Source organism: Carcharodon carcharias, chromosome 6 (assembly GCF_017639515.1).
Source record: "Carcharodon carcharias isolate sCarCar2 chromosome 6, sCarCar2.pri, whole genome shotgun sequence".
NCBI lineage: Eukaryota > Metazoa > Chordata > Chondrichthyes > Lamniformes > Lamnidae > Carcharodon > Carcharodon carcharias.
In genome coordinates, this window is record NC_054472.1 from 37,842,065 (window position 1) to 37,914,153 (window position 72,089).

The window sequence follows — 72,089 nt, forward strand, 5'->3', positions numbered from 1 at the left end:
ATACTTCCTCTTTGCTTCTTCTATTTGCTTTTTCACTTCCCCTTTAAACCTTCTATATTTAACTGTATTATCCAGTGGCAACTGTCATAAGCATATTTTTTCTTCTTCATATTAATCCCTATCTCTTTTGTCATCCAGGGAGCTCCGGATTTGTTTGCCCTACCTTTCTCCCTTCAAGGGACTATACCTTGACTGTGCCCCCATACTCTCCCTTCTTTGAAGGTAGCCCTTGTTCAGCTAACATTTTTCCTGCTAACCTTTGATTCCAATTTATTCAGCTCAAATTCATTCTCACCCCATTGAGATTGGCTTTCCACCAGTTAATTATTCTTACTCTAGATTGTTCTTTGTCCTTTTCCATAGCCAACCTAAGCTTTATGATACATAAATCACAGTCCCCTAAATGTTCTCCTGCTGATATTTGATCCACATGGCCCAACTCATTCCCAAGAATCAGCTCTAGCACTACCTCCCCTCTTGTTGGACTGGAAATATACTGCAGAAAATTCTCCTGATCACTGTCAGTCTAGGAACACTTGGCCCTCTCTGCCCTTGACACTCCTACTATCCCAGTCTATATTCGGATAATTGAAGTCCCCCATTATAACTAGTCTATAATTTTTGCACCTCTTTAGATTTTTCAGTCAAATGGAACTGTTTAGAATATTGTGGAGGCTCAACCAAGGCTGAGTAAATGCTCATTCTGGTAAAGATTTGCAAACCAATTAGTTGTGGCATTGTAAAGTATGATTTTATGACCAACAAATACATTTAACATTACAATATTTGTTGAGTTCTGTAGGTATGATATAGTATATATTGTACTTCATTGTATAGTACTACATTGAGACAAGTTGGCACTGACAATACTCAACATTTTGAAATGGAATTGATTCAGTTTTGTAAAATCCCACACACAAAGATTAGGACCGAGTTCCTGCTTTTTTCACAAGTTTGCCAATTAAGCAGAACAGAAAGTTCTTTGTTCCTGCAATATTTATGTTCAAGTGTCGAGTATAGCATATGATTATACATAATTCAGGATACTCAGTATATTGCAACAATTGCTACAAATGCACTGCTACTGTACTGGGCAGTTGGGTGTGCAGTCAAATCAGGATCAGTGGCTCACTCGCTGCATCATTCTCCAGAGTTGCTGCTGCTCCAACTATAACATCACCTGTCATCATGTAAATTAAGACAGCCATGAACATCTTCCATAACAGGAGGAAGATGCTGAAAACTAGGGGCAATCTTCTAAATAGGGTCTTGAGACCATGTGGCCTGCAAACACACTGGCACAAGAACTTGTATCTGATATAGTAGGTATTTTCTTACCTTGCTCTTCAGGAAAAAGAAAGAGTTCAGGGAAAATTCCAGAGTCTCAGAATTTCTAATCTTTCCCTCAGCACCCACACAAATGGGGTTGATAGGATGCAGCAGCTCCATGCCATCCCATCCCACAATGGAAGTGACATTTTTGAGATCAGAAAGCTGTATATGTGACTTGCTAATTATTGCTGAAGCAAGCAGAAACTAGTTCCACCCAAGTCAGAACAATAAGGCACATGTTTGTGGGGAGTCCGTTTTTTTTTGCCCACGTGGAATTTCCCAGCTAGCAATCTTAGGAAAACAAAACTAAACTGCGAGATGAGGTTTGAACAGTCCACAACTGAGCATCTCTGCATTAGAGGTTCCAGCAGAACAAAACCACTTGGGTGAGACTTTTTTGGGGGCACCCTCACCTCCCTAAAAATAAGTCTCCCTGTCAGTGAGACTTTTTATGCTACTTCCAGCCCAGCTGCTTAGGTATTGGAATAACTATAAAGGAGGAGCTTGGTTATGTGACTTTTTTTATTCCTTTCTGGGATTGGGGTGTCACTGGCAAGGCCAGCATTTGTTGTACTATGTTCAGAGTCAGCTACATTGCTGTGGCTCTGCAGTCTCATGTAGACCAGAGCAGGTAAGGATGGCAGTTTCTTTCCTTAAAGCACATTGGTGAACCAGATGGATTTTTACAACAACTGATGATAGTTGTCATGGTCATTATTACTGAGATTAGCTTTCAATTCAAGATTTATTAATATATTATAAAATTTAAATTTCACCAGCTGCTATGGTGGGATTTGAACCCATACCTGGGTTCTTTGGATTACTAGTACAGTGATAGTACCACTACATCACCATTGCCCCCTGCTTAGATTAAGAATGTTAATGCCCATGGTTACAATATAGTCTTATATTCTGACATGAGATCTGCATTTGTGGATGAAAGGCATCAAATTACCTGAGTAAAAATTCAATAAAAAGAATACATCTGTATATTTCAATCATTTTTTTTTGCCCTTCAAGGGAGTAGTTTTATCAGTGAGCTCTGTCAGCCTTTCCACAGTCTAGTCATTGCCTTTTATTTCATTATTTTCTCCTCTCTGCCGTCTGCTTCCTTCTCAATCGTTTAAGGACAAGCATTATCTCAACTCAGGCTTTTTTAGTGTCTAAATGAACTGTATCATATGGTTTTGCTCTATCAATTTAACCAGTAGATGCAATATATTTGGATTTCCAAAAGGCATTCGATAAGGTACCACACATAAGTCTACTTAATAAGATAAGAGCCCATGGTGTTGGGGGTAGTATCTTAGCATGGACAGAGGATTGGCTAAACAAGTAGAGACAGAGAGTTGCGATAAGGGTGGCATTTTCAGGATGGCAACCTGTAACTAAAGGAGTGCCACAGGGATCAGTACTGGGGTCACAATTATTTACAATATATATTAATAACTTGGATGAGGGAAATGAACGTACTATCACCAAGTTTGCGAATGACACAAAAATAGGTGGGAAGGTAAGTGGTCTGGATGACACGAAGAGTCTACAGACAGGTTAAGTGAGTGGGCAAAAACTTGGCGGTTGGAATATAATGTGGAAAAGTGTGAGGTTATGTGCTTTGGCTGGAAGAATAGAGGAGCTGAATATTATTTAAATGGAGAAAGATTGCAGAAAGCTCAGCACAGAGGAATTTGGGGGTCTTTGTGCATGAATCACAAAAAGCTAGCATATAGGTTCAACAGGTAATAGGGAAAGCAAATGGAATGTTGGCCTTTATTTCAAAGGGAATGGAGTATAAAAATAGGGAGGTCTTGCTAAAACTATACAAGGCACTAGTTAGGCCTAGAATACTGTAAACAGTTTTGGTCCCCATATTTAAGGAAAGACATACTGGCATTGGAGGCAGTCCAGAGAAGGTTCACTAGGTTGATCCTGGGTATGGAGGGATTTTCTCATGAGGAGAGGTTGAGTAGGTTGAGCCTGTACCCATTGGATTTTAGAAGAATGAGAGGTGACCTTATTGAAACACATAAGATTCTTAGGGGGCGTGACAGGGTAGATGTTGAGAGGTTGTTTTCCCTTGTGGGAGAGTCTAAGGCCAGAAAGCATAATCTCAGAGTAAGGGGTCGCCCATCTATGACATAGATGAGGAGGAACTTCTTCTCTCAGAGGATAATGAATCTGTGGAATTCTTTACCACAGAGGGCTATAGAGGCTGGGTAGTTAAGTATTTTCAAGGCTGAGATAGACAGGTTTTTAATCAGTAAGAGAATCAAGGGTTATGGAAAAAAAAGAGGAAAGTGGGATTGAGGATTATCAGATCAGCCATGATCTCTTTGAATGGTGGAGCAGACTCAATGGGCCGAATGGCCTACTTCTGCACCTGCATCTTATGGTCTTTTGGTAAGTTGGAATGTCACCTCTCCAAAAAACTAAATGAGATTGATTAGGCAAGATCATTCACTTCTAAATCTGGATTAGTTGTCATTTATTAGATTATTTTGATAAATAAACTCTTCCATTTGTTTTTGGTTAATAATTTCACCGGTTATTCAATTATTAATGTGAGACTAATGAATCTGAAGTGCTCAGATATTGCTGTTTATGGAAGGTATGTTTTTGAATGTGGAAATGACATTTGTCTATTGGAACATTCCCAGTATTCAAAGATTCCCCTAAAATTACAGCCAGAACCTCACTCTGGAGTATAGCTTGGCCATTCGGGAAGTGTATTATCTTTAAGAGTTTCAGTTTATCTGGAACTGCTGCTTGATTAATATCAAAATCCTGATGCATGTGTGATGTGTGTTTGATGTTAGACGACACATATATTTGTTTTGGCCCTAATGACAACCTCCAAGAAGCAATCATTGACCATATTAAACATTTCCTGTGAATTCTCATGTATTAGTCCTGATATGCCCAATTGGGTTTTAACATTCTTCATGCCTATCTCTTACTATGATAATATTGAAGCTCTTTTTGACAATATCTTTGTGCTGTTACATTCCTTTGATTTTCTTTTGACACTTCTGACCCATTTTTGGATAACCAGCCCAGTGGCCGCTTTTCTATTTCAGAGCTTTTACTTGCTTGTAGGTATTTGTCCTCAGTGCCCACCAACTGCAAGGCAAGTATGTTGTCTAAATTTGACACAATGAAAGTACACAATGGTTGTGTGAAGTGTTTCAAAGGGTACATCCAAGAGGATGAGGGAAGTCACACCTTGGACATATGCAATGCTAAACATCCCTTCAAAGGAAAGGTGTCAAATGTGAGGAGTACAGCCCCTTTAACACCTTCTTAATACCAGGAAACCAATTTTATATTTACAACCATGTCTGAAAAAGTAGAATAATTGCATTTACATGGCTGGTGGCTGGTCTCCATTTGCTATGTCCGCCCATTGCGTGAATCAGTACTCGTTGAACTTATGAACTCGGCAACTGGCGCAGTTGAGTTCAGTTTTAACGACACCATGTAGGCCCAAATAGATGGTGTTGCCATGGGATCCCCTCTGGGCTCAGCTCTCACAAACATCTTTGTTGGGTTCCATGAGAAATGTGTCTTTGAGAGAATGATGCCTAACCTCCTACCCCTCACATATTTCCAATAGGTTTGCTATATTTAAATCCACAGCTGCATGTAATAATTTCCATAGAACACTACAGCACAGAAAACAGGCCATTCGGCCCTTCTAGTCTGTGCCAAAATATTATTCCGCTAGTCCCATTGACCTGCACCTAGTCCATAACCCTCCAGACCTATCCCATCCATGTATCTATCTAATTTATTCTTAAAACTTAAGAGTGAGCCCGCATTTACCATGTCAAATGGCAGCTCATTCCACACTCTCACCACTCTCTGAGTGAAGAAGTTCCCCCTAATGTTCCCCCTAAACCTTTCCCCTTTCACCCTAAAGCCATGTTCTCTCGTGTTTATTTCTCCTAATCTAAGTGGAAAGAGCCTACTCGCATTTACTCTGTCTATACCCCTCATAATTTTGTAAACTTCTATCATATCTCCCCTCATTTTTCTATGCTCCAAGGAATAAAGTCCTAACCTGTTTAATCTTTCCCTGTAACGCAACTCCCTAAGACCCGGCAACATCCTAGTAAATCTTCTCTGCACTCTCTCAATCTTACCGATATCCTTCCTGTAGTTAGGCGACCAGAACTGCACACAATACTCCAAAGTTGGCCTTACCAATGTCTTATACAACCTCACCATAACATCCCAACTCCTATACTCAATTCTTTGATTTATGAAGGCCAGTATGCCAAAAGCTTTCTTTACAACCTTGTCTACCTGTGACACCACTTTCAGGGAACTATGTATCTGAACTCCCTTACAGTATTAACAGGTTCCATCCTGTGCTCAAATTCGCCTTTGAAATGGAGCAGTCAAATGAACTCCCTTTCCTTGACCTACTAGTTGAGAAATCTGCCAGGGGGTTCTATATCATGGTCTACCGCAAGCTGACCCTCACTGGTCAATACACATGTTGGGAATCTTACAGTTCCACATACTATAAAATTGGTCTTATAGGCAACCTTGTAAATAGGGCCCGAGCCATTTGCTCACCATGCAAGCTTGCTGCTGAAATAGGGTGCATCAAAGACATCCTGCAGGATAATGGCTACCCTGATCAGATCATTTTGTAAATCACACAAACTCATAAACAGGCCTAAAGCCATTACTTTCAGCCCTGAAAAGTGCCCAGTCTACCTCAGATTACTCTGAAAGGCAAGGTATCTCAAAGAACTGAGCAACAGGTGAAGCTAGCTGTTTCACACTGCTGCTATGCAGTAGCAACACTAGTGGTACTCGCCACTAACAGGATGCTGCCGTCAAGCTAAAAAGACGTTCTGCTTATCATACAAATTAGTAATGTGTTATATGAACTTCAGTGCCAGTGTAATGCTAGGTATGTAGGCCATACATCCCAAAGACTGGCAAATTGTATCAAACTGCATGTCCTAGCCATTGTTCACAGTGGGCAGGGTACAGTCGGTACCCAACCAGCCTGTGTTTGCAAAACTCAAAACACTGTGTCCAACATTAGATGCGATTGGACAACATTTGCTAAATAATCCTCAATTTGCTAAGAATTGCACTGACAACCAATTTACGGTTGTCAGTCGGGATCGCAGTGTGGCACATTTACATATACTGGAAGCTACATATATTAATACACAGAGTCCTGTTAAACAAAATAAGTGACAGCCATTTGCTAACTCATTCCTCAGGGAAATGTCTTGACCAATCAGGGTCCAGCTGCCTGGTTTAAATTTCAAATAATGTTTGGCAGTTAACGGTCAGTCACCATCAGTGGTGAATTCTCTATGACAATGTCAGCTGCCGACCAATCAGCACTCTCTTCACATATAGTATAAGTTGTTTTTTTCCACCTTATATTGGTATGTTTGCGAGTGTCCTGATGAGTGCAAGACAAAAAGCTTTAGACGTCACTTTTTTTAGCAATACTTAATGTTCTTTTCTTTGAAAGCTGTTTAAGACAGGAGGAACAGAACACCTCCTCTCACTGACAGTCAGGGTTTGTTTCGATGGGTCTTCAGCTACAGTCTCCAGCAGCCCGCCATGTAGTGAATCTGATCAGGTGGAATTCTGGCAAGTTTTATTTAAATCAGGCCCCACCCACAAGAAAAAAACACTTCAACTTGGAAATGACTGGTACTGCTCTGAACTGGATTTGTAGCAAACCGTGAGGACGAACATTGTCATATATATCACACAGTAGCTCATCGCTCTTGCACAAGTTCAGCAAGCATTGTCTTAGCTTACTTTCGAGCAAGGCAGGTTCAATGGATACAAATTTGGACCTGTCATTAAGAATGGCATGCATTTTGTTGATATAGTCACACTTGTTAAGGATGACTATTCTCGTCCCTTTGTCAGGTTTACTGATGTGTTCGTCCGGGTTGGTCTTAAGGCCTCACAACACTATAAGACATTCGCGTTTTGTGTGAGAGTCGGACGGGTTGTTCGGAATCTTGGAATCCTGCGATATGCGTATGCTAGATCAGCTAGGCGTGCTTTCAAGGAATCAATGTCTTCAGTGGATGCTGGTTTTTGGTGGGATAGTTGGGAGTAGAGGAGTTCAAACTCAGCTAATACCTTTTCCCTTCTGATTTGGGATGAAGGCATACCAATATTGAATCCATGCGCAAGAACAAACTCCTCGCTTTCTGAGAATACAAGATCAGAGAGATTTGTTACGTGTTTAATGGCATCATTAATTGTATTGCCAAACTGTTTCCATTTAAGTGAGTTTAAGGTGCAGATGTGCTTTAAACAAGTATTTTTTATGGTGCAGTCATCTATTGAAGCAATACAGCGGCATAAATTATATTGGTATTCTCGCGAGTGTCCTGATGTCTCTTTTCCAACAATACTCAAGTTCTGTACTACCACATGAAAGGAACATTGTTGAAATTTACCTTGGCCTCTTCTGGCCAACCAGCTCCTGCTGCTGTGTTCCTACTGACAGTGGTTTAATGTTAATATTACATCTTGCTGGCAATGGCAACATCAGACCTTGATGTTTGCATCATAAGTAGGCCGTCACCTGCCCTTGGGAGTTTTGTCAATGATCAGAATCATCACCATTAATAGTGGCAAGGGAGGGAGGTGGTTGGAGGCTAGATTTCGATTTTCCAAGATTTTAATCCCTTATCCAATTATTTGCAGCCCATTGGGGGTTATAATTGAGGCCATACTGAACTAGTCAATTGCTAACTTCCCAGTTTCTTATCAATGTCACACCTCTTATCTACTACTGAAGTATGCCAGAGAACACCATCTTACTTTCTGCGATAATATATTTGAGTTCTATGTGACTATATTTTGAGACAAAGGAATGTAAATGATAAATATCATGGTTACAAATGTAACAGAAGATAGATCCATTATTTAAATACATAAGTTATTAATGCCTCTTCAAACATGGTTTATTTACAGAACATAGACATAACTGTCAGTCAGAGGCACTGATTATATCAATCACACCACATTCCCTCTCTGTGTCATCTGAAAAATCTGCTACCTACAAATCACGACAAAACTTTCAAATGTTTATTTTTGGTTTCAATGAACAAATGTGGATGTATTCACAACGTGCAAATCAAAACAGACAGCAATATACGAAAACAGCATTTATGATGCTTCATCATGAAATATCAATTTAAAAATAAAATGGTATTGCTTTTGCATTTGTTGATCGGTGCATATTTCAGAAAAGGCTGATGGAACATCTTTTGTGCATGATTAATTCAAATTGAAATGGTTTGCTTATTGATTTGCTTCTCTGATTTCCACAGAAACTGTTGAGATGTACCTGCTGATGTATAGAAGAATGGAATAAGTAACAAGCAACAGACCTGATTGAGGGGTTCAGGTGATCTCTGAAACGTTATGCGTGCAGCTGGAGGGGTTTATTTTCCTTCTACACTGCACCAATGGCTACACTTTAGAAAAATGCTTCATTGGCTGTATGGTGTGGTTCCCAAATTGTGTATGTTTGTCTAACCCTTAACAAGAATTTAAAGATCAGCATTACAACCAAATACGATCCATAACCAAAATTTACACATAGGCCCAAGTTTTCCGTTCCCATTGGCATTGGGCATCATGATAGGGAGCGGGACAATTTGGCATGAGGGGCAGAAATCAGTTTCAAGCTGGCATGAAAGCACAGTGGGGTCATCTGATGGTGTCTGCCATGGCAGAACGCAAATCCCCTTGGAGGCCGGCATGAACCTGATTTGCATCCGCGTAATGGGATGCAAAGTAAGGCCCTTTCAGAATCGTCCCCCCCACGCCCAATTTTCCATTATGCCGGCGAGCACACCTGGACAAGTGTGATGTGCAGTGGTCAGGACTTACCGTTAGGGTCTTGCTCAGATCGCAGACCTCTGAGGAGAAGAAGATGCTGGAGCTTTACAGCTACGGGACCCTGGAGGAACAGGTGTAAGGCATGCTGGGTGGATCCTCATGGACATGGCTCCGCTGCGGAGCAGCACACGGAAGGTGGGAGGTCTCTGTTGATGTTTCGGGTCTGCTTTGGAGTATCACAGTCTTGGCTAGGGGCTGCTCCAGGTGATCAGCTGAGGGGTCGGGGGGAAGAGGAAGGTCTAGGTTTGACTGGGAGAGGAAGATGTACAGGGGTTGGAGAGGTTGGGGAAGGTTGGGGGAACAAAGGTGTCGTTGGGAGGGGGGGTGCGAGGGTGAGGTTGGGAGCTGGGGTGACAAAGGTATCATGGGGTGTGAGATTGGGAGGGGGATGAAGGAGTACGGGGGGGGTGTAATGCAGGACAATGTGGCAAGGGTGGAGATAGGTATGGGGGGATGAAGATGTAAGAGAGGGAGTTTGAGGGGGGAAGGAGTTCGGAAGGGGGAAGGAGTTGAAAATGCTCAGGACAGTGAGATGAGTATGATGGATGAAGGCTCCGCCCATGTGGGACAGTGCTTGTATGAGGCTCTGAAAGGCCCTGCCATACACACACTTCTCCCTCCAGCATCACTCATGGTCCGGCTGTGTGCAACTGATCTGCTAGTGGGTGATGCAGGGGGATGATTCGCGATGCCTATAAGTGAAACTGAAAGACACCATTACACATTATTGAAAGTGAATATAGTTTCAGATTATAAAGTGACAAAATGTGTTCACCCGTGCAATACTTGTGATCAGGATTTCTTAACTTTTCTAGGCCTCCCACTTCTTCTAGGTGCTGCCTTGACATCTGCAGCAGGAGACAACCTGGCAATGATTGGCTCTGTTGCCTCTGATGACTTCAATGTGCGTCCTCTGGACAGCCAAGGCCTTGAGGGCCCCAGCTTTCTTTGGTTGTTCTCCTGTGGGCCAGCTGCTCCCTCTGTGATGACAGATGACAACATTGAGGTAGTCACAGGCAATGGGACTCAGAGGGAAGGAGCAGCATCTGAGATTCCTGAGTGGATGGCCTAGGGGTGTCCAGCTACCGCTCCTTCTCCCTTTGGGTGCCCGAGAGCCCCGGCCTGACACATTGAGGGGAAAGAGCACCTGGAGGGATGTCAAGGTGCCCTGTTTGCCTTCTGCATTGCCACTGCAGGAAGTTACCCATGACTAACACGATGGAATGCAGGTCTGCGCACATCTCCGTGTTCTGTTGGACCAGAGTCACCATTGCATCCACTATCCTTCCCCTGGAGACCTCCATACATGCATATGTGGGCACCACTTCATCAGAGATCAGATGGATGCAACCCTCCTACTCAGCTGCCACTCTGTTGAGGGCTCCCAACAGTTCTGCGAGATGTTCCCTGCCTTCTGCTGCCTCTCCACAATGAGTTGGAAGGCTGAATCCAGAGGCTTGTCATCTGACTTGGACCTCACAGATAACTCTTCCCTAGCAGTCCTCCGAGTGCCGGGGAGCTTGGCTGAACCTGCCTCCTGCTAATGCGGACATCTGTATCCATGCAGTCACCACCAGACTGTGAACCTGAGCCTGCTCTAGATCTAGGTGTGTGTCTCTGCACTGGTGCAGGGTGTAGGTAAGCACTGTGATGGGTCTTCCTGGCTTCTTATTTCCAGCTCTTCAATGGAGGGGGTGTCCTCTTGGCTGGAGGTGAGGACCTGGATGGAGCTAAGGGACTGGCTGGCTGAGGGTGTTGGTCGCTTGGCAGAGCTCCCTGTGAACCAAAATAGAGATAACTAGTGCATGTCAGCAGAGTGAAAAGCAGGAGAGAGAGCATTCGCATTTGCATTAAGAGAAGGATGATGTGGTGCAGGATCCACATGTGGGTGTTCACCACTGACCTCATGGTTGCAGTAGGCACAGTCCACATCCTCAATTGTCAGCACGATGGCACACAGCTGAAAGTGAGTGATGGGCCTAATTTGGGACACTCCACCCCTGGTCTGGGTCCTTTCCCTGCTGTTGTGAACCAGTTTCTCCTGCATGAAAACAGCTGGAGAGAGTGTGAGCAGGACACATGGCACTGCGGGGAGTGTTTGTGTCGTGAGCGGAGCCATGGACAGGATGAGGACGTGAGCTGCAAGGATATGAGCCTGATGGAGATGTGAGAGTGTGTGTAAGAGTTAGTGGTGATGTCCCTTGAGGTGTGAGATCCCTGTGGATGTGTGATGGGTTTGGGAGTGCGTGAATTGAGAGTGATGAGGTGGTTGAACTACTCTGTCCAAATGAACGAGAGCATTCATCCTTTTCCTGCACTGGATGGCTGACCTCCTCTATGCTCCAGGGGCATAGATTGCCACTGCCACCACCTTGCAGACCAGATTGGTGACTCTGGTGGACTTTTTGTGGCCAGAGCAGGGTTAGAGGACATCATGGCAGCCTTCCACTGTGTCCAGCAGGTGCCCCAGAGTGGTGTCACTAAATTTGGGGGCTGCTGTCTTCTTTGCTTTCAGGACCGTCTGTCACCTGGGGCAGTCCTGGTCTGTAGACATGAAGTATGCTGTGCTCTGGTGCTTCCAATATGGCTGTTAGAGCAAGGAAGTGCTGAGGTCACGGTGTGGTGGGCAAATCTGTGCCCAGCTGCCAGCGATCTGGAGTGTTTCCCGTAAAGGCATTATTAATGAGCACTGGGAATGGGATGATACAGTGCGAAAACCCACCATTGCGGCAGCGGGTAAAATGACTTTTTCATACCCGCTACCAAACTTAGTACAAATCTGGGATGATTCCGTCCTTAGTCATATTAAACAGATATGACTGGATAATCATCAGGAGCGAGAATCTGGGATTAATTTTTTTCTCTCCAAATCAAAAAACACTAAGACATAGTGCTCCTAGCACCAGATTAGCTGAAATGAATTAATACAGCACAAACTAGAGATCAAACCATCACATTTTTAACTTATCAAAGTTCCATGGAAAGGTCACAGACCTGAAATATTGGATGAAATTGGATATCTTCCCTGAAGGCAATTTCAGAGGTGGGGATGGGACTATGTGTGATTGTGTGGTAGAATGCAGTATTCTGATCACACCGCCCTCCCACCTTACCGAACAAATCTGGGGAAGGAAGCCTTACGGCATGTGGCCTGCCCACCTGGAGGCCAATAGAGACCCTTAAGGGCCTCATCCCACTGCAGCTGGTATTTAACCATCCAAAGAGACCAGCCAAAAAGCCCTGTCAGGTTTGCCAGCAGTCTACTGGGGGAGTCCCTTGTTCACTCTCTGCCTGACTGAGGGACTTGGCATCGGCAAGGGATGACCTGCCAAGAAGCTACCCCACATCCTTGTTTCTGACGCACCCCCCCCAGCCTTTTTCTTCCCTCGCTGGCAACCCCCTCTCTATAACCCTAATCTTACCCATACTCACCTCCATCCTGGAATCCATTGATGATCCTCAAGGTAGACCCCACTATAGAACCGGTAGGGCCACTGCAACTGAAGGCACTGCCGGTACTGGACAGCTGCCGGTCTCCAGTTGGCAGGAGGCCCAATGCTGCTCAGATAAGTGCCTGATTACCTTGGAGGAGCATTTGGCCTCCTGGAGAAAAGCGCCATCGAGCTTCCACCAGTTTTTAGTTGCCCATGTTAAATTCTGGCCATTAAATCAGTTAGTCTTTCCACAGGGGCTGCCAGCTACCTGCTGAGCATTTCTAGCATTTTCTGTTTCTACTTGACACACTACCACCCACTTTGGCTTGCACCATTATCCCTTCCATCATTTAACCTTTTCTTCCTTCCACCCTGTCACTGACATTGTTTTTAATCTATCACCACTTTCACCCTTTCCCTGCCTCTGTTGCTTAAAGCCTGTTTTATTTTTAAATTCTTCCAGTTCTGACTCATGGTCACAGACGTGAAACACTAACTCTGGTCGGGATTCTCCAGCCTTGCCCGCAGCAGGACCCGCCATGGGCAAAATGGAAATTTGGCAAACCAGTAAAACGTCCATTGACTTTCGGCAGGAATTTCCGGTCCCGCCCGACAAATCCTGGCCTCTGTTCTCTCCCCACAAATGCTGCCAGTCTTGCTGAGCATTTCCCGCATTTTCTGTTTTTATTACTGAACTTTATTACCTCACAGAATATTGGGTTTATGTCACAAACTGACACAGGACTTTGCAGAGGATAGGTAGATGTTGTTGTAGTGCTAATGTCACAGGACTAGTAATCCAGAGGCTCTGGCAAATGCTCTGGGGACATGGGTTCAAATCTCACTATGGCAGCTGCAGGAGTTTAAATTCAATTCAAAAATCAGGAATATAAAACTAGTCTCAGTAATGGTGACCTTGAACTATCATTCAAAAACCCATCTGGTTCACTAATGCCCTTCAGGGAAGGAAATCTGCCATCCTTACCTGGTCTGGCCTACATGTGACTCCAGACCCACAGCAATGTGGTTGACTGTTAACTGCTCTCTTCAATGGCCTAGCAATCCACTCAGCCCGAGCGCAATTAGGGATGTGTGATGAATACAGGCCTGACTGCAAGGCCCACATCCCATGAAAGAAACTGAAAGATAAAAAGAATCTTAACCTAGAAATGATATTTGGCTATAACAGTGCCTTGCAATTAATAAGAAATCATGATTTAGAAAGTCTGATGCTGATGGGAAAGATCGATGGTAAAAGAGATCATGCTAGATAGAGAAATATCTTTCTAAACTGGATGAATGTACCACAGCAAAGATGATCCACGCCTCCAGTGCAAGAGTAACATGAAGGTCCGTGGTCACCAACACCCTCTCATGGCATGGTACCTGAAGAGGGAGAGAGAGCTTTGCAATGGTATTTGTGTAACATTTATTTTAATGGAGGTGGTAACCTGTTTATTTTGTCCACCAAATCACCAACTGTCATTTCTGGCATACTTTAACACTGTAATCACAAATAAAGTGTATGGCAAATAAAAACAACTCACTCCATTGTCTTTTTTTAAAATTGTGTGCTGCATGTAGGCACTATTTACAAGACCACATTTATTGCCCCTCCCTAGCTTCCGAGGAAATCAATGGGAGTGGTGCACATTCTTTTTGAGTAATTTCTCTAAGAACTGAGAGACTTTCTACACCATGTCAGCGAGCACTAAGAGTCAATCACATAGTCACATGCAAGACAGACTAAATAGCGGTGGTAGGTTTATTTCCCTGAAGGCTATTAGTTAACCTGTTTTACCTGCAATATGGAAATGTTTATGGCAAGTTCCTGATTTGACTGTGGGATTTGAAATCATGGCTTTTAAGTTGTCAGCCTTTTTTTAATTCTTTTAAGTGATGTGGTGCGCCACCTTCCTGAATTATTGCAGTCCATCTGCTTCAGGTACACCCACAGTACTGCTGAGAAGGGGGTGCCAGGATTTTGGCCCAGTGACAGTGAAGGAACGGCAATATATTTCCAAGTCAGGATGGTGTGTGGCTTGGAGGGAAACGTGGAGGTGGTAGTGTTCCCATGCACCTGCTGCCCTTGTCCTTCTAAGCAGTAGAAGTCATGAGTTTGGAAGATGCTGGTGAAGGAGTCTTGGTGAGTTACCGCAGTGCATCTTGTATATAGTGCACACTCTGCAACTGTGCATCAGTGATGGAAGGAGTGAATATTTAAGCTGGTGGATGGGATGCTGATCCAGCAAACTGCTTTGTCCTGGTTGGTGTTGAGCTTCTTGAATGTTGTTGGAGCTACACTCATCCAGGTAAGTGGAGAGTCTTCCATCACACTCCTGACTTGTACCTTTTAGATGGTGGACAGACTTTGGGGAGTCAAGAAGTGAGTTACTCACCTCAGAATTCCCAGTTTCTGACCTGCTCGTGTAGCCACCGTATTTATATGGCTGGTCCAGTTCAGTTTCTGGTCAATGGTAACCCCCAAGACGTTGTTAGTGGGGGATTCAGCAAAAGTAATGCCATCGAATATCAAGGGGAGATGGTTAGATTCTCTCTGGTTGGGAGTCCAGTACCATAAATGATAACGTAACCAATCATATCTGGTTAATCATTTTCATGTCATCATGATGTGAAAGTCTTTTCTGCACCTTTCTCTCTTCAGGTACCTTGCCCTAAGAGGGCATTAGTAACCATGGACTATGGTCCATGATTATGTTGCAGTGGTCTGCATATCATTGTGTTGCAGTATGAGTGCTTTTGCTGGGAATGCTCGGATACATTACTTTGCATTTAATCTGATTATTTTAACCTAGGAGTGCATGATCCTGCATTGATTATTGTTAAATAAGAGTGCTTCATTGGCATTTACCGTTCATCACTCTGATTCACAAACATCCACAAAAAAGAAAACCCAGCAGAATAAGCCTTGCTTATATGACAGAATTTACTCCAAAGGGGGATCCTTACACATTTCACTCAAACATAAAAAGAAACTTCAATAAACTTCACAATAAATTAACCTCTTCAGCTAAGAAACAGTCAACAAAAAAATAAATCCAAACTGGTACTTGAATTATTTTTATTTTGGGTAGGTATTTCTTCTTTCTTGAAAGTTTATTAAATTTTATTCTTTGTTGGATCTGCTCCTACCCTGGTTGGGATTCTCCCCTGAAATTGGGCAGGATCATGGCACAAAATTAATGTTGAGGATCACCAATCCTGAACTAGATTTCCTCTCCTCTGTTCCCAGCATGTAAAATGTAAATGTCCATGGATGGGGTACCCTCCCCTTGCAAAGACATTCTGGATACAAAACCGTTTATGAATTTACAGCTCCTATTGACTGCATATTCACAGAAACTCAAATTAAATGGTTCCCCCCCCACCACTAATATCCCCCACCTCCAGACTCAGGGCAGAATTCACCCATGCCCCCTTCGGTGGGTTTAATGGCAGGCGGGGGAGGGGGTGTGTACAGAATTCGGCTGGAAGTCCAAAAATTGGTTTCAAGCTGGTGTGAAATGATAGCAGGATCTTCCACTCCAGCCCAGCAGAGGCCCATGTGAAACCAAGTTGCATCCCATTAATGGGTGCAGATGAAGACCTGACCAGAATCGCACCCCCATGCCCAATTGTACACAATTCCAATGGGAAATCACACTGGTCCAGACGTATCTTGATCAACATGGTGTACGAAAGTCTGGCCTCACATTAAGACAGCCTGGGGCAGCTTGCAGGTCTGAATAGAAGATGGAGGCCTCCAGCGACTGGACCCTGGAACACCACGTACAGCACTGGGTGGGTGAAGCATCAACCACATGGATCTTTTCCATGAAGCAGCATCCAGAAGATAGGAGTTCTCGGGCAGTAACTTCACCCAGGGATTGGGCCTTCATCCAGGGACTTTGCCAAATTATTAGATTGTCCAGCTGCAGGTGGAAAGCAGCAGGAGGTACTATTGGGTGACAGGGGTCTACTGGGGAATGGGGTGTAGAAAGAAGGGTGAGGGAGGAATGAAGAGGTGGTGTTGGGATTCAGGTTTAGAGGGGGGCATGGACAATTAAGGGTGCTGGCAAAAGAGGGTATCAAGGGGGTCTTTAAAGGCATCAGATGGAATGGATTGGGGGGGTTGGGTGGGAAGGACCATGGTGGATTGTGGTATGGGGAGAGTCTTCTGCAGGCATTAAGGGGCATGGAGGAGTGTTGAGCTGTAAAGGGCCATGAGGAGGAATGTTGAGGTGTGAAGGGCCATGGAGGGTGAGGTGCTGAGGTGTCAAGGGCCATGGGTTGGGGGGGACGTGGTTTGAGGTGTGAAGGGCCATGGGGGCGGGGGTGGTGTTGAGGTGTGAAGGGGCATGGGGGAGGGTATGGTTGAGATGTGAAGGAGTTCACAGAGAGGGGTCAGTGAAGTCAATGATGGACTCCTGGGATGAAAACTGAGAGCAGCCAAGGTAGGGGAGAATGGTGAAGGTTAAAGGTGGCAGAGAGAGCCGGTAAGGTGGGAGGGTGAGGGTGCGATGATGCTACATGAAGGCATACCGTGGATTGTTAGTGCAGACATGGAGATGGACATGGATTCAAGGGGTGGGCAGGATGACGATAGGCAAATTAATGGTAACAGGGGTGGGATTCTTGGGGAGAAAAGGAACTTAAATGTTTATTTTGGCATTGCTGAAGGTGATGACAGATGGTTGAAGGATAACTATGGGGAGGTTGAAAGTTATGCCAGGGATGGGGGGTGGGGGATGCGGTCAATGGTTATCAGAGAAAGGGTGCAGGTAATGAAGGAAGGGAAAAGGAGTCGGAGTATAGGTAAAATGTTGCTACTGCCATTGCTGGGTTGTTTGCAACTATGCAGAGCCTCGTGGTGGAGATCTCGAGATGCTACATGGGAGCTGAGTCATCGGGGGTGGGCGGAGATGCAGGTCATCTCAACTAAATAATCAAAAGGGATCCCCAGCATGTAGTGCTTACAATGCTAGGGCCTTGGGACACATAAACATTTAAAGGATAAAGGCTCAATGTGCGTGGGAGTGCATGGCTTGCATGGGCCCTAGCACATATCCTTGCCTCCCTGTAGATGCCTCATTCCGGGAAAGATTGGGGTGGGGGGTGGGGGGTGTGATGGGGGAATGCTAAGCCTTAAGCACCACAGTTAAAACAGGGCAGTAGGCTTTATTAAAGTGAAAGTGATTATATTTACAAAAGTTTTCTGATTGCGACATCAATTGTTTACCCATGTTGTGATTTTAATATTCCTTAACTTTCCTTTCCCTGCTACTTCTTCTAGGTGCTTCCCTAACATCCGCAGCAGGGGAGGGGTAACCAGCTAGACCTGTTGCCTTGGATGATCTTTGCGGTCATCCTCTGGGGATCTGAGGCTTGGAGGGCCCTGGCTTACTTTGGCTGTCTTGCTGTGGATCAGCTGCTTCCTCTGTGGTGACAGAGGAAAAGGTTTAAGGGGTCACATGCAAAGGGTTCTCAAAATTCCCACATTTTACGTATCATCAACAAGGATATGGCTTTTGGACTTTTATGGCAGAGGGCCCAACTGAAAGCCTGGGACTGGACATGCCTGGGCTTGTTGAGTGCAGTGTGTATTGATGCCTGAAACCAAACAATGAGAGGAGACAGAATACACATTCTTCCCTTTAAAACAATCAACCCAGAGAAAGACTTAATCTTACACGAAACTAAAGCCCATCAAAATCTTGCATAAATAATCACTACTAACTACTAAGGCAGCAAGGCAGCCATCAATGCAATTAATGAGAATCTATCAATACTCCACATATACAATGGCTTGAAGTTCGAGACTAGTTACGGGGGCAGGCACACAAAGATAAACATCATGCGAGCCCATTAAAAACAACAAGACAACAATCACCTGGGTCGCCCACAAAAATCAGTCAAAGAACTAACCTTGATTTGGATTGAGATAAGAAATTTGAAAAAAACAGTATAACTGGGCCACCAGTTACGAAGGGGAGCAGTTCTGAAGGGTGAGCAGCTTTGGAGCGGTTGAAGCAGAGTTTAAGCAGGGAGCTGAGCCAAGCAGAGGAACGAGATCTGGAGGTTTGCAGGCCCGCAGGCAACATCATAGCGAGGGGCATGGGATAGCAGGCTCAACAGAAGATAACAAGGCCGCAACCACAGCCCTCCATGAAAATCGACCACCCACAACTGCGCCTTCCACCCAACTGAAGAACCTTCGCAAATTTCACAGACCAGGACCACGTGGGGACCACAGGCCCCAGAGGACACAAAGAGTGTACCCCAAAACTGCAACCGGCTTACCTGGCTGGATTTTGAACTGTCAAGTAACCCTGGTTGGTAAGCATGATCCCTAACCTCTCCAGTTGGGTTTTGGGGGTGGGACAAGTGTAAGGGGATTAATTGTGCAATTTTCCTCATTATTCCTCAGTATGTTCCCCATTCTTAACTAAGTGTACTTAGTTAGGTCTATATAATCTCAGTGTAATCCTAATGTTATAAGTTCATTTGCGACTTCAATAACCCAGTTTTTTTCTTGCACCAAAACCAGTTGTCTGCTGCACTTTGTCACAACCCCCAAATAAATCCAAGGTCTAGAACCCAGGGAGTGGGAGCAATGTACACCGCTCAGAAGTCAGAGGTGAAGCTGACACACACCACCATCCCCTACACATACAAAGGGGATTCAGAAGGGCTGGAGAATCTCTGAGTTTCCTGAGTGGATGTCCCAGGGGTGTCCAGCTCCTCCTCCCTTTGGATGCATGAAGGCCCCTACCTGACATCTTGAGAGTGGGGGCACCCAGAGAGAAGTTGACGTGCCCTATCTCGCTCTCGCGTAGCCACTGCAAAAGCTTCCCCATGGCTACCGCAGTGTGGTGCAGGTCTACACACATCTCTGGCAGCATCTACTGGACTAGGATCTCCATGGAGTCCGCCACCCTCCCTAAGGTGACCTCGATGCGTGCACAGGTCAGCACCACTTCACCAGACAGCAGGCAGATGGACTCCTCTAGCTCACGTGCCACTCCGTTGAAGGCCTCCAACACCTTTGCTTGATCTCCCCTTGCCTCTTGCTGACTCTCCAGCATCAGTTGGAATGCTGATTCTAGAGGCCTGTCATCGGACTCGGACCTCATAGATGCCTCTTCCCCAGCACTCCTTTCAGTGCCGGAGAGCTTGGCTGATCCTGCCTCGTCCTGCTGCGGACACATTTCTGTGCGGTGACCACCAGAGTGAAAGACCCTTACTAAACATGAATTAATACTCACTGGGCTGTGTGTCTCTGGGCTGGCAGAGTGTCCAGGTGTCTGCTATGATGCCTCTACAGTTGCACATGACTCTTTACTCCTCTCCGGGCTTGGGCTTGTGCTGAAGCTGGACAGGGCTTCTTCTAGCTCGGGCCTTGCTCTTTTCCTGGTGGCACCTGTAAGGGAGAGAGGAGAGAGCGAGTGACAACATGAGCTGCCTCCAGCATGGAGGCACCCTTGGCCCTGAGGTTTCTATTACATGCATTGATCATCACTGATTGGAGGCCCAAATACAGTCTCCCCATCTCCAATTGCCCGGTCCCACTCTACCACTACCAGCTGGGCTGCCCGATCCTCGAATTCAGTCACTTCCTTCAGGTGTGGCCGACCCCTTCCTGTCTTCGCCCTCTCTCACCATTTATGGCTTAACATGGTCTGCTCAAAGAGAACAGAGAAACTGGGATTGAGAAATTGTATTTAGCATCCATCTGTACATAGCAATTTCACATTTCTTTTTATACTTCCAGTCTTAGAGATAGCCCGCTGGCTGGTTTGGCATTTCATTAATGCATTGCAATTTGTCCAGAAGGGTTCTGGGCAGCACTCACCAGAGCAGTGAGCCCACCCACATAAGGACAAGGGCCTGGAAAGGCCTGACCTTTGCATAGCTTGCTGGTGCCCTCCCCATATTCCCACCCACTGAACCCACATTCCCCCCACTTCCAGACAGCATTGTGAGTCTCTGTGTGGAAGGGTGAAGGAGGCACAGTGGTCACTCAAGCTGCGGAGCAGATGGACTGCAGTGGGACCATGAGGCATCACCTTATGACATTGTGACTGAGGCCAATGTATCTGACATTCATTTATTGTGGTTACTGTGAGTAGCTGAGGCTTCACTTACCCTGGTGGTGTGGATGAGGCTTCCTCTTCTGGCAATGGAGGTCCAACCTGCGCTGGACGACCTGGGCGCTGATAGTGGCAGTGACCTGCTCCCATGCAGGGTTGATCTCACTGCTCAGCCTCCTCTTCTCATTATCTAGGCCAGACAGCAGGCAGATGGATTCCTCTAACTCGCGTGCCACTCCGCTTTGGGCCTCCAACACCTTTGCCTGATCTCTCCTTGCTTCTTGCTGACTCTCCAGCATCAGTTGCAATGCTGAGCTGGCCAAGCTGGACAAGCACACCCAGCTGGCCAAGGAGGTTGCCCAGGGATGAATCACTGAACTTAGGCACAGGATGTCCCTGTCCCCTGCCAGCCATCTCTATGGGCGTTGTTAGTAAGTTGATGTCTGGGCACCTTTTTAAATATGGAATCTGAATATTACAGCAGGGCACGCAGCATCCAGCCTGCCCCACTGCCCAATATGTTGGGAAATTCCCAGCTGCATAATTAATTGGGCCAAGGCTGTGCGATACTGTGGGAATTCCCATCAGCCTCCACAGCAGGAAACACTCCTCACGCCCGCCCCTGCCATGGGACTTAGTCCCGGAAGGGAGAATTCTGCCCTCTGTGTCTATAAGCTCAAAACCTAACAAAGAAAGGTGAGGAGAAGATGCATCTGTTCATGACAGTATTGGTAGGAGTGACCACCATACAGTCATTGTGGAGATAAAGTTCCCACCTTCACACTGAGGATACCCTCCATCGTGTTGCGTGGCACTATCACTGTGCTAAATGGGATAGATTTCAAACAGATCTAGCAACTCAAGACTGGGCATCCATGAGGCGCTGTGGGCCATCAGCAGCAGCAGAATTATACTCAAACACAATCTGTAACCTCATGTCCCAGCATATCTCCCACTCTACCATTACCATCAAGCCAGGGGATCAACCCTGGTTCAATGAAATGTGCAGGAGGACATGCCAGGAGCAGCACCAGGCATACCTAAAAATGAGTGTCAACCTGGTGAAGCTGTAAAACAGGACTTCTTACATGCTAAACAGCATAAGCAACAAGTGATAGGCAGAACTAAGCGATCCCACAGCCAACGAATCAGATCTAACCTCTGCAGTCGTGAATGTTGGTGGACAATTAAACAACTCACTGGAGGAGGAGAAGGCTCCACAAATATCCCCATCCTCAATGATGGAGGAGCCCAGCACAGCAGTGCAAAAGTTAAGGCTGAAGCATTCGCAACAGTCTTCAACCAGAAGTGCTGAGTGGAAGATACATCTCAGCCTCCTCCAGGGGTCCCCAGCATCACAGATGCCAGTCTTCAGCCAATTTGATTCACTCCACGTGAGATCAAGAAATGGCTGAAGGCACTGGATACTGCAAAAGCTATGGGCCCTGACAATATTCCAGCAATAGTACTTAAGACTTGTGCTCCAGAACTTGACACACCCCTAGCCAAGCTGTTCCAGTACAGCTACAATACTGGCATCTACTGGCTATGTGGAAAATTGTCCAGGTATGTCCTGTACACAAAAAGCAGGACAAATCCAACATGGACAATTACAGCCGCATCAGTCTACTCTCGATCATTAGTAAAGTAATGGAAGGGGTCATCAGCAATGCTATCAAGCAGCACTTGCTTAGCAATAACCTGCTCACTGATGCCCAGTTTGGATTCCTCCAGGGCCACTCAGCTCCTGATTTCATTACAGCCTTGATTCAAACACGGACAAAAGAGCTGAACTCCCAAGATGAGGTGAGAGTGACTGCCCTTGACATCAAGGCAGCATTTGACCAAGTGTGGCATCAAGGAGCCCTAGCAAAACTGGAGTCAATGGGAATCAGGGGGAAAGCTCTCTGCTGGTTGAAGTCATACCTAGCACAAGGGAAGATGGTTGTGGTTGTTGGAGGTCAGTCATCTCAGCTCCAGGACATCACTGCAGGAGTTTCTCAGGCCCAACCATCTTCAGATGCTTCATCAATGACCTTCTTTCCATCATAAGGTCAGAAGTGGGGATGTTCACTGATGATTGCACCATGTTCAGCACCATTCGTGACTCCTCAGATATTGATGCAGTCCATGTCCAAGTGCAGCAAAACCTAGACAATATCCAGGCTTGGTCTGACAAGTGGCAAGTAACATTCGTGCCACACAAATGTCAGGCAATGACCATCTCCAACAAGAGAGAATCCAACCATCGTCCCTTGATGTTCAATGGCATTACCATCACTGAATTCCCAACTATCAACATCCAGGACTGCAAGAATTTCATCTTAAAGGACTCATTTAAACACATGATGTGTTTCTTGTTATTCCATTAATTACCTAAGAGCATAGGTCATCTGTAAAAGTCATCTCTTCTTACGCACATGTGTCTGTGTGTTTGAGGGAGTGAGTGTTCCATTGTGTTTACGCTTCCGATGGTGTGTGAATAAACATTTTATTTTCTTCTGGTTTAAACTTACCAGAAAGTTTGTCTGTGTCTATCCTTTATAGTAACATCAATCAAAGGCCTTAAAACACACCCTTGTTGTGAAGAACTGAGAGGTGAGGAAAAAAAGGGGGAAAGTTATCCCATGGCACCTCTCCCCATCTGTAACAAAAAGCTTTTTTAGAAGAGTAGGCAAAAAAAAGAGGGACCTTGGAGTATATGTCCATAGATCCCTGAAGGTAGCAGGAGAGGTAAATAAGGTGGTTAAGAAGGCACATGGGATACTTTGAAACAAAAACAGAAAATGCTGAAAAAACTCAGCAGGTCTAGCAGCATCTGTGGAGAGAGAAAAACAGAGTTAACATTTCGAGTCCATATGACCCTTCTATAGAGCCATGAAAGTCTTTCATGGGATACTTTCCTTTATTGGCTGAGGCATAGAATATAACAGCAGAGAGTTTATCCTACAACTGTATAAAACACTTGTTAAGTCACAGCTAGAGTACTACGTAAAGAAATGGCCACACTAGAGAGGATGCAGAGATTTATGAGGATGTTGCCAGGAATGGATAATTTTAGTTATGAAGAAAGTTTGGATATACTGGGGTGTTTTCTTTGGAACAGAGGAGGTTGAGCAGAGAGTTAATTGAGGTGTTTACATTTATGAGGGTCCTGGATAGCACTGTCATGAAGAGGAAAATTGGTAATTTGTCAGGGCAAAGGAACATGGGCAAATGTTTTGAGGTGAGGTGATGACAGTGGCTTTGAAAGGAAGGGGTCAAGTGATTGAGAAAAGGAAACAATTTACATTGTCAACAAGCATGGCGGTCAGGTGGAGAAGTTAGATAGTCAGCAGTGTAGTGAGAATGGACCAAGGAAGAATGTAGTGAGTATGTAATGGATTTCATGCATGAGATGAGCTCAGAGCTGGGAGGGAAGTGAGAGAGAGACCACAAAATTCCCCAACTCCTCCACCCCAGCTGCAGTGACAGTAAAGAATGCACAGAAAGACCCAACTGCTAGGTGGTTACCGGAGTCATTGTCCCAGATACAGTGGTATAAATATGAACTATGTTCAACTTATGAGCAACCTTCAATTAAGGCCTATGACCATTATTACTACTTTAAGATGACTGAATAAGTCAAATTCCATTTTATTGCAATACTTTAGTTTTGGGATAACATTTCATGTTATATAATGCTTGACAAATCTACTGGAATTTTTCGAGAATGTAACTAGTAGAATTGATGAGGGGGAGCCAGTGGATGTGGTTTATTTGGACTTTGAGAAGGCTTTCGATAAAGTCCCACTTAAGAGATTAGCGTGTAAAATTAAAGCGCATGGGGTTGGGGGTAGTGTATTGAGATGGATAGAAAACTGGTTGGCAGACAGGAAACAAAGAGTAGGAATAAACGGGTCTTTTTCTGAAAAGGCTGTGACGCAGGGATCGGTGCTGGGACCACAGCTATTCACAATATATTAATGATTTAGATGAGGGAGCTAAATGTAATATCTCCAAATTTGCAGATGACACAAAGCTGGGTGGGAGGGTGAGCTGTGAGGAGGATGCAGAGATGCTTCAGTGTGATTTGGGTGAATGGGCAAATATATGGTAGATGCAGTATAATGTAGATAAATGTGAGGTTATCCACTTTGGTAGCAAGAACAGGAAGGCAGATTATTATCTGAATGGCTATAAATTGAGTGAGGGGAATATGCAATGAGACCTGGTGTCCTTGTACACCAGTTGCTGAAGGTAAGCATGCAGGTGCAGCAGGTGGTAAAGAAGGCAAATGGTATGTTGGCCTTCATAGCGAGAGGATTCACAGTACAGAAGCAATTATACAGGGCCTTGGTGAGACCATACCTGGAGTATTGTGTGCAGTTTTGGTCTCCTCATCTGAGGAAGGATGTTCTTGCAATAGAGGGAGTGGGCGAAGGTTTACCAGACTGATTCATGGGATGGCGGTACTGACATATGAGGAGAGATTGAGTTGGTTAGGATTATATTCGCTGGGGTTCAAAAGAATGAGGGGGGATCTCATAGAAACCTACAAAATTCAAACAGGACTAGACAGGGTAGATGCAGGAAGGATGGTGGGGGAGTCCACACCAGGGTCACAGTCTGAGGATATGGGGTAGACCACTTAGGGCTGAAATGAGAAGAAATTTCTTCACTCAGAGAGTGGTGAGCCTGTGGAATTCACTACCATAGCAAGTAGTTGAGGCCAAAACATTGTATGTTTTCAGGAAGGAGTTGATGTAGCTCTTGGGGCGAAAGGGATCAAAGGATATGGGGAGAAAGCGGGAGCAGGCTATTAAGTTGGATGATCAGCTATGATCATAATGAGTGGCAGAGCAGGCTGGAAGGGCCGAACGGCTTACTCCTGCTCCTAGTTTCTATGTTTCTATGTTTTATATCTTCTATTAAAATTGAAACCCATTTATATGCCATATAAAAAGTGATACAAAAATATAAAAAGTACAACAGTAATACAATGTGCCATGAGTCATGCATGACTTAAACTAGAGCTGTACTCAATATTCCATTACTATTTTTTAAATTGTTTATGGGATGTGGGTGTCACAGGCTAATTGCCAATTACCATTGAGAAGGTGGCAGTGTGTTGCTTTCTTCAACTGCTGTGCTCCATGTGGTGTAGGTATACCCACAATGCATCACTTAAATAGTTGGGTACTGGGGGTTGGAATGGAAGTACACAAAATGCAAGTTTAGCAGCAATTGTTTTAGACATTTTTGAAGAGGGAAAGTGCTTCTGATGGTGAGAATGTATTGCTGTTGGAAGGGGGTGGGATCACATCCGCTCATCAGGAATGTTGGGAATCTCCTCAACCACTCATTCAGTCACGAGGGGACACAAGTTCAAGGTGAGGGGCAGGAGGTTTAAGGGCGAGGTGAGGAAAATCTTTTTTACCCAGAAGGCGGTGACGGTCTGGATTGCGCTGCCTGGGAGGGTGGTGGAGGTGGGTTGCCTCACATCCTTTAAAAAGTACCTGGATGAGCACTTGGCATGTCATAACATTCAAGGCTATGGGCCAAATGTTGTTAAATGGGATTAGGTAGGTAGGTCAGGTGTTTCTCATGTGTCGCTGCAGACTCGATGGGCCAAAGGGCTTCTTTTACATTGTATGATTCTGTGGTTCTGCGATTCTGTGAATGTTTACTATATGAATCTTTTGGTGCATCTTCCAGCATTTTGAAGTAATTCAGCATTTGAAGCTAAGAATAATTTATTCTAGACTGAAAACGGAATAGTAATGTTCTTGTTGGAACCGTTTCAACCCCTGCTGAGCTGAATCCATTATTGTGGTTTGGAACTCAGCCAAGCATTCACAACAAGAATCATTGGATAGCTGTACAAACAAAACCTCTGGAACTGAAGACCTCTTACGGCATTGAAAGAAATCAGCCATCTGTTCAAGATTTAAATTACTGGAACAAATATCCAAGCTGCAATAAAAGAGTTCAGCCATATGTTCATGCTTTGAAGCAGTGGAACAGGTGTCTGAACTGCCAAAGAGATCAGCTATCTATTCAAGCTTTAAAGCAGGGGAATAGATGCCTGAGCTGTCTTTGGATGAAAAGATAAAATCGCAGGGGTCATCTGACATAGTTGAGTCTGCATTTCACTATCGTTCAATGCAGGAGAGCATGATAGCCATTGGATGACATCAGATCACTTCTTCATTTTCACAATGCTTGTCAATTTAATGGTCACTTACCTATCAGAGCAAAGCTCTATTATTAATCACTGCATTAAAATGTTGTTAATCTATTATACAGCACTAAATTACGATGTGAAGTTGACAATTTTTGAACTTACCTATCAAAAGGGTCCCATTCCAGACTTGGGTTCCCCTGTGGCTGAAGGTACCTTTGAGCTGCCATGAACCATGCCACCTTCAGAAACCAGCCGGAATCCATCATAATTGTGGGGATCTCAAATGCCCACCCCGCAATAGTGCCGACAAGGTTGGGTGTGCTGCATGAGGGCTCACGATACGAACCCTTATTCCGCGCCATTAACAATTGCCAGCAACAGGAATGCAGCGGAAATCCTGGAATTGGGTCTCGCCTGCCATTTTTAAATCTCACTCACCTCTGTTCTGAAGTGGCCAGAGGCATGAAAATCCAGTCCAAGAAATTTGAATACGTTTATTTCAGGGCACAAATGCTGACAGAACGAAAAATGGCCCCAGGCATAGGGTGTGAGAAAACGATGGTCAGAAGTAAAGCTGATGTATATAATAAAACTAAATTAGGTGTAGCTCTGGATGCTTCTGGCATTTGAACTAAGATTTTAGATTACTTGTAACATAACAGTGACCATGACTTGTTACTATGCCTGTAGGAGTGAAACCAACCATGCAGATTCCAAAATAGTTCACTTCCTCTGTATTCCCAAGCTGAAGGAGGAAGTGGTAACTGCTGTTTGATGAAACCATGAAATGGCAGGGATCTAAAGTGGAGTCTGAGAAGCCTAACCATGGTACCTGTTAAACTGCTTACAGGAATCCACAGTATCAAGGCTAAATGACTTTTCAAAATTCTTAATAGGACAAATGATTTACAATGTTGGTTAGGTGATACAATAATAAGGGCTGTTGGTCAATCATGACATATCAATATATTTATCACAGTGTTGCCAAGTTTCAGACATTATGGAACAAAATCCAACTCTGGATAAATACAGACTCGAAACGTAAACTCTGTTTCTCTCTCCACAGATATTGTCAGACATTTTCTATTTTTATTCCAGATTTCCAACATCAGGTGTATTTTGCATTTATCTGGATAAATTGGGTGTGTTGGTAAAATCTTGCATCTTGTGGGACCTCAGCTTAGAAACACATGATATTGTTCTTAAAGACTCATGATTTTATTCTTCTTGGTGTTTGCTAAACATTAAAAACAACTTGGAATCCCTGATATTTATTTGAAGATGTATAAACCAGCAATACAGCAAGCAAACACGAGCATTAAATCATCAAATAGGATGAATGTGTCTTTTTTTGGACAAGCACTCAATCCAACCAGATTGAACTGAATCCAAAATACCTTGGGTGGAATTCCCTGTGCCCTCTGGCACCGGACATGATCAGTGGCTTGAGCGGACAATATGGTGCGATCGGTTCTACAACGGTGGGAAACCAGTTCATGTATGTCCGCTCAGCAGCCAACTGCTGGCCCCATTTCCTGCCGTCGGACGTCGGGAACCTCATTGTAATACATCAGCATATCATTATCAGGCCAGCCCGCCGGAATCGTACCACCCCCTCCACCGTCCACGTCGGCGGGAAAGCACGCTGATGTGTTTCACAACAGCACATAGGCAATGTGCACTTGGCGGCCTTCACTTTGAGGGGATCTCAGAGATGAGTACACAGTAAGGTTGTGCAGTGCTTGCCAGGGTCGCCTGTTGGACTTCAAACTTGAGGGGTGCTTGGGGGTCAGTATTAATGGCAGCCCTGGCGCAATGGCGCAAGGGCTTGCCATTGAATATAGCGCACAAGCATTTGGGGGTGGGCGAGGGAAGTGACCGTGCATTATGGAAACCTGTATAAAGCAACCATTCCTCTGCAACTCAGACAGTTCAGGCGCAGCCACAATGAAATGATTAGAGTCCAACTTCTAACTTATGTGCCCACTCAAGCAATGCAAAGGCATCAAAGTGCCACCAAGTTGTCTAAAGCTTTCTGCCCCCCTCAACGTTCCCACCTCAGCACAGACTGCAAATTCTTGAGCATTTTAGTGAATGGTAGAACAGTTGGACGACTGCACACATTGTACAATCTCCTCACTAAAGCTGCCAATGGAGCAGTCACTGCTGGAGGTGCCCACAGCCCCTTGTAATGTCAGCATCCTGGTTTGGATCAGCCTTCCCCATGGTTCAAGCTAACAATGCAGCCTTGCAGTGTGGGTTAGGCGAATGCCTGTGCCTGAGGTGAGACCACAGCATGCAGTCCAGTGGGCAAATCTGCTGTCAGTTGGTCGGGTGGAGTGGGACAGAGGTGGTGGGGTTTCAGGCAGCCATGCAGCGCATTAATCCCTGGCCATCCAAGTGGCGGCCAGCACTCTCCGGAATGCATTAAGGCACTTCACACTTAACCAGGACAGGCCCTTAGTGCACCCATGCTAACCACCATCTGCAGGAGGAGCACATCAGGATTATGGAGCTTGGTGAACTAGATATATGCCTGATGGCCTACAGAGCGTGAAGAAAATGGAGGAGAGAGCAACTGAGGCTCCTGGCAGCCCAGAGGCAGGAACAGCAAACTCAGGAAGAAGTGGTAGCTAGGGCTCCTGCACACGCTGCCGAAAAGCCATAGTGGGCTGTCGCTGTAGATTCTGCCTGTCATTCCTGTGGATGGCTGAGAACCAGTGTCGCTGAAGACTGCGCATGTCTAAAGAACTAATTGGCCACCTCTGCCAGATACTGCAGGATTTGGTGTCACGGGGTAATGGAGGGCATCCACTGCCAGTGGCCGTGGAAATGACCATGGCGCTCAATTTCTATGCCAGCAGCTTCTTTCAGGACTCCACAGGTGACTTCTGTGGGATCTCACAAGCCTCCACCCACAAATGCATCCATCATGTCACTCTTGCGAGGGCACACAACTTTGTTCATCTTGCCCGGGACCAGGGCAGCCAAGATGTAAGAGCGATTGGATTCGTTCAGATCTCGGGTTTCCCACAGGCGCAGGGTTTGATCGACAGCACTCATATGGCGCTCAGATCTCCATCACAGCATACGGTGGAATACATCAACCACAAGGGGTTCTATTAGCTGAATGTGCAACCACCAGAAATGCATCCTGCAGGTGTGCGCACAGTTTCCAGGACTGTGCATGACACGTACACCCTCAGTCGGACACAAATCTCTGGAGTCTTCCCGGGTCCACAGAAGCTGCAGGGGTGGCTCCTCGGGGACAAAAGCTACCTGCAGAGGCCGTGGCTGATGACACCTGTGTGGTAGCCTCAGACTGCAGCAGACCGATGGTATAATGAGGCTTATGCTGCACCTCACAATTTGGTGGAACAGACCATCGGGATGCAGAAAATGAGGTTCCGGTGCCTGGATCGGTCTGGTGGAGCCCTGCAATACAGTCCGCAAAGGGTGTCATGCACGTCATCACCTACTGCGCCCTTTACAAACTGGCGCTCCATCTGGGAGACGAGCTGGCTGAAGAAGAGATAGAGGAGCTGCACATCTTTTCCGATGAGGAGGTTGCCGAAGGGGATGAGGGTGAGGAGGTCCTTGGAGGGGATGAGGCCCTTGCACTGGCTAGACGAGGCAGGCGTGCGCGGGAGTCCCTCATAGCTACTAGATTTGTGGAGGATGATGATTATACACAGTGAGGTGACCCCATAGATGCTCACATTGTATTTGTGAATGTTTGACTCCGGTCTGGCTTTTGGCAGCACGAATACCCTGTGTGAGAATGCTCCTGTCATGGAGATGCAATGGAGGCCCCAATAGTTGCTCAATCGCCGGAGGATGATGATGACATGCAGTGAGGACACTCCATAAATTCTCACATAGCTGCTGAGAATGTCTGACTCCTGTCTAGCCGAGGGCAGATCACTTGAGCTCTGATCAGGGTCATATCAGAGAGATGCAGCCATAAAACTTTAGAAGCATCTGATTCTTTGTCCGCCTTCACCACCTGAGCCCTTCAGGAGCTGGTGCACAGCATCACTGGTCACAGATGCTGGTGTGATGAGGCCAGCCCCTCCCTAAACATGCTGAGAGCACACCAAGAGAATGAGAAAACTCTGTAGCACCTGCCCACAACATTCTGGCAGCAATGACAAGCACCGCCGAGGTGCAGGCATCGATAATGTTTCCAGGGAGTGTGAGGCGGGACCATCACTTTGGTCTGAAGGCTGCACAGAGCACAGGGAAGAGGCCCTGGACTGAGACACCTGCCTTTAGCTTGTGCAGAAAGGTTTCATGTCTGAGTGACCTGAACACTGCTCATCAGATCAAGGAGCCACAGACAGGGAGACATTCTTGGGAGTTTATTGACAATAGCGAACAGTATTTGCAAGTGATTAACACCCGTACCCAGGCTGTGCAACAAATTCTTCTTAACTGCCCTAACCCTGCCGCCACGCCTTGGTGTTTCCCGGACATTCACAGAGGAAGTGGGGGTAGCCTGCTGACTGTGAGGCCTTGTCTCTGATGAACTTGGCGGGCGTCCTCTGGAGAGCTAAGACTTGGAGGGCCCTGGCCTGCTTTCGAGGCCCTGCTGTGTGACAGTGGCACCCTCCTTGGCCTGTGAAGCTGGATCTGTGGAGGTCATAGGAGGATAGGATTCGGATGGGCCGGTCACCCCCAAAGTCACCTGCTGATCCTCTTCCCTGTGCCCCAGGGCCACTGGCTGACTCCGTGAGCGGAAGGGGTAGCTGGAGTAAGATCGAGCTGCCCAGCACCCCTATCGTGTTCACACTGTTGGAGGCCAATTATGACATCAGGGACGGAGTTGAGCTCGTGCAGTAACGCAAGAATGAAATCCTGGACCAAGGTCTTCATGGCGGCTGCCATCCTACCAGTGTTGACCTCAGCGTGTTGGCATGCCGGTACTATCACTTCAGGCTGAAGGTGGATGGACTTCTCCATTGTGCCTTGCAATCTGAGGAGTGAAGTGAACATCCCTTCCTGGTGTTCCTGAGCTTGCCTTTGCAGCTCCAGCAGCTGTGACTGACACAACTAAGTCCAGAGGCTCATCATCTGGCTCAGACTCAGCAAAGTTGTAGCCTCCAACATTCCTCCTAGTACCAGAAACCTGGGAAGTCCCTGCCTCCACCTGCTGTGGATCAGATGGTGCAGTGTGCTCACCACGTTGTGATCCCGGGGCTATTTTAAAGCCAGGTCCCACCGAGGTGTGTGTCGCTGCTGATGAAGGGTGTGGGTGGGCGCTATGACAGGACTTCAGGGAGGGTGCCTCCAGATTCCTCTTCAGAGGTTTCTCCGAGGCTTGACTAAAGGCCTAGGGTCATGGACTCTGTCAGCTGTTTGGCAGGTGTGCCTGCGAAAGCAAGAGGAGATAATTAGTGCATGGCAGTGGCCTCTGAAAGAGGACACATCATTTATGGCATGGTTGTCTGATGGATGTTGCACTGCTGGTAGAGCAGCGCTGACCTCACTGTCAGCACAGGAACCGTCCAAATTGTTGCCGGCCGACTGGGTAGCTCTGTTTTCAAAATCCATGAGGACCTTGATTTCGACGATTCCACCTCCGGTCTGTAACCTCTCCCTCTTGCATGCCAGCTTGTTCTGCATGGATAGAGATGGAGAAAGTGTAAGCAGGACACCTGCCAGGCCAGATGATAAGTATGCCTGGCCTGTGTGGGTGGTGAGTGGTCCCTTGGACGGTATAAGGACACTGACGGTGTGTGTGAGAGAGTGAATGGTGATGTCCCTTGAACTGGCAGTGAGTGAGGGCCCTGTGGATATGTAATGGGCTTGTGAGTGTGTGAACTGAAAGTAGCGAGAAGAGTGACTTACCTTGGTGGAACAGAGGAGATCATTCATCCTCTTGCAGCACTGGGTGACTATCCTCTTTTGAAGGGCCTTAGGACAGACCTCCACTGCAACCACCTCCCAAGCCGGCTTAGTGCTGTTGCTGCCTTTCCTGCGGCCAGACTGGGGGTGGAGGACACCCTGGCAGACCATCACAGCATTCAAAATGCGCTTGAAGGACATGTCGCTGAACTTGGGCTGCAACCTTCTTCAGTTTCAGGGTCATGTCTTCAATGCAGCAGTGGTGGTCTAGAAGCACCTTGCTTGCAACTGGACTTTAAATATGGTGCCTGGCGCGATGCAGCAGTGGGGAGATGGTGGGCAGGAAGGAATGGAAATGGAAGTGCAAATCTGGGACGATTCCACCCCCTGTTCGCTCCATTGGTAAGGCACTCAAAAGTAAATACAGAAGAGGCAGCAAGAACACAGAGAGTCAGAAACACTGGGCAGAATTTTCCCATGCTGCTGCCCCCCACCTCACCCCTGTGGCAGAGTTAATGGCGGGTGGGAGGGTGACAGTGCAGTGAGAGCTCCAAAATTGGTTTCACACCAGCATAAAATGACGGCGGGATCTCGCCCTCCCACCCACCATCACGGGTCGCAATTCCTGCCAGAGGCCAACCTGAAATTGATTTACCTCCTGCTAATGGGATACAGGTGAAGGCCTGACCAGATATCCCCCACCACTGTCCCCCAACAACCACCCTGCCCAGCAACAACTTCTCCCAGGGTTCAGATCTTCAAGCTGCCGGTGGAAGGCTGCAGGAGGCACTGTTGGGCAGCAAATGTCCGTGGGGGAGGTTGGGGGGAGCAAAAGACAGGAGAAAAGGAATGAAGAGGTGGGGCGAGTGTGCAGGCCTGGATGGGGCCAGGGGATGTTGGGGTGCTGGGGCAAAGAGAGAGACTCAGAGGAGGTCTGGGGGAATTGCAAAGGATGAGTTGGGTTGTGGGCATAGGGGTGCATTTACAGGTGAGAAGGGGCAAGGGAGAGTGTAGAGGTGTGAAGGGGCCTGAGGGGTGCAGAGGCGTGAAGGTGTGAAACTGCTCATTACTTCCTTGAACAGTTGTAACATGAAATTTGAACCCTGATCTGGCAAACATTTTCTTGTAAAAAATTTAGTCAACTCTTCCACAATTCTCTTTGCTGTGATATTTCGCAAAGGTATCACTTCTGGAAATATTGCAGACACATCCATTATTGTCAGTAAATATTGATTTCCACTTTTAGTCTTAGGGACGGGTCCTACACAATCAATCAGGACCCTAATAAAAGGTTCTTCAAATGCTTGAATTGAAATTAAAGGTGTTGGTTTAAACACTGTTGTGGGTTTCCCTGTCACCTGACATATGACATGTTCTACACAATTTGACTACACCTCTATACAATCCAGGCCAATAGAAATGTTTTTGTATTTTTGCCTGAGTCTTCCTAATTCATAAATATCCCCCTATTGGAATTTCATGAGCTACTCTCAGCATCTCATTTCTGTATCCAGATGGTATAACTATCTGATGCACGTCCATCCATTTTTCATCTGCTGAAACTTGATATGGCCTCCACTTCCTCATTAACATATTGCCTTTAAGGTAATAATATTCTGGAATACATTCTTCCTCTGTTTCTGAGAAAGCTGTCTGATATAACTGCTTTATTTGTGGATCATTTTGTTATAACTCAACCAACCTCCTTGAGCTAAATACTTCAGCTTCATTCTCCTCCATTCTATCTCCCTGAACAATCTTATCAAAGATAATATCAGCTAATTGAACTTCAACACCTTTCCCTTGCCTTTTAATCTCCTTCACTCCCTGTTTCAACCTATGAGTTTGTGATCTCATTATTACACAACCTGGAAACAATCCAGCATACTCTTTCTGCAACACCTCTGTTGAATGCACCTCCACAGGCTACTTGACTACTGTAGGAATCACCCATATCTGTGACATAGCTATATCATTAACAAAAATAAACTGAACCCCTGCAATGGGCAATTTTTCCACTACTTCAACAATCACCTCACCTGTTTTCCACTTGCTCTTTAAATTTACCTTCCACAATGGAATAGGTTTTGCATCTCCATGAACCCCACTTATTATCACCTTTTCTTGCAATCCTCTCTGAACAGCAAATATCACTATCCCATAAGATTAAAGATTGACTAGCCCCTGTGTCTCTTAAGATTTTAATTTCTTTACCTGCTCCACCCTGTACACATGGAAGGACTTTCCCTTCATGTAAAAAATCTTTAAAAATATCTGCAACCTGCTCTTCAGAGCTCCCTTGGGTAAATTGTGAACACATGCCCATTTCTTTAACAATCACTAATTATTCCTGCTTTACCTGTACACAAACTACTGTTTTTTCCTGTGCCTGGACTTCAGAACCCACAGTACACTTACTTCTAGAACTTTTCTGCATTCTAATTACTGCAACAGATTTTCCCTGTATCCTCCAGCATATTGACTTTGTGTGCCCAACCTTGTTACAATTCAATTTTTGAGTGTCACTTCTACCCTCAGCACCTTCCTTTTCAGTCTGAGAAAAAACTTCCTGAAAATTTCCAACTTCTCCTTCTCTTCCCTGACTACCTATCTTCTTTTCACCTTCCCACTTTCTATCCTTCCCTGATTTAAAAGGGTGACAAGAAAAATGTTTAGATCTATGAGCTAACTCATAATCATCAGCCATTCCTGTTGCTTGCCTTGCTGTTTTAACCCACTGTTCCTCCGCAAGAGTTCTCATTACCTAAGGAATTGAATTTTTAAATCTTGCCAAAAGAATTGCTTCTCTAATGACTCACATGTTGTCTCTACCTTTAATGCCCATATATATCGGTCGAAATTACTTTGTTTTACTCTCTTAAACTCAATATGAGTTTGACCAGGCTGTTTTCTTATATTCCTAAATTTCTGCCTGTATGCCTCAGGAACCAAGTAATATGCACTCAAAATAGCCTTTTTTACTGCATCATAATCCGCCGATGCTTCTTCTGACCGTGAAACATAAACCTCATGGGCTCTACCCACTAACCTAGACTGTAAAAGTAACGTCCAGATTTCTTGTGGCCATTTCATCTGCTTAGCTATCTTCTCAAATGAGATAAAGAACGCTTCTGCATCCCTTTCTTCAAACTTCTGAAGAGCTTGTACAAATTTAAACATCTCCCCAATGGGCTTTAGGCTGAAAGTGCTTGTTTTCACATCAGAACCTTCCTCAGCATCTGTGATCCCTTTTCTAACTTCCAGCTTTCTAAGCTGGTATTCTCTCTCTCTCTCTCTCTCTTCTCCTTTTCTCTTTCCTCACTTGCTAATTTCTCCAGTTCCAATTCCCTTTCCTTTTTTCTTTCTCTCTCCTTCCTTTCTGCTTGTTCCATTTGAAATGCCCTTTCTCTCTCTTTTTCTTCTTCTGTTGCCTCTAATTCAAGTTTTCTTTCATTGCCATTGCTTGTTCATGTTCAAGCTTCTTCATTTGTAACTGAAGTCTCACTACCTTCAGCTGTGACTCATTAGTTTCAGGTATCTCTTCCAACTTCAAATGCTGTGCTATCACTTCAATAATGTCTGCTTTCTTTGCCCCTACAGGTAACCTCAACTTTTCAACTTACCTACCTATTGTTAACTTACCCTTAGATATTTTTGTAACACAATCAGAGTTATATCTTCTACTTCCAGAATAGTTTTAGCCATTGATAAAGCCATTTTTGCAGTCTCACCACTTTAAAATCCCTCACACTAACTTCTGAGTTCTCCTACTCGTAGCCTTAAGATTCACCAACTCTAACCAATCAAGGAATTTCAAATATCCCACAAAGAGCCCCAAATTTTGTTATGACGTGGCATATGATGTGTGTCAGGTGGACCAAATCTACAATGGAAACTTGGCCACGTTATCACAATGGTTTTGCAAATTGTATTTATTATAGGAAGACGTGTGCACTGAATTCAGAAGTAATGAGTCCAATAAGACTGTTAAAGATTTTCAAAATTAAATTAAAATATTTATTAACACAATAAAAGATTTCAAGTACCTACATAAGACTGCAATTACTTAATACTATAATAACTCATAAAATTCCTGACTAATCTGACTCCCAGGTTAGTCCCCTCCCCTTTAAGACAGCAGTCCAAAATAGGTTATAGATTTAAAAAAAAAACAAGCCAACAAGTTAACACAGTATCCACGTGACAGTGAAATTCCAAATGGTTTTCTCAAACTTCAGTTAATGGACACAACAGATGCATGCACAAATGGCTAAGGGTTTTCTCTTTCTTTAATATGTAAATTCCATTGCTCCATATATCTTTGGAACTTTACCTTTCCCATAATATAAAAATTTTCATGTTGCCAATATTGTCAGTAACCTTTGGAAAAATAAACACACTCCTTAGCCTTGCTTATCTGCCTAGATATAAACAGACAAACATCCTTTGAAATCTAAACAATCCCGTCACTTATCTAAAAATGCAAATTCTCTTCACACCTTACATGCTAAGACAGCATCCATATTTACTTATTAGCATTTCACGTACATTTCTACACCTAGCTTCTTTTGATCATTTCAAGCTCACAGTCTACCTGAGTCCAAAAGTAATTAAATTACACAGAGAGAGCCATCTACACTCACAGCCATAAACCCACTTTACAACAAACCAGAAAGATATTATGAAAATTATTATACTTTCACAACAGGGTAATGGGGGGGCGGGTGCTGTAGAGGTGTGAAGGTGCATTGGGAGGTGTAGAGATGTGAGGGTGTGTAGAGCTGTTAAGGAGCTTGGGGCTGTATACATTTGAAGGAGAACGGAGGGTGTAGAGGTGTGAAGAGGTGTGAAGGTGTGTAGAGGTACGAAGGGGCATGGGGTATGTAGAGGTATGAGGGGCATGGGGTGTGTAGAGGTACGAAGGAGCATGGGGTGTGTAGAGGTGAGAAGGGACATGAGGGGATGTAGAGGTGTGAAGGGGCATGGGGGTGTAGAGGTGTGAAGGGACATGGGGGGGCACTGTCGAGGTGTGAAGGGATTCACAGGGGAGAAGTCAGTGGAGTCAATGGTGGACTCCTGGGGGCCAATCTGGGGGGTAATCATGGCAGGAGGGTTAAAGGGGGCAGTGGGAGCTGGTATGGTGAGAAGCTGAGGGTGTGTCAATATCATGTGAAGGAGTGCTGAGGGTTGTTGATATGAGACAGACTCAGATTCGAGGGGTTTGAAGGATGAGGGCAATCTCCAATAACCGAGTTGGATTCTCTGGGAGGAAAGGGACCTCTGCATTAACCTGGAAGGTGAAGACAGAGAGTTGAAGGGTGAACATGATTCCAGGGTGTGGGGGGAGGCATTATGAGAAATAGGGTGTGGGTGAATGGGGGAGGAAAAAGGTGCCAGGGTGCAGATAGAATGTTACAACCACCATTGCTGGCTGGACTCAACTATGCAGAGCCTCGTGTAGGAGGTCTAGAAACGTTGCATGAGCGGTGAGTCATCGGGGGTGAGCGGAGATGCAGGTCAGTTCAACTGGACAACTGAAGGGGAACCCCAGCATGTAGTTTTCAAAATGCTCGGTCCCTGGGACACATGAGAGTGTGAAAGGCAAAATCTCAGCATGTGCAGGAGACTCTTTGCGCATGACTCGCAATGGCCCTGGCAAAGACCTTTGCTTTCCTCCAGATACCTCATTCTGGGAGTCAGGGTGGCTCCAGGAAGATGAAGGGGTGGGGTGTGCAAAGGCTTAAGGACTATTGCAAGCACACCACATCAGACATGATTAAAGTACAAATGAACTACATTGACAGAAGTGTGCTATGTGTAACAATCATTGTGTAGCCAATCAACCGCTTGTGAATTCAGAACTTCTTAACTTTTCTTTCCCTACCACTTTTTCTAAGTGCTCCCCCAACATCCGCAGCAGAGGTGGAGGCAGCCTACTGACCAGCTGGCCCTGTTGCCTCGGATGACCTTGGCAGTCATCTTCTTGAGACCTGATGCCTGGAGGGCTCCAACTTAGTTTTGTTGTCCTGTTGTGGGGTAACTGCTATCCCTGCAGTACAGGTGACAAGGCTAAAGGGGTCACAGGCAAAGGGGATTAGGAAGGGCAGATAACCTTAAAGAGTCCTGAGTGGAGGTCCCAGGGGTGTTTAGCAGCTGCTCCTCCTCCCTTTGGGTGCCCAAAGGGCGCTGCCTGACTCCTTGAGAGGACAGGGCACCAGGAGGAAGGTTGACATGGCCCATACCCCTCTCACGTAGCCACTGCAGAAGCTTATCCATGGCTACAGCAATGAGAGCAGGGCTGTGCGCATCTCTGGCAGAATTTGCTGGCCTAGGTTCTCTATGAGTTCCGTCACCCTCCTCAAGGAGATCTCCGCATAGGCACAGGTTGGCACCACTTCATCAGACAGCAAGCAGATGGTCTCCTCCGCTTTGCGTGCCACTCTGTTGAAGGCCTCCAACACCTTTGCCTGATCTCCCCTTGCCTCTTGCTGACTCTCCAACATCAGGTAGAATGCCGATTCTAGAGACCCATCATTGGACTCGGACCTTGCAGATGCCTCTCCCCCAGCACTCCTCCCAGTGCTGGTGAGCTTGGTTGACCCTACCTTCTCCTGCTGCTGACATGTTTCCGTGTGGTGGCCACCAAAGTATAAGACCCTTACTAAACTAGAACTAATACTCACTGGGATGTGTGTCGCTGGGCTGCTGGAAGGTGCAGGTGTCTGCTATGATGTCTCTATAGTTGCACATGACTCTTCACTCCTCTCCGGGCTTGGACATGTGCTGAAGCTGGACAGGGGTTGTTCTGGTTCTGGTGTCTGCTGTGGCGCCTCTACAGGTGGACTTTGGTCATCTGCAAAGTCCTTGCTCCTCTCCCAGCTTCTGCTGGAGCTGCATAGGGCTTCCTTGCCCTCTTCCTCATGGTACCTGTAAATGACAGAGGAGAGAGTGAGCAGCTGTAACAGCTGCCTCCATCATGGAGGCACCTTTGGCCCTGAGGTTTCTATGACATGCATAGATCCTTACTGGATGGAGACCTCAAGCCAATCTCTCCCTTTTTGATGGATCTGTCCATTCCACCCTCGAATTCAGTGAGTTCTTTCAAGCATGACCCTTCTGTCTTCTCCCTCTCTTGATAATTATGGCTTAACTTCTCCTGCACAAAGAGAGAAGATGGGGTTGAGAGCAATTGTATTTAGGGATTTAATTGTATATAGCAATTTCATGTATCTTTCCAATGTTTCCAGCCTTATAAAAAAAAACCACTGGATTGTGTACCATGTGACTGATGCACTGCAGGTTGTCCCCAAGGGTTCTGGGCCAGCACCCTCCAGAGCAGTGAGCCCATGCGGAGATAAGGATAAGGCTCAGTGAGGCATGTAATTTGTGGAGCTTGCTGGTGCCCTCAACACCTGAGCACCTATCTCCCCTTGCCACCCCCTCATGTCTCCCATTTATCCCCAATTTCAGACTTTATATGAGCACTCTGGGTGAGGGACCCAGAGTGACCTCTCCTCCTGCAGAGTGGATGGACTGCAGTGGGGCTATGAGGATGACCATTTCACGGTGCCCCTGAGGCCCATGTCTCTTGCACTATTCATTGAGGCGAGTGTGAGCTGCTGAGGGTTCACATACCCTGATGGCACGGAGGAGGGCATTGGTCTTCTTGTGGCAGTGGAGGGTAATTTTCTGCTGGAGGCCCTGGGCACTAGTTGCCCTGGAGACTTGCTCCCGTGCAGGGTTCGTCTCCCTTCTTGGCCACCTCCTCCCATCAGCTCAAAAGAGGACTTGGCCTTCACTTGGTCGAGGAGGATGCCTTGGGAGGTGTCGCTGAACTTGGGTGCCTGGGTCCCTGTCCCCTCAATCAGAATGTTGGGTAAGATACTGCCCAGGTGCCTTTTAAATATGGCTCCCGGATATGGCGGCAGGGAGTGCGCCATTCAGCCCTCTCTGCCATGCGAAACATCAGGAAATCACCAACTGCATAATTAATGAGGCCAGGGTCAGGTGACAGGGGCGAATTCCCAGTGGCCTCCATGGCAGGAAACACTCCCCGTCCCGTTCCCGCCACAGGGCTTGGTTCCTGAAGGGAAAATTCTGCTTACTGTTTTAGAATAGGCTGACCGTACAAATGCAAATTGTTGGTATCTATAGTCAACATGAGATAAAGTCAAAATACTGCAGATATTGGAAATCTGAAACAGAAACATAAACAAAAAATGCTGGAAAAACTCTGTCTGATGGCCTCTGTGGAGAGAAAGACAGAGTTAATGTTTTGAGTCCATATGACTCTTCTTCAGAGCTAGACGGCAGTAGAAATGTGGTGAAATATTGTTTCAGCGGGGTGGAACAGGTGAAGCTGCATAGAAAGCCAATGATATTTGGAGGCAAAGGAGAGATTGCGAAAGATGCCATAAACAAAGGGTCAAAGAGTTTTTAATAGTAGCGGTAGTAGTAGCTGGAGAGGAACTGGCTAAAGGAGGTACTAATGGTGACATTAAGAGTGGAAAGCAGAATGTGATAATAGCAAGACCACGGTGAGCACTCTGGAAAGTGACAGATGGCCCTAGTGGGGGTGGGATGAGGGGAGGAGACGGTGGTGGGAAAAAAGATGGAAAAGGCTAAAAGCTGGGGATAAAACAATGAGTAATAATAATGAAAATAAGCAGGGAATGGATAAATATTAAAAAATAAAAATGAATAAGAAAAAAGGGGTGTTTCAAAAAGGGGTTGAGGATGGAGGATAGAGTTCATGGTCTGAAGTTGTTGAACTCAATGTTAAGTCTGGAAGGCTGTAAAGTGCCTAATCGTAGATGAGGTGCTGTTCCTCCAGTTTGCGTTGAGCTTCACTGGAACATTGCAGCAGGCCAAGGACGGACATGTGGCCATGAGAGCAGGGTGGTGTGTTGAAATGGCAAGTGACAGGAAGGTCTGGGTCATGCTTGCGGACAGACCGAAGGTGTTCTGCAAAGCGGTCCCCCAGTCTGCATTTGGTCTCTCCAATGTAGAGGAGGCTGCATTGGGAGCAGCAAATGCAGTAGACTAAATTGACGGAAGTGCAGGTAAAGCACTGCTTCACTTGAAAGGAGTGTTTGGGCCCTTGGATGATGAGGAGGGAGGAAGTAAAGGGTCAGGTATTGCACCTTCTGCGATTGCATGGGATAGTGCCAACGGAGGGGGTTGAGGTGTTGGGGTGATGGAGAAGTGGACCAGAGTGTCCTGGAGGGAATGGTCCATACAGAATGCTGAAAGCTGGGGGTGAAGGGAAGATGTGTTTGGTGGTGGCATCATGCTGGAGTTGACGGAAATGGTGGAGGATTATCCTTTGAATATGGTGCCACAGGGCTGGAGCAGTGAAAGGTGAGGGCAAAGGGGGCCCTACCATTGTCCTGGGAGGAAGAGCAAGGTGTGAGGGCAGAGGCACAGGAGATGGGTCGGACACGGTTTAGGGCCCTGTCAACCACAGTGGGTGGGAAACTTCGGTTAAGGAAGAAGGAAGACATGTCAGAGGAACTGTTTTTGAAAGTAGCATCAGAACAGATGCGACGGAGGCGAAGGAACTGAGAGAATGGGATGGAGTCCTTACAGGAAGCAGGGTGTGAGGAGCTGTAGTCGAGGTAGCTGTGGGAGCCGATGGGCTTGTAATGAATATTGGTGGACAATCTATCACCAGAAATTGAGACAGAGAGGTCAAGGAAGGGAAGGGAAGTATCGGAGATGGACCATGTGAAAGTGATGGAGGGATGTAAATTGGAAGCAAAATTGATAAACTTTTCCAGGTCCAGATGAGAGTATGAAGTGGCACTGAAAAAGTCATTGATATACTGAAAAAAGAGTTGTGGCAGGGGGCCTGAGTAGGATTGGAACAAGGAACATTCTACATACCCCATAAAGAGTCAGGCATAACTGGGGCTCATGCGGGTACCCATAGACACACCTTTTATTTTGAGGAAGTGAGACAAGTTTAAGGAGAAAGTGTTCAGTGAGAGAACAACTTCAGCCAGGGAGAGGATGGGGATTGTTCAGGCCTCTGCTCAAGGAAGAAGTGGAGAGCCCTCAGACCATCCTGGTGGGGAATGGAGGTGTAGAGGGATTGGACGTCCATGGTGAAGAGGAGGCGGTTGGGGCCAGGGAGCTGGAAATTGTTGATGTGATGTAGGGCATCAGAGGAATTGTGGATGTAGGTGGGAAGAGACTGGACAAGGAGAGAGAGAACGGAGTCAAGATAGGAAGAAATGAGTTCCGTGGGGCAGGAACAGGCTGACACGATCGGTCTACTGGGAGAGGCCTGTTTGTAGATTTTGGGGAGGAGGTAGAAACAGGCTTTCCGAGGTTGGGAGACTATGAGGTTGGAAGCTGTGGGGGAAGCTCTTCAGAGGAGATGAGGTCAGTGACAGTCCTGGAAACAATGACTTGATGTTCGGTGGTGGGGTCATGGTCCAGGGGAAGGTAGAAGGAAGCGTCAGAGTTGGTGCTCAGCCTCCGCGAGGTAGAGGTCAGTACACCAGGCAACAACAGCACCACCCTTGTCAGCAGGTTTGATAATAAAGTCAGAGTTGGAACTAAGAGAACGGAGTGCGGCGAGTTCAGAAGGGACAGGTTAGAGTGGGTGAGAGGAGCAGAGAAATTGAGACAGCCAATGTCACACCGACAGTTCTCAATGAAAAGGTCAAGAGCAGATAGGAGGCCAGACGGAGGGGTCCAGTTGGAGGGAGAATACTGGAGGCGGGTGAAAAGATCCGTTGAACTGCCCAAAGAAGGGAGCATGGAGACGAAGGCAGAGGAAGAAGAGTTCAGCATCGTGCCAAGCCCGGAATTCATTGAGGTGAGGGTGTAGGGTATGAAACTGAGTCCTTTGCTGAGTTCAGAACATTCAGCATCAGAGAGGGGAAGGTCAGGGAGTATGGTGAATACACGGCAAGGGCTGGGATTAGAAGATGGGATGGGGTCAGAGGGATGGGAAGGGGTAGAGGGGCCTGGATGGGCATTGGTATCAATAAGTTGTTGGAGTTTGCGTTCCTTAACACCTGAAAAAAAGAGACAAAGTTTCTTATTAAGGCAACAGATGAGACGATGAATAAAATGAAACTGGGGACAAGGACAGCTTTGAAATAGGGTGAATCTGCGCTGCTGGAGTGAGACGTCGAGTGTGTTCATATGGCGTCATATAGTCAACATGAGTTTGCTTTAATATAGCCTGGTGGGACCCAAATGGCACCTAATAGGAGGGACAGATCAGTGCATAATATACTGTGCAGAAAAAGCTAACTGATTTCAGTACTGAATCAACAAACTGATTTAAACTCAAATAAGTTAGGAGCACTTTTTACCCAGGTATTCATTCAGGTATTTAACTCATCAACGTCTTCATTGTCAGCTTGTTTTTCACAGCATAAATTTTTTAAAAATGATCAGATGTGGAAGAAACTGTTGGAGTCAATCATCTCAGCTCCAGGACATCACTGCAGGAGTTCCTCAGGGTAGTGTCCTCAGCCCAACCATCTTCAGCTACTTTATCAATGACCTTCCTTCCAACATAAGTCAGAAGTGGGGATGTTCACTGATGATTGCACCATAATCAGCACCATTCGTGACTCCTCAGATACTGATGCAGTCCATATCCAAATGCAGCAAGACCTGGACAATATCTAGGCTTTGGCTGACAAATGGCAAGTAACATTTGTGGCACACAAGTGTCAGACAATGACCATCTCCAACAGGACAGAATCCAACCATGGCTCCTTGATGTTCAATGGCATTACCATCACTGAATCCCCCACTATCAAAATCCTGGGGGTTACCATTGACCAAAAACTGGCTAGCTATATAAATACTGTGGTTACAAGAGCAGGTCAGATGCTAGGAATCGTGCGACGAGTAACCCGCCTCCTGACTCCCCAAAGCCTGTCCACCATCTACAAGGCACAAGTCAGGAGTGTGATGGAATACTCTCCAATTGCCTGGATGACCGCAGCTCCAACAACACTCAAGAAGCCAGGACAAAGCAGTCTGCTTCATTGGCACCACATCCACAAACATTCATGCCCTCCACCATGGTGCACAGTAGCAGCAGTGTACCATCTACAAGATGCACTGCAGGAACTCACCAAGGCTCCTTCAACAGCATCTTCCAAACCTATGACCAATACCATCTAGAAGGATAAGGGCAGCAGATACATCAGAACACCACCGCCAGGAAGTTCCCCTCCAAGAAACTCACCATCCTGACTTGGAAATAAATCACCATTCCTTCACTGTCACTGGGTCAAATTCCTGGAACTCCCTCCCTAACAGCACTGTGGGTGTACCTAAACCACTAGAACTGCAGTGGTTCAAGAAGGCAGCTCACCACCACCTTCTCAAGGGCAATTAGGGATAGCCCAGCCAGCGAAACCCACATCCTGTGAATGAATTTTTAAAAATGCACCTATTCCAGTAAAGAAAATAACAGCGGGAGGAGAGAATAGAGGTATTGAAATCCTATGGGTTTTAATTCTAGCAAGATATCTACAATGCCCACCCAGCCCTCAAAACAATGATGTAAATCCATCATAACTGGGTTACATTGCCTTTCTGATATTTTAGTGGCTTACATCCAAGTGGCAGAAAAGTACTGGCTGTCCCATTAGCCCTTTTTTTACCTTTAGACAGTTCAGTAACATTGAGAGGTCGTGAACAAAGCAATTGGAGACCAATGCCTTTAGGCCCTCTCTCCAAAATCCCTCATAATTCACTACTTGGAACATTAGGGCATGAACTGAGTAAATGGAGGATGCCTGTACTTGATTTTGGGACACGGTCTGGGCCTTTTATAGAAGCAATGATTAGTTGCTCCAAAAGTGACAATTAAATGTGAACACTCAGGCTTTTTTAAAACTTAGTATGGAAGGTAAAATAGATCTAGTTAATTATGTTAATTCATTTAATAGCACTATGATTTAGGTAAAGGAATATTAATTATATGACAGACTAAGCATATGAATAATTCATGTGAGTGTACCATGAATATATTAACTAGATAGATTTAAGTGGTCTGTTTTGATGTAAACACAGGTGTAGTGGTGTCGACCATTACTACTCACTGTCATGCTGGGAATAGATACAAGTTTAGGTACCATTCAGCTACAGAACTATAGAAGCTTACAGCATGGAATGAGGTCTTTCAGCCCATTTTGTCTGACAAGGAGCCATCCAGTCTAATCCCACTTTCCAGCTCTTGTAACTTTTATATTACTGTACTTCAAGTTGAATATCCAAGTACTTTTTACATGTAATGAAGGCTTCTGCCTCTACCGCCCTTTCAGGCAGTGAGTTCCAGATACCCACCACTTTATGGGTGAAGAAATTTCTCCTCAGATCTGCCCTACTCTAAATCGCTATCCCCTGGTTATGGATCCCTCAATCACTTCAGTTAGGTTTCCCCTCAACCTCTTCTCTTCCAAAGAAAACATCCCTAACCTATCTAATCTTTCCTCATAATTAAAATTCTCCAGTCAAGGCAACAAACCTCCTCTGTACCTTCTCTAGTGTAATCATATAAGCCAGATAGTGCGGTGACCAGAACAGAAAGCATTGCTTCAGCTGTGTCCTCACTACTGTTTTATACAGTTCCAGCATAAACTCCCTGCTCTTATATTCTATACCTTGGCTAATAAAAGCAACTATTCTCCGTGCCTTCTTGCTTACCTTATCTACCTGTCCATCCACCTTCAGGATTTGTGGATATGCACTCCAAGGTCCCTCTGCTCCTCTATGATTCTCAGTATCCTACCTTTTATTATGTGGTCCCTTGCTTTGTTAGCCTAGCAAGGGAATACATGCTGGATTGAACTCTGTTTGCCACTGTTCTGCCCACCTGACCAGTCCATTGATAACTTCGTGGGGCAGAATTTTACTTTTGGCATGTGGGTGCATGCCCAACATGCCAGAATGCAAAATGACATGCAAAGATGTCAGGCGTGCGTCCCAATGTCATCATGAACTTGCGCGCTGGAGTCAGCTGCACATCTGCTGATAATTGAAAGGTCTATTAAAGCCATTAACTAGATAATTAAGGTGAAATTTACGCTGCCTGTCCAACCTTACGGTTGGTGGACAGGCGAAAAGGCCTTTACGTTTTTTAGGAAACCTCATCCACGAGCGGGATGAGATTTCCTAAAGCTAATACTGATGAAATAAAAACTTTCTTTTGAAAATAAAAACGTCCCATTTCCAGTGACACAGTCACATGGGGGGACATGTTTCATTGATTTTTTAATGTCCTTATCTATTTTTTTAAAAAGCGCTTCATTCTCCCTTAGGCAGCTCCGTACCTCAGGGTGGATTGAAGTGTTCTTTCACGCGTATGTGCGGACTGTGCGTTGGACCCGGCTCTCCCTCCTCCCTCTGCCCGCCCAGAACGGGCCTTATTTGGCCTGCCTGCGTGAAATGGCAGTGCGGAGCTGATTGTGGGTGGCAGCCGGCTCCGCAACCGCCCCCACCCGCTCCCGCCGAGCCCGCCCGACCAATGAAAAATCCTGGCCCTGAAGCCTATGGCTCTCTTTTTCATTATCAACCACAGGGCTCATTTTTGTGTTTCTTAATCATACTCCCTAGATACAAGTCCGTACCATTGACGCATACCACAAAAAGTAAGGCATCCAGTACAAAGCCCTGCAGAGCCCAATTGCAAACAACCTTCCAGTCACAAAACACTCATCAACCTTTGCTTTTTGCCTGAGATGATTTTGCATCCAATTTGTCAGTTTGCCTTGGACACCCATGAACTTCTACTTTCATGACCAGTCTGCCATGCGAAACCTTATTAAAAGCCTTGCTAAATCCAAATAGACTACAATAAATAGGTTTGTAGTAAATAGACTACCACCCTCTTTGTTAACTCCTGAAAAAAATTCAAATCATGTTAGTCAGACATATGTTAGTGCTGCTTGTCTGCTTAATCCATGTGTCTCTAAATCAAGATTTATCCAGTTTCTCAGAAATTTTCCAATTATTTTCTCACCATTGAAGTTAGGTTAATTGGCCTTTGATTACTCAGTCTATCTCCTTTTCACTTTTTACACAATGATACAACATTAGCTGCCTTCCTGCACCACACCTGCAGCCAAAGAATATTGTATAATAATGGTCAGCCTCTGCTATTTCTTCTCTTGCTTCCCTTAACAGCCTATGATACATTTCATCCAAGCTGGGGATTTCTCCACTTTCAAAGATGTAATGCTTCATTACACTTCTATTCCTAATGCCTTCACTCCCACTATCTTAATTTTGTTCAACATTGACCACTGCTCCCTGATTATAATCATCCTTCTCTTTTATGAAAACAGATGAAAGTATTTATTAAGAATCATGCCATGTCCTCCACCTCCACACACAGTTTACCCTCATGAACTCTAACAGGCCCTATTCTTTTGTTAATTATCCAAAACTTGAGTTGCTGGGACTTGAAGCAGAAACAGAGCTATGCAATCCCGTAACCAATGAATCAGATAAAGGATTTGCAGTCCTGTCACATTCAAGCACAAATGGTAGTAGACAATTAAACAACCAACAACAGCAGGAGATGCTATGAACATACCGATCCTCAATGAGAGTAGAGCCCAGCACATCAGCGCAAGAGGCAAGTAGTGAATCATCTTCAGCCAGAAGTGCTGAGTGAATAATCCGTCCATCTTAGCCTCCTCCTGAGATACTCGTGGTCAAGGTACCAGTCTTCAGCTATTTCGATTTACTTTGTGTTACATCAAGAAAAGGCTATGTGCCCTGACAACATCCTGGCTGCAGTGCTGAAAACTTGAGCTCCAGAAGTAGCTGGCTTCTTGCCAAGCTATTCCAGACCAGCTACAACACTGGCATCTACCTGACAATGTGGAAAACTGCCCAGGGTGTCCTGTCTACAAAAAGCAGGACAAATTCAATCCACCAATTAATGCCCCATCAGTCAAGTCTCAATCAGCAAAGTGATGGAAGGTGTCATTGACAGTGTTATCAAGCATGAACTTACTCCCCAAAAATCTATATACTCATGCTCAGTTTGACTCCTACCAGGACAACTCCAATCCTGACCGATTCTGTGAATGCAAACATGGACAAAAGAACTGAATTCCAAAGGGGATAGTGATTGCCCTTGACATCAAGGCAGCATTTGACCAAGTGTTGCATCAAGAAGCCCTAGCGAAACTGAAGCCATTGGGAATCACGAGGGAAACACTCCACTCCTCCATCATCCCCAACTCCTCATTCCCTTCCCATGTCACTGCAGTTGCTACATCTGCCAATTTACCTCCTCCCTTCTCACTGTCAGCCTAAGAACAAGTGATAGATGGGTCTGTTGAGGGGGTGGGGGGTGTGGTTGGAGAAAAAGATTTTTAAAAATTGGATTAAAGAAGCAGTAAGGATGGAGGAGAGAGTTCATGGTCTGAAGTTGCTGGATTCAATGTTAAGTCTGGAAAACTGCAATCGGAAGATGGGGTGCTGTTCCTCCAGTTTGCATTGGGCTTCACTGGAACATTGCAGCAGGCCAAGGACAGACATGTGGCCTTGAGAGCAGGGTGGTGTGTTGAAGTGGTAAGCGACAGGGAGGTCTGGGTTATGCTTGCGGATAGACCCACAGTCTGCGTTTGGTCTCTCCAATGTAGAGGAGACCACACTGGGAGCAGCAAATGCAGTAGACCAAATAGACTTGAAAGGATTGTTTGGGCCCTTGGACAGTGAGGATGGGGGAGGTAAAGGGGCAGTTGTTGCACCTTCTGGGAGGGAGTTGAGGTGTTGGGGGTGAAAGAGGAGTGGACCAAGGTGTCCTGGAGGGTACGGTCCATACAGAATGCCAACCGGGGGGGCTGGCGGGTGAAGAGAAGATGTGTTTGGTGGTGGCATCATGCTGGAGTTGGTAGAAATGGCAGAGGATGATCATTTCAATGTGGAGGCTGGTTGGGTGAAAAGTGAGGACAAGGGGAGAGACAGGTATAAAGTGGGGCCCATGCAGGTACCCATAGCCATGCCTTTTATTTGGAGGAAGTGAGACAAGTTTAAGAAGAAATTGTTCAGTTGAGAGGACAAGTTCAGCCAGATGGCGGAGAGTGGAGGTGGATGGAGATTGTTCGGGCCTCTGTTCAGGGAAGAAGCAGCGAGCCCTCAGACCAGCCTGGTGAGGGATGCAGGTGTAGAGGGATTGGAAGTCCATGGTGAACAGGAGGTGGTTAGGGCCAGGGAACAGGAAATTGTTGATATGATGTAGGAGATGAGATCAGTGTCATCTCCTCTGGAGATCTTCCCTCCACAGCTTCCAACCTCATAGTCTCCCAACCTCTGACAGCCCGCTTCTACCTCCTACCCAAAATCCACAAGCAGGACTGTCAACCATCTACGGCGCAATTCGGGAATTCTGTTCACTTGCCTGGATGAGTGCTGCTCCAACAACACTCAAGAAACTCAACACCATCCAGGACAAAACAGTCTGCTTGACAGAATTGAAGCAAACTACTCCCTAGTTAAGACTCATGCAAACCTCACTCTTCATTAATGGATATCCTGAATTGAAGCTGTGATGTTACAGTATAAAGATAATGTAATAAAATTTACCTTTTTTTGAAATTCTGTTGCATCCAAAAGAATCAGTTTTGTCTCTGAATAGAGGAGGACATTTTCTGGGATTTGTAATGTTCTGCTGGTGAGCTTTGGGGATAAGCGGAATTAAAAATTTAAACCACCAGATGGCAGTGTTAGATTTGCCCATCCCTCAACTCTTCAACCAATTGACAGTATAAAGTAGGTGAAAATAAAACTCTCAACAAACATGCTTAATAGTAATAGCAATCTAAAGCATTTGTTAACTCATTTTCTTCTGATAAATGATTGTGCAGAGCAGAAAATGGCAGAAATAATTGCTAGAAATTTTTATATCATTTAATTTAAACAAGATTTAATAAAAACAGGAACTTGATGAATTTACAGAAAAGGAGATTTGGCAATAATCTGCTAAATAATAGAACATATATTTTCTGCTATTTTCACTTTGTTTTCATTTTTACCTCGTGGTAGGTAAGGGCAGAACTCGGAAAAATAATTAAGAATAATGAGAATTATAAACATTTCAAGAGCAATATTTTTATTCTTATAAATGTCAAATGTCATCTGTAATTCCTAGACATGTTGGCTATTTTTAACAATCTGTTTAACAATGCCATAATTTTCAACTCCCAACCTGCCTCCCATTTCAACCTCCCTTAAATCACAGAATTTTAATGGTGCAGAAGGAGGCCATTCCGCCCATCGTGTCTGCATCAGCTCTCCAAATGAGCATTATGACCTAGTGCCATTGCCCTGCTTTTTCCCCCTAACCATGCACAATGTTTCTATTCAAATAATCGCCTAATACCCTCAATGTTCTTTGCCTATTTGCAGTCTTTCACTCCATCACTTGCTGCTCTCTCTGAGCACAGAGATGAGGCTTTTTCACTTTCCACTTTTCTACTGGCTGATGCTATCACTCTGTATCATATTTCTGCTTTACTGGTCGATGTTCCTTCCTCCATAGCCTTTCTATCTTGACCACTCTATAAGGAATGGGAGTCCACATACTTGAAACAAACTTCACTTGGAAATTCCCTCATCAAATGGTCTCCTACAAATAACACAAACCATTAAAAATAAGATTGTATTAACAAATCAAAAGTCACAGATATTAAATAATTTCCCCCATGCTCCTTGCATGGTCAGAGGTAAAATTACAATGTTTAAAGCTAAATTAATACAAATTATATCTTTCAGAGGGAGAGAAGCAATGAAACAGATCTCGCCTATAATTAGTGAATAAACAGACAGCTCCATTCCACTAGAGGGTGCTTTTTTTACAGTGGGAACCAAAACTTCTTTAAAAACATTGCATCTTCCTGTTCTGTTCTTTGTTAGTTGGAAAAACTATTGCTTACACATACCATCTAAGTTCAGGACTTGTTATACAAAATTGGAAAATTCTAAGTGACTACATTTCCTCCAAATATTCCCAAGGGGAGTCATGAACAACATGCCTTTCTCCAAACAATGTTATTCTAACTAAAATGAATGGTTTCATTACAAATGAGATGGATGTCTCATAGAGAATAAATGGACTCCAAACAAATAAATCCCCAGGAATAAATGTCATTTATCTCAGAGTGCTGAGAGAGGAGATTGGAAATAGGATAATGTTCAAAGAGGTTGACTAAATATTCACAAGGCAACTATAAATAAGTCTTACTTCCATTCCATGTTAAAAGATAGCTTTATTATAGGCAGTAAAACTTCAGGACCACCTGTGCCTTAGCAATCCAGTAAATAGCAGTTGGAATGGATTCAGAAAGGCACCATCTTGTAGAATTAACCTCTTCAACTTCTTTGAGAAAATGACAATCCAAGTGAATTGTGGTAAGCTTAGTGGTAATGTGGTGTAGCTCATTTTCCAGAATGTTTTTGATAAAGTTTTTCACAAAAGTCTATTGATTAAAGTCCAAGCTATGGGGATGAAGGGTAAGCCCTGAAAATGGATGAGAAACTGGGTGAATGGTAGAAACAACCTAGAGGATGGATGGATAATTCATCTAGATGGCTGAATTGAACAAGCGGTATTACGGTCCTCTTCCAAAATTACCTTGTGTCCTAGAATTCTCAGTTAAACTGATGGTACAGTCTTTCCAGCATTTCCAGCTTTCTTCAAGTTAGCTTATACTCAGCTCTTTTCTTGTGTTCTTTCTCAGATTCCAGCTGCTCCTGTTCATCCTCCTGCAGAAGATGATGATGATCTGAAGATCGTGGGGAGGGTTGTTCTGTAAAACACCCTGATGTAGCCAGACATCTGAAGCACTGCATTAAAAGAATAATACTGTACGATATACAGATCCTGGAGATACATGGGCCACATTGTATCTGTGCTGCACCTCAATTTGTGGCTGCTGCAAAAGTGCCATTAGCCAGGAATGAAGAAAGTAGCTGTGGTCTCCAAATTCGCTTCAACTTTCAATAAAGTTCAGTGCTAAGACCATTAATATTGACCTACAATGATATTCTGGTGGTAACAAGCTAAACATGGATGAAGTATGTTCTTATGTAGGCTTAACATTGTGGATAGGGGCTCAGATATACAAAGGAGTATCAAGAATCACCCCATGTACTTTCAAGAGACTAGCAGTCTGGTGGAATTGGGCATGTTACTGCTGCTGCTCAGTGGAAGAGGAGATGCAGGAACATAGGACTGAGGGAATTGGTGGTTCTAAATAAGTGACTTATTTAATGTATGCATTGAACAGCAAACTAGCGAATACTGGTTATGTCCCTTATGCTAATCCGAAAGCAGCCAGAGAATAAAAGCTGATGGCCATGGCCAGTGACTGCCACCATTAGTCATTTTTTTAATTCATACATGGGATGGGGGCATCACTGGCTGGGCTAGAATTTATCGCCCATCCTGAATTGTCCTTGAGCTGGTGGTGAGCTACCTTTTTGAACTGCTGCAGTCCATGTGGCGTGGGTACACCCACAATGCTGTTAGGAAGTGAGTTCCATGATTTTGACCCAGTAGTGGTGGTGTTCCCATCTATCTGCCGCCCTTGTCCTTCTAGATGGTAGCGGTCATGGATTTGGAAGGTGCTGTCGAAGGAACCTTGTTGAGTTCCTGCAGTGCATCTTGTAGATGGTACACATTGCTGCCACTGTGCTCCACAGTGGTGGAGGGAGTGAATGTTTGTGGATGGGGTACAAATCAAGTGGGCTGCTTTGTACTGGATGATGTCAAGCTTCTTGAGTGTTATTGGATTTGAAATCATCCAGGCAAGTGGAGAGTATTCCATCACACTCCTGACTGTGCCTTGTAGATGGTGGACAGGCTTTGGGCAGTCAGGAGGTGAGTTACAGGATTCCTAGGTTCTGACCTGCTCTTGTAGCCACAGTCCCGTTCAGTTTCTGGTCAATAGTAACCCCCCAGGATGTTGATAGTGGGGGATTCAGTGATTGTAATGCCATTGAATGTCAAGGGGTGATGGTTAGATTCTCTCTTGTTGGAAATGGTCATTGCCTGATACTTGTGTGCCATGAATGTTACTTGCCACTTGTCAGCACAAGCCTGGATATTGTTCAGGTCTTGCTGCATTTAGACTTGGGCTGCTTCAGTATCTGAGGAGTCATGAATGATGCTGAACATCATGCACTCCTGGCCTTATGATGGAAGGAAGGTCATTGATGACACAGCTAAAGATGGTTGGGCCTAGGGCAATACCCTGAGGAACTCCTGCAGTAATGTCCTGGTAATTGGCCAGGTCGGATTTGTCCTGCTTTTTGTGTACAGGACATACCTGGGCAATTTTGCACATTGCCAGGTGTATACCAGTGTTGTCGCTGTACTGGAACAGCTTGGCTAGGGGTATCGCAAGTTCTGGAGCGCAAGTCTTCAGTACAATAGTCAGAATATTGTTAGGGCCCACAGCCTTTGCAATATCCATTACCTTCAGCCATTTCTTGATCTCATATTGAGTGAATCAAATTGGCTGAAGACTGGGATCGGTGGTGCTGGGGCCATCTGAAGGAGGTGAATCATCCACTCGGCACTTTTGGCTGAAGATTGTTGCAAATGCTGCAGCCTTATCTTTTGCACAGATGTTGGGGATGGGATATTTGTGCAGCCTGCTGCTCCAGTGAATTGTATACTTGTCCACCACCATTCATGACTGGATATGGCAGGACCGCAGAACTTAGATCTGATCCGTTGTTTGTGGAATCACTTATCACTGTCTATCACTTGCTGCTTATGCTGGTTGGCATGCAATTAGTCCTGTGTTATAGCTTCACCAGGTTGATATCTCATTTTTAGGTGTGCCTGGTGCTGTTCTTGGCATGCCCTCCTGCATTCTTCATTGAACCAGGGATGATCCCTTGGCTTGGTGGTAATGGTGGAGTAGGGGATATGCTGGGCCATGAGATTACAGATTGTGGTTGAGTACAATTCTGCTGCTGTTGATGGCCCACAGAGCCTCATGGATGACCAGTCTTGAGTTGCTAGATCTGTTCAAAATCTATCCCATTTAGCATGGTGGTAGTGCCACACAACATGATGGAAGGCATCCTCGATGTGAAGGCAGGGGTGGAGAGGAAGGTTTAGGTTTGACTGGGAGGTGGGGGTGGTGGGGGGGGGGGGGGGGGGGGTGGTGGGGGGCCATGGCATTGGTGGGGGTGAGGTTGGGAGGAGAGGGGTTACAGGGGTGAAGGGTGTAACAGAACAGAATGCGGCAACTGAGGATGTAGGGGTAAGGGGGGAGGAAGGTGTAAGGAAAGGAGTTCAGAGGGGGGAAGGACTTCGGGTGAAGGACAGAGTTCAGAAGGGGGCAGGGCTTAGGGGAGGAAGGGGCTCAGAGGGGCGAAGGAGTCCAGAGAGAGTAAAGAGTCCAGGGGAGGAAGAGTTCAGAGGGCGGAAGAAGTTTGCAAGGGGGCAGGAGTAAGGGTGAAGGAAGGGGTAAGTGGGAGAGAGATGTCCAGGTGAACATGCAAGGGAGGGGTCTGTGGGGTCGATGACTGCCTCCTGAGGAGCAAAATGAGGGTGTGCATGATAGGAGGGAATGGTGAGAATGAGAGAGGGCAGGGTGAGCTGGTTGGGTGGGAGGGTTAGGGTGCAACGGTAGCAGTAGAAGGGACTGACTTGGAGGCAGACACAGACCTTGGGCCGAGAAAGAGGGGGTTGGGGAGGTCAATGTGGATCGGGGTGGGATTCTCGGAAAGGTAGGGAATGTGCGCATTCAGCTGGACATCCCCGAAAGAAAAGGGTTCTGGCTGATAGGTGACAGTGGGGGGTGGAAGGTGATGCCAGGGAGATTGAGAATGACAGGGGAAAGGACAATGGTGACTGAGGGAGGGGAAAGAACAGGGGAGCTAAAGACAAACTTGACCAGTACCATGCTTCTAAAACCAAAAGTGAAAGGAGACACATGTTGGGCAGGAACAGGTGCTGCATGGGAGTGTGATCAGTGGGGGGGAGGAAATGCAGGTCAGCTCAGATGGACAATTGAAAGCGAACCCTAGGAGGCAGCATTGAAAATGCTCAATGCTCTGAGGTGAGTGTGATGGATGAAGGCTCCGCATGCATGGGAGAGTGCTTGCACAAGGCTCCGAAAGGCCCTGCATCATACACACTTCTCCCTCCAGAATCACTTGTGGATTGGCTGTGTGCAGCTGAACTGCTAGTGGGTGATGCAGTGGGAGGACTGCAAAGCCTGTCAATGAAACTGAAAGATGCCATTACACATTATTCAGTGGAAGTGAAGATATTTTCAGATTATAAAGTGACAAAAAGTGTTCACCATGCAACCACTTGTGATCAGAAATTCTTTCGGCCTACTACTTCTTCTAGGTGCTGCCCTGACATCTGCAGCAGGGGTGGAGACAGCCCATGCAAAGATTGGCCCGGTTGACTTTGATGACTTTGGTGTACATCTTCTGGAGAGCTGAGGCCTTGTGGGCCATAGCTTGCTTTGGCTGGCCTCCTGTGGGCCAACTGCTCCCTCTGTAGTGACACAGGACGAGGTTGAGTGGTCACAGGCAAAGAGGACTAGGAGGAAGAGGTTAGCCTCTGAGATTCCTGATTGGATGACCCAGGGGTGTCCAGCCACTGCTCCTCCTCCCTTTGGGTCCGAAGGCCCAGGCCTGACTGCTTGAGAAAAGGAGCACCTGGAGGGATGTTGAGGCTGTTTGGCATTAACTTCTTATGGCTAGGTGTAACATCTTGCCATTTCTTTGAAATTCAAACCTACCTAATTTATCTAAAATGCAAATATTCCTCAGACCTCACATTCTAAAACTTCAGCCATGATTACGTATTTAGCATTTCAAACCTAGTTTCCCTTTGATAACTCAAAATCTTCAGACCAGCTGCCTCCGATTCCATTAAATCCCCCACACACACATCCAGACACAGAAACTAATCCAAACCCCACTATAAACCCACTTTTACAATAAATCACAACAATATTATGAAAATTGTTATATTTTCATGAAACGCCCTCCCTACTGGAAAATGAACCACCATAATTTAAAAAGACAGCTTAATTTTCTTAACCCATCTTACATTATCTCCTGTACTTATCTATATACTCATTCTATTACATTACCAGATGCATGCTTAACATAACAATATACATACAAATATTTTGTATCGACAGAAATCATTCCAGTCCAGTGTTCTGGTTTTTAAATGTCCAATTTTCCCTTTTAGCTTCAAACTCTTGACAATGTATCTGCAATTATATTTTCTCATCCAGCCTAGTCTATAATCTATAGATTAAATGACTGCACTAATAAACTCCATCTGATAGTCTTGCACTTCTGTCTTGAAATTTGTCCAGAAACTTTAAAGGATTGTGGTCTGTATAAACAATTGTTTCTGACAAAATATTTGCAACGTAAATTTCAAAATGCTGTAATTCTAACATCAGACCCAACGTCTTCTTTTTGATTGTTGAATATCTTCTCTGTTGTACATTCAACTTCCATGAAAAATACCCGATTGCTTTCTCAATTCCAGTGTCATCTTCTTGTAACAATATGGGTCCAATTTCTATATTGTTTGCGTCAATGGCCAACTTAAGTTGCTTGGCATAATTGGGGGCACTGCCAAAACTGAAGTTGTAGTCAATACAGTTTTCTAACTGTCAAATACTTTCTGACATTCTTGCGTCCATTGAAATGTCTTGTTCTTTTTTTAATAGTTCAGTCAATAGAGCAATAAAACTGCTGAAATTTGGTACAAATTTCTGGTAAAACCCACTCATGCCCAGATATCTCAAAGCTTCTTGTTTCGTTGTAGGCATGGGGAAATCCATGACAGCCTTGACTTATACATCTCTTGAAGCCACCTTACCATGTCCAATTTTATGGCCTAGATATGTAACTTGCACTTTTGCAAATTCACTTTTAGCTAAATTCATTACCAAATTAGCTTCTTGTAATCTATTAAATAATTCCTCCAGATGTTGCAAATGTTCCTCCCATGTTTGACTGAAAACTATCAAGCAGTCAATATGAACAGTACAATTGCTCAATCCTGCAATTACTTTGTTTGTCAGTCTTTGAAATGTTGCAGGTGTATTTTTCATACCAAATGGCATGACTTTAAGCTGATATAGTCCATCCGGCGTCACAAAAGCCGATATCTCCTTTGCTCTCCCCAATAACGGTATTTGCCGTTAATAGTACTCTTAGCAAGTCAATCTTTGTGATAAATTTTGATTGTTCCACTCCCTCAACACTATCCTCCAACCATGGTATAGGATATGAATCCACTTTTGTCACCATATTCACCTTTTAATAGTCCACACACAGTCTTTGTGTTCCATCCGGTTTCAGTACCAGCACAATAGGTGAACTCCAGTTGCTGCGACTAGACTCAATTATGTCATTTTGAAGCATGAATTCAATTTCTTTCTGTACTTGTGATAACTTTGCCGGATTTAATCTATAAGGATGTTGCCCTATTGTAGATGAAACTTCTACAAACACATTGTGTATAGCTAAATTTGTCCTCCCCAGCTTATTCCCACAAATAACTTTATGTGACTGCAATAGCTTCTGCAAATGACATTGATATTTATCTGGAAGGTAACTCAAGATTACATTTAAATTTTCAAGAATTTTCCCCTCATTATCCAATTTGATTAGAGGAAAATCAATTTCAGAATCCTTCATTTCTACCTTTTTCTCTTTATCTACCATCACTAATACTTTCTTTTGGTCCTCTTCCCTGGCAAAGTCCCTTTTAAGCAATTTTACAAGACACACCCTCTGCTTCTTTCTTCTATCTGGAGTATTTATTAAATAATTTACTTCACTCAGTTTCTTTTCAATCCTGTAGGGTCCACTAAACCTTGACTTTAATGAGTCACCCAGTACTGATAACAAAACTAGCACTTTTTCCCCAGCAACAAAACTATGAGTTGTAGCTTTCTTGTCTGCCTTCACTTTCATCACCTGCTGTGATATCTTTAAATGTTCCCTAGCTAACTCACCTGCTTTATCCAATCTTTCTCTGAAGTTTGATACATAATCCAGGAGAGTAGTTTCTGAATTTTAACCCCCCATTTTACATGAATCAATTTTAGTGCTCCCCTTCTTACCTCATGACCATAAGATAGTATGAAAGGACTGAAACCAGTCAATGCATTAGGAGCATCCCTAAAAACAATTAACAAGAATGGAATTCCCCTATCCCAATCCTGTGGATAGTTCTGACTATATGCCCTCATCATAGTTTTTAAAGTTTGATGCCATCTTTCCAAAGCCCCTTGTGACTCAAGCTGTTGACTTAAACTGTTTTATCCCCAAACTGTTCATCACTTCCTTAAACAGCTGTGACATGAAATTTGAACACTGATATGATTGTATTTATTTAGGCAAACCAAACCTTGTAAAAAAATTTAGTCAACCCCTGCAATGTGCAATTTTTCCACTACTCCAATAATCACCTCACCTGTCCACTGAGTCTTAGAGGATTTTTTTACAAAACTAAAGTAAATATTTATTAATAGAAGAAAAGATTTTAAGCACATACATATGTCTACAAATTGCTACTATAATAATTCCTAAATCCCCTAATTAATCTGACTCCCAGTTACACCTCCATTAAGGCAACACTAAAAACAAAATAAATTTCAACAGACCCAGGCAAAACACACAATACTCTGGACAGTGATATTCACAGTGAACTTTCTTAGCTTTGGTTCCTGTAAACAGTAACTTGATGCGTAGAGGCTGGAGGCTTTTCATACTTCTGTTGGATCTTAGAATTCCTTCCCCCTTACACATAACCTCATCTCTTTTATACATGTTTCTCCCTTTTAAATGTAAATTCCATTGTTGCAATATATCTTTGCAACTTTACTTTTCTCATGATATAAATCTTTCATAGCATTCATATTATCAGTAACCTTTGGGAAAAATGAACAAACTGTTTGGCTTAACTTCTAATGGCTAGGTGTAACATCTTGCCATCTCTTTGAACTTCAAACTAACCTAATTTATCTAAAAATTCAAATGTCCCTCACACCTCACATTCTAAAACTTCAGCCACGTTTTACGTATTTAGCATTTCTAACCTAGCTTCCCTTTAATAACTCAAATGCTTCGGGCCAGCTGCCTCCAATTAAATTAAATCCCCCAAACACACATCCACACTGAGAAATATTATGAAAATTATTATATTTTCATGACACTGTCCCTGTGTTTGAGGTTTGTCTGCAGAGGGCTCTGCTGGATACCTACCTTTCTACACTATAGCACACTGCAAATTCAAAGCTGCTACAGTATTTTTGTGGCAGCTTTACACAGGTGGGAAGGGGTCAAAGCAACTGATTGACCAAGCTGGAGGCCAGTAGCATTGAGACTTCATGTTAAACACCCACTGCCCCATTCTTCGGAATAAAGGGTTAAAATGAGAGAAATGGCAATCCAACCCTCAACCCTCTGCATTCTACTCATCACAATATTAACAGCTTTGGGTATGAGCTCCAATTTCCAAACGTTCTGGGATCGATTCCAGAACTGAGAAATCCTGTGATATCACCCCACATACATAGGAAGTGGATACCTCTAGCCTCCCTACCACAGTGGGCCTCCCCTGGTAGGCCTGCCAATGTCTCATACAATTGCAGCTATAGTTTTCTTTCATTTTTGGCATTTCCTGGGCTCTGGATCTCTTTCCTGTTGAGCAGAGCTTGGAGGGGATGACAGCTACCTCTGCTGTCCTTGCTATAATCCTCTCCTGCTGATTTGTGGCACCAGAGTCTCCAGAAACTGCCCATCTACTTACTAAGTCCCCATTCTATGTGCTGATATCTTCACTGCTGCCTGCAACACATTTATCATGTGACAGTGCATCCTCAGGAGGTATCAGCTCTTTTTAGCACCTCCGTCCTCTGAAAGAAGAGGCCTCTTTGCTTCAAATGAAGGCCCTGGAGGAAAGAAAAATTGGTGAAGATTTAATAATGGTAATTAGAAATGTAAATGCACATGAAGCATTTTAACTTCCTGATTGATGTGTTGAAGTGATGAGATGAGGTTGTTGGCAGTAGTGAAAAGAGGAAGCAGAGGTGAGCATGCGTAAGAAGTGAGGATGAGAGCTGATGTTTCGAACTGTTCCATTTACTGCAGAGGAAAGACTTGCAGGGGTGATGAATGTTGTGAATGGTAGGTTGGACAAGAAAAACTGGGGGCAGATACATTGCCAGAGATAGGCAAAGGGGCATATGCTGACCTTCTCTGACCTAGTCAGGTCATTGAAACATATCCTGCACTGAATCCAGGATCTTGACATCACACTCTGGTTGCTCCCTTCTTCAGTCGCCTCAATTCAGGCCCTCTACACCATGCATTTGATTTATTTTTCCACTTGTGGGAGCATCATATCCTTCCTAGCCCCCACTGCATCCAGCTGAACTTTCACAAAAGGACCAGTGGATTGGTGGGGGCGGGTGCACCTTCCCACACTTTCAAGGTACTTTACAGAATTTAAACTCAAATTTCTAGCATCAAATATACTATTCCTCACCCTCCCTTGCAAAGCTTAACTAAAGCTTTAATTAGTTGGCAGGAAATTGCTTCATGCAGGTGCCTGCACATCTCCAGATTCCAACACAAAATCCAGAAGGGTTATCCTGATCTATGAAAAGCTGCCAGGCCTTCCCAGTTTTGCAGGCTCAATATCTCCTCATCCCACTTTCATATTTTGTTCCTGACTTGGGTTAATATCAATTCAAGTCATGCCAGCATAAGCCTTTATATCACCTAGGGTTTCATTGCTTTAATGGCTGGCCATCAGAGTGTTTTTACAAACAAAACACAAATTCCACTTATTCATGCAAAAATGTTATTGGCTGCCTTTCTTTATCCAGTGAGAAAATCTTTACCCTCTCATTCTCTATAAATAGTACAACTGAAGGTGGTTTGCATAAATCTTGTACAGCTGTGATCTCACTCACAGAACCCAAACCCTTGATGTAGAGCAGAGCAGCTGTGGCATTGACACTGATACTTAACTAAAACTCAAGGAACATCAAGTGATATACCAAGAGCTTTTCTTCAGAGCAGTTAGTAAGTAAATGTCTTCCACTTACTTTGAAAATGACAAATGATTACTGTACTTCATGAAAATAAACTTGTAGTTTTGATTTTATTAACATAAAGGAGACTTCAGTTCTGTTCTTAAATAACTTTCTAGCCCAGCATTAATGAAACTCTTCATCATGATTTTATTACTTCTAGATTTGACTTCTCCAATGTCCTTCGTTGGCTTCTCAAGCTCAAACTCCAGCCAGAATTCTGACGCTACATTAAGTTGATAAGGCTTTCCATCAACTCTTTGAATACCAAACCCTCATTCTCATCCTCTATTCAGCCTTGCCCTGCTTTACCCCTGCAGCTTGCTTTACCCCTGCAGCTTACTTTACCTCAGCATCTGAACGTATGTCCTGTTCCCTCTCAGTCTGAACTACAGTTACACCCTCTGCTCTACCATTGATCATACAGCTTTCTCGCATATATATACTCTCTAGAACTCCTGCCCTAAACTCCTGACTCTTGCAACTTCTTTTCTTTAACTGCCCCCTCCAAACCTTTCTCTTGAACTGAATGTCAATACTTCAAAATCTGGCTTGGCATTCATTTTTTCTCTTTAAAGTTCCTTATGATGGTTTTTATATTAGAGGTAGTATTAGATAGATTTAAGAGGTAGTGTGCAAGTTCAAGCTGTTCCTCTTTTTGAAAAATTAATGAACTAAAATTTAATGTTATACTTGATACACCCTGAACAACACAGGTTCATTAATAGTTAGATTGGCTGTGTGGGAGTTGCAGATGGAACCATTTTATCACAAGTTAAACCAAAAAATGATGCTCATCATTAAAATGTAAAAGGTTTTCCACCTATTTATTTGCTAAAATGCTCCGTTTATCTTTCAGAAAGAGGTCGTAGTCCAGTATAGTAGCATGAATTCCCTGAGTCCCCAAATTTGAATGGGAACTTCTGTCAATGGGAGTAGAGCAAAACGATGGTCAATCATCTGTCCAAACAATGGCTGCAATGATGTGTACATGAAACTGTTTGATAGCCACCTATTCAGTGTCAGATTATAGGTGAGAGATGAAAAAATACAAAGATGTCTCAATTTTAGGAAAGAAAGGCATGCGTTTTACCGTGGGTGTTGGGATTCCACTGTCATGGTAAAAATCAGGTCCAGAGCCCACATTCGTTGGCAGTGGGAAATGCTTGGTAAGATGGCTCAGATGGCTTCCTAACTGCACCCCTATGGGCCCATTTTAAAAAATCATTGAATTTATTGTTTTGTGCATTCCTGCACATGTATCTGTTTCTTATTGTGTCTAGCTCTGAGCTGTCATAAATTAGAATATTTATATTTTCTAACTGCTGACTTTCTTTGCCTGAGAGCTTTCAAAATTCTTTTATTTACTTTTGGAAAAGTAACTTAAAGTATGATGACAAAAAATATTGTCTCAGCCTTTGTCTTTGTCTCTGTTGCTCTGTGGGTAAATGTAGACTACTGCTTGAAATGGATGGCAGGTCTTCTGATTGGGCACAGAGTGCCTGTGAACGAGGACTGCCCCTCTCCTCCCCCCCAGGAGGCTTCAGGCTGACCCCAACAGGGTTTGCTGGGCAGCCTTTGGTAACCACAGGAGAGCCATGCAATTCCCCTGAGCCACCATTGAATTGCAGTGGGCTCAGGGATAATTGGCCTCCAGGACCAATAAAATCCTAGCCAAAGAGTTAGAAATGGGGTTCTGAATGACAGACACTTCTTCCTTCCAGAAGAGAAATATTTATTAAATGGATTGCCTCAGTACTTCTACTACCATTTGAAATACTATACATCCCTGATAAGTTGTTTCCAATAGATTCAACGCATAAAAACTTACTGTGAAGAATTATATAACTGAACAGCAACAGCAGGAGCATTATTGTGATAATTATAGTTTTATTTAATGTGTAAAATACCTTTTAAGAAACATGCTTGTTAAGGACGATCACATGATCTTTAGTACATAAAGGAGAGTAGCACAGGCTACCTCAGTGGTTAGTAGTGTAGAGATAGAGTTTGAAGTGAAAGCTGCTGATTACCTTTGTAAATTAACAAAGTTCCCATCTGAGGAGTGTCTGCTGATCAACTCTATGGCCAGAATCCTAGCTCGGCAAGCTGGGGTGCGGCCTGCTCGCTGAAGCGTAATATGATGCGCGGTGATGTCGGGTGTGCGTCCCGACGTCACCATCTTCATTCCGATTTTCAGTTCAGTGGGTGTGCACCGGAGTCGGCTGCATGCCTGCCGAACTGTCAAAGGCCTATTAAAGTCGTTTAAGAACTAATTAAACCACTAAACATAGCTGCCCGTCCAACCTTTTCTGTTGATGGGCAGTCGAAGAGCCCAGGCAGTCTTCGCATTTTTCATGAAACTTCATCCACGGGCAGGATGAGGTTTCATGAATGATTTATAAGTGAAATAAAGATTTTCATTAAAATGCATAGACATGTCCCAGCTCATGTGACACTCATGCCCCCCTACCCACACAGGGAGCGCTCAGCGCTTCTGGGTAGGCATCATGCTGGGCGGGCCTTAATTGACCTACCCATGTAATATGGTGGTGCAAAGCCGATCGCGGACGGCGATCGATTGCGCCCAAACCCCCCTGACAGGGAGAAAATTCTCCCCTATATATAATACCAACTTGGCCACCACTCACAACAAACTAGTGATGAGGATCCACAGGATCCAACAAACTGGTGATGAGAATAAAACAGGATTGAACAGATGAAATCAAGTTAGAAAGAAATCGGTACTGTGTGTTGCTAAGTAATTGTAAGTACAAGTTTGAATCGTAGAAGCAATTCCCTCTCAAAATGCTGCAATTCGGAAGAATTGTTACTTTCTATCCAGCCATGGACAATTGGTCCATTTTCTAAGCAAGTGAGGTTATGGGGAAGAGAAGAGACGAGTGATCCTCTTAACTTCATGTGGGAATAAAGCTGATGGCTTGATTTGAAGTTTGATGGCACCTAATGCCCCAGGTTCGAAAAATTTTAATGAATTGGTGGATCTAGTGAAATGTCATTACCAGCCAAAGCCCTCGGTAATGATGCAAATGTTCAAGTTTAATTTGAGAAATAGAGCCCTGGGGAGACAGTTGCATGCTATGTGGTAAGTTTGAAGCAGTTAACGGAATACTGTGGCGTTTGGTACATCTCAGAGATCGTTTAGTGTGCAGTGTGAATGAGGACACAGTTCAGAAGAGATTATTGTCCAAAGCAAATTTGGATTTTAAGAAGGTGCTAGAGAGGCCATGGAAAGCACAGTAAGAGATTCAAAAGCCAGACAGGGAGGGCAAAGGCATCGTCCTCTACATTGACGGGAAACCCCAGTCAAAAAGGGGGTGAAAATGCTTGACTCGTCAAGAAGTGGGAATCAGCCCGCTAGCCAGAAAATTTTAAAAATGACTTAGCAGAGAAAACAAAGAATAATTTCAATAGACGTGGAAACAGGCGGTCTTATAACTATAACAAAAACAGAATTACCTGGAAAAACTCAGCAGGTCTGGCAGCATCGGCGGAGAAGAAAAGAGTTGACGTTTCGAGTCCTCAGACCCTTCGACAGAACTTGCGTTCGAGTCCAAGAAAGAGTTGAAATATAAGCTGCTTAAAGGTGTGTGTGTGGGGGGCGGAGAGATAGAGAGACAAAGAGGTGGAGGGGGGGGTGTGGTTGTAGGGACAAACAAGCAGTGATAGAAGCAGATCATCAAAAGATGTCAATGACAATAGTACAATAGAACACATAGGTGTTAAAATTAAAGTTGGTGATATTATCTAAACGAATGTGCTAATTAAGAATGGATGGTAGGGCACTCAAGATATAGCTCTAGTGGGGTTTTTTTTTAGTCTTATAACTATTGTCAGTTTAAAAGAATCGAATGTTATTATTGTCACAGAAATGGACACATAATGAGATAATGCAAGGAAAGATTCAAGCAGGCTTTTAAACAAAAGGAAAAACCCAGTGAGAGCTACACTGTAGAAGGGCCTGAAACAATAAATTCAGATAGTTATTCATTGTTTAATTTGAAAGTTGGAAAGACAGAACTAATATTTGTAACAGCAAAAGTAAATGGCAGACCTATTAGAACAGAAGTGGACACAGGAGCTTCCACTATAGTAATTGCAGAACATACCTTCAGGTATCTGAATAATGGGGAACATCAATTAAATTTATGAAAAACAATTGCCCAATTAAAAACATACACGGGTGAAGACATTCAAGTAAAAGGCATAAGTAGAGTAACTGTCCATTACGGAAACCAAATGGCAAAGCTACCCTTGATGGTGGTAGCTAATGAGGAGCCAAGCTTCCTGGGGTGAAACTGATTAAAGGAGATTAAGGTAGAATGGGCTGAAATTTTTCAGTTGAGAGCAAGTGGGCTACCAGAGCTACTTCGAAGCTATGCCATCCTCTTTAAGGACGAAGTTGGGAAAATCCAGGGGCTGCAAGCAGAAATTCATGTGGATCCAGAAGCAACCCATCGATTCAAGAAGGTGAGACCAGTACAATACGCACTACAAGAAAAAGTCGACAACAAACTGGGATCGGAGAGGAGAGGCCAACGAGAGCAGTATAAAAGGGCGTGAAAAAAAATTGCCAGAGAAAGCAGTAAGTCTGAGGATTGGGAGCAGTTTAAGATTCAGCAAAAGTGCACAAAGATTGATCAAGAAGGGGAAAATGGAATATGAGAGTAAACTTGCAAGGAACATAAAAACCGACTGTAAAAGCTTCTATAAATAGGTGAAGAGAAAAAGATTAGTGAAGACAAAGGTAGGTCCTTTCCAGTCAGAAACGGGGGAAATTATAATGGGCAACAAAGAAATGACAGAAGAATTGAACACATATTTTGGCTTTGTCTTCACAAAAGAGGACACAAATAATTTCCCAGAAATGTTAGGGAACCAAGGGCCCTAGTGAGAGGGAGGAATTGAAGAAAATCAATTTTAGTAAAAAAAAAATGGTGCTAGAGAAATTAATGGGGTTAAAGGCTGTAAAATCCCCAGGGCCTGATAATCAACATCCCAGAGAAAGTAAGTAAAGGAAGTGGCCCTGGAAATATAGGATGCATTGGTGGTCATCTTCCAAAATTCTATTGACTCTGGAGATTGGAGGGTGGCAAACATAACCCCACTATTTAAAAAAAGGAGAGAAAAAACAGGGAATTACAGACCAGTTAGCCTAACATCAGTAGTGGGGAAAATCCTAGGGTCGATTACAAAAGATGTGGTAACAACACTTCGAAAGCAATTAAAGGGAGTAGATAAAGGTAGTTTGGGTTTATGGAAGGGAAATCATGCTTAACTAATCTATCGGAATTTTTTGAGGATGTAACTAGTAGAATAGATAAGGGAGAACCAGTGGATGTGGTGTATTTGGATTTCAAGTTGGCTTTTGATAAGGTCCCACACAAGAAGCTCGTGAGAAAAATTAAAGCACATGGGATTGGGGGTAATATACCGGCACGGATTGGAATTAGTTGACAGACTGGAAACAGAGTGGGAATAAATGAGTCTTTTTCCAGGTGGCAGGCAGTGACTAGTGTTGTACTGCACAGATCAGTGCTTGGCCCCCAGCTATTCACGATATTTATAAATGACTCTGATGAGGGAACCAAATACAATATTTCCAAGTTCGATGATGACACAAAACTGGGTGGGGTTGTGAGATGTGAGGAGGATGGAAGGAGGCTTTATACAAGCTGTGTGTGTTGGCAAACACGTAGCAGATGCAGTGTAATGTGGATAAATGTGAAGTTATATGCTTCAGTGTGAAAAACGCAAAGGCAGAGTATTATTTGACTGGTGATAGATTGGGAAATGTGGATGTACAAAGGGATCTGGTGTCCTTGTACACCAGCCAATGAAAGTAAACAGGCAGGTGCAGCAAGCAATTAGGAAGGCAAATGGTATGTTGGCCTTCACTGCAATAGGATTTCAGTTCAGAACTAGGGATGTCTTACTACAGTTATACAGGGTGTTGGTGAGACCACACGTGGAGTATTGTGTGCAGTTTTGGTCTCCCTGCCTAAGAAAGGATATCCTTGCCATAGAGGGAGTGCACTGAAGGTTCACTAGATTGATACCAGGGATGGCAGGACTATCGTATGAAGAGAGATTGGTTCGACTGGGCCTGTATTCACTAGAGTTTAGAAGACAGAGAGGGGATCTGATTGAAAAGTATAAAATTCTAACAGGGCTAGACAGACTGGATGCAGGAAGGATGTTTCTGCTGGCCGGGTGTCTAGAACCAGCGGCCACCGTCTCAGGATACGGGGCAGGCCATTTAGGACTGAGATGAGGAAAAATGACTTTACTCAACCATGAAGGCTGTGGAGGCCGGGTCACTGAATATATTCAAGAAAGAAATTGATATATTTTTTGGATATTAGAGGCATCAAGGGGTATGGAGAGAAAGCGGGAATATGGCGTTGAGTTAGAGGATCAGCCATGATCATATTGAATGGATGAGCAGGCTCAAAGGGCCGAATGGCCTACGCCTGCTACTAGTTTCTATGAACTGGACAGATTAGAGAAACTAGGCGTTATACAACCTGTGCAGTTCTCTGAATGGGCAGCACCTGTAGTCCCTGTCCTTAAACCCAACCAAAGCATCCAAATTTGTGGAGACTACAAACTGACAGTTAATGAAGTAGCTAAGCTAGACAGGCACCCCATTCCAAAAATCAAAGACCTGTATACCAAGCTGGCAGGAGGGACAATATGCATAAAGCTTGACATGAGTCATGCTTATCAACAACTTGAATTGGATAATGCCCCCCTGGAATTTGTCACAATTGACATCCACAAAAGGTTGTACCGATAAACACGATTGCCTTTCGGTGTCTCCTCCGCTTGTGCCATCTTTCAGAGAACCATGGAGAGCTTACTGCAGGGAGTACCCCAGGTTGCAGTCTATTTAGGCGATGTATTGGCAACAGGATTCACTGAAAAAGAGCAATTGGCAAATTTAGAAGAAGTTTTAAAATGTTTCTTGAAAGCTGGAGTGTGTTTAGAAAAAGAAAAGTGTACATTCCAAGCAAGGGAGGTCATCTATTCGGGTCACTGGGTTGATCTACAAGGCCTCTGGCTGAGGAGAAAGTCGAGCCATAAGAGAGGCACCTGTGCCAAAGAACGGCTCAGAGCTCAAATCATTCCTACGAATGATCAACTAGTATGGGCGGTTCTTAAACAATTTGTCTACAATGCTGCTATTTCCCACCCCCCCGCCGCCCCACCCACCATATTCTCTGCTCAAAAAGAACTAGTTAGTCTGGGAGGCACCCCAGAAAGAACTTTCATAAAGGCGAAAAATTGTTGTGCTTATCCAACCTATTGGTACTTAATGACCAGACGAAAGAATTGGTGTTGACATATGACACATCCGTTACACCCTTGGGAGTGGCCATGTAGACCCTATATGTGGTTACACATTGACTATGTGGGACTTTCATAGGAACAATGTTTCTGCTCATTATCGATGCCCACTCAAAATGGATGGACATATATGAGATGAAGTCACCAATGTCTTCTGCTACAATTGAGAAGCTATGGAGTGGGAGCAGTGCTCTCCCTTCAGATGGATGATGGCACGGAACGGCCTATAGGTTACGTATCAAGAATGCTCACCAAAGTGGGAAAGGGATACTCACAGATAGAAAAAGAAGACCTGTCCATCAACACTGGTGTCAAGAAATTTCACCGCTACATACATGGCCACCATTTTACAATAATTTAATACCACAAACCATTGCTAGGATTGTTTAGCGAGGACAAGGCTATACCGCCCTTGGCCTCAGCAAGAATACAACGAAGGCTTCAATCCTTGTAGAATACGAGCACACTTTCATACATAGGTCTGGAAATCAAATTGCAAACACCAATGCACTTCGTCATTTGCCTTTACAAGTAAATGATTAGAACCTCTCAGGTCCAAAAGAACTCATTTTACTGTTAAATTTTAGATTCCTCGCCGCTATGTGCTCAACAGATCAGAGACTGGACAAGTCAGGACCCAGTCTTATCTCGAGTGTTTCATGGTTGGTCACAAGAGCCTGTATCAGATGAAATGAAGCTGTACTTCAACAGAAGACATGAAATAACCAGCCAGGATGGCATCTTATTGTGGGCTGCATGAGTGATAGTACCTCCAAAGGGAAGGGAGCCACTTTTAATTGAACTACACAGTGTCCAGCCAGGAATTTCCCAAATGAAAACCATAGCACCCATCTATCTATGGTGGTCTAGGATGGATAGTGAAATAGAAAGTTTAGCGAAGAATTGTGTGCAATCACAGCAACTGCGAAAGTTGCCATCAATAGCTCCATTACATCCTTGGGAGCGGCCATGTAGACCCTGTGTGCGGTTACACATTGACTATGTGGGACTTTCATAGGAACAATGTTTCTGCTCATTGTCGATGCCCACTCAAAATGGATGGACATATATGAGATGAAGTCACCAATTGAAAAGCTATGTCAAAGTTTTTTTCCATTAACGGACTACCTGAAGTAGTTTCTGATAACGGCACGGCATTTATGAGTGCTGAGTTTCAACGGTTCATCAGCTTCAAGGGTATCACTCATGTAAAAACTGCACCGAAACCCCCTTCTTCAAACAGACTGGCCAATAGGGTGGTTCAAACATCAAGACAGACATGAAGAAGCCAACTGGTGATTCCTTAGCAACCAAGTTAGCACACTTCGGTCGAAGGGTCATGAGGAGTCGAAACGTCAACTCTTTTCTTCTCCACTGATGCTGCCAGACCTGCTTGAGTTTTTCCAGGTAATTCTGTTTTTGTTTAAGCTAGCACACTTTCTTTTTCATTACAGGACTACCCCTCACACCAAAAGGTGTCACAGCTGCGGAGTTATTGATAAAACACCGTCTCAGGACAAGATTGAGCTTAATAATGCCGAATTTAGAGAGGAAGGTGGAAAGGAGTTAGGGAAGCCAGAAAACTAGACACGACTTGCCTAATCATGACAGGAAATTTACTGTGAGAGAGACAGTATATGTGAAGAACTTTGGAGAAGGACCAAAGTGGTTACTGGGTGAAATAAGTGCAGTGACTGCATGTCTATCTTACCACATGGAGGTGGAAGGCCAGATCATATGGAGACAAGTGGATCATCTAATGAAGAGAGAAACAAACCGCCAAGAATTGATTTCACCAATATTCACAACCGGGTCGGCGTTTCCTGTTGAGTGCTCAACCCAGTATAGACTTGTCTGATGCTCCTATAAGAGTTGAGGATACAGAACTACAGGTGCCCACTGAAACACCTGATGTTCAGGCAACTCTGGAAAAGGAGGTTCCTGACAGAGCATCTGAAGTTGTAGAGCTGAGATGCTCTACACGCATAAGGAAACACCTAGAAAGACTGAAATTGTAAATAATATTTATGTTGCAAGTAATGCTGTCTTCAGAAAATTGTACTTGTAAATATAAAATATGAGTAGTGGGGGGAGGGATGTGGTAATTATGGTTTTATTTAGTGTAATATACCTTTAAGAATAATGTTTATTAAGGAAGATCACATGGTCTTTAGAACCCATTGGAGAGTAACACTGGCTACCTCTGTAGTTACTAGTGTAGAGATAGAGTTTGAGTGAAAGCACACACGTAGTTGCTGCTGAATACCTTTTGTGAATAAACATAAAGTTTCCACCTAACAAGTGTCTGCTGATCAACTCTTATCAATAGTAACAACTCGGCCACCAGTCACAACAAAGTGGTTTCAAGCATCCACAGGATCCAACAATTATTAAATAATGACAATCTAAAATTGTGCTGTTGTTACATCCATTTGTAACTGGACCTGTTCTTTCAAGACCACAAAGAATTGTAACGATATTGGTGCTGAGGGTCTGAATTTAGTGGAGCCTGACACAGTGAGCATGATGTGCCAGAGGGTCCAGGAGAATCAGGCTTAAGTACCAGCACTGGATTCTCAACCTCTGGAAAAATGTTCCCAGTTAAGTGGGAGGCAGGAAGAGTGGGAGGCAGGAAGAGCCCAATGTGGCCCAATCTCACCCCCTGGCAGTGGGATATCAATTAGATTCATTAATAAGCCACTTAAGCCAATTATCCCTGAGCCCACTGGAATTCAGTGATGGCTCAGGGATTAGATGGGAAATGCATGGCTCTCCTGTGGCTACCAAAAGCTGCCCAGCAAACCCTGTCGGGTCAGCCTGAAGAGTCCTGGGG